At 50.9% G+C, this 53,748-nt stretch overlaps 1 protein-coding gene across 2 annotated transcripts; it reads right to left on the reverse strand.

The window, feature by feature from the left end:
• Positions 1–252: 252 nt before the first annotated feature.
• On the reverse strand, positions 253–41,501 carry LMO1 (LIM domain only 1). Of its 2 annotated transcripts, XM_043580570.1 has the most exons (5): positions 41,372–41,501; positions 36,634–36,893; positions 5,117–5,330; positions 2,106–2,231; positions 253–637 (listed from the first exon to the last, which is right to left on the reverse strand). In XM_043580570.1, the coding sequence occupies exons 2-5, from the start codon at positions 36,656–36,658 to the stop codon at positions 532–534; spliced, it is 471 nt and encodes a 156-aa protein (XP_043436505.1). In that variant the 5' UTR covers positions 36,659–36,893; positions 41,372–41,501; the 3' UTR covers positions 253–531. The 2 variants fall into 2 exon arrangements, with proteins under 2 accessions (XP_043436505.1, XP_043436506.1); XM_043580571.1 differs by lacking the exon at positions 36,634–36,893 and having other exon boundaries at positions 41,372–41,491.
• Between the last annotated feature and the right edge of the window lie 12,247 nt (positions 41,502–53,748).

The raw sequence follows: 53,748 nt of genomic DNA on the forward strand, positions 1-53,748 counted from the left end.
GCTTCATCATGCCTCTCCATATCTTGGGAGCCAGGGTATATGCTCTGCCAGGGGAGAGCCCACCCCTGGCTGTGGGATACTTGGAGTTGTCCCCTTCCCTCCACTTTCTACCCAGCAACAGCGCATGCTGGATCCCCATGCCCTGCTCCACACCCCTCTCTGGAGGGGTCAAAGGGAGGGCCCTGTTCTGCTCCCAGGCAGAGGGGAGGGACCCTAGGTCTGTGTCAGTCATGTGATCAACGCACAGTAACCTCCCCGGAAACATTCATAAGTTTAATCCACGCCAGTAATAAAATCGCATTACATTTCTCATAAAATAAATGTTCCCATTTATATACAGAAGACAGACTGTACAGGCCCAGCCTGGCCCCAGGAGGGGTCACACACAGACGGGCGGCGGAGGAAGGACCGTCCCTCCCATCGAGGACGGAGGAGTTCTAATCGGCAGGAGAGTGGCTGGCCGGCCAGGCGGGTGGACAGACGGGCAGACAGGCAGACGGACAGACGGGCCTGGAGGCCAGGCGCCGGGCATTACTGAACCTGGGATTCAAAGGTGCCATTGAGCTGTCCCTCCTCATAGTCCATCTGACACAAGATCATGTTGTTCTTCAGGAAGAATTTGTCTCCCACACAAAATCTGGAAAATCCAAGCAGGAGAAAGAGGCCATGGAGGGGTCCCAGTGAATGGTGGAGGCTCCAGACAGGCCCCAGCCCAGCCCAGGAGATGGACATGTGAGAACTGAGGTCTTGGAGAGTTTGCTCCTTGAATTTTCCAGAAGGGATCCCCAAAAGTCTCATAGCAAACCTGGTCAATCACCCTGGGTCAGCCCAGTCCTTAGCCAGGCCCTGCAGTCTGGGGTGTAGGACAGACAGACAAGTCTGGGCCACAGTCAGGTCTCCATGGAGGGGTGGGGTCGGTGGGAAGGTATAGAAATAGCCTACCCCAGTCCCAGAGAGGGAGAAAGAGACAGAAGGACAAAGAGACAGAAGAAGACCAAGAAAGGAGAGAGGTAGAAGTAGGGAAGGAGGAAGGGGCAATATGGTTGATTTTTCCATCCCTCTGTTCCCTTCCCCAATTTAAGAGGATGACTCAGTGAAGGGTACTCTTGAACAGAATCTGTAGGTTTCCTGGAGGAGCATCCTTCCAGGAGGAGGTGGCTCTGTCCACCATCTTCCCTCCCACCTAAAGAAGGCCTTGCTTTGCTGCCCCCACCCTCTGGCCCTCCTCAAGTACTGGAGGATTTAGCCCTTCCCCAAAGATGTCCCCCAGGTGGCTAGGCCTTTAGTGGGACCCAGGGTCATAGGCCCAGTCCCAGCAGATTCCAATCCAACCACCAGGTGGCACTGCAACTTCACCGAGGCCTTGGTAACAGAGGGTCTGGCCAAGCCCCCAGCTATCCCCTCAGCGTTCCCTCTGGACCTCATCCTCTGGGAACACTTGTATTAGCTCCTTCCTGACATGGGCTCCAGAGGGTTCTGGCTCCTTAGGTCCCTGGGGCCTCCCACAGGGCTGGGACACTGTGTAGGGCCAAACACCAGAAAGGAGGCAGACTGGAACCAGAATCACAAGAGTGAGTAGCCATTCCCATAATGGATTTCACCTTCCGGGTCTGGGAACACCTTCTCACTGAAATGTACATGCATGCACATACATATGGCACATACACAAGGGCACAGGGCATGCATTCAGAACCCTTGTACGTGCACATTCAATACGTGTGCATGTGCATACTCCATCATGCACACACCTGCTCACAGAGCACACACGCATACCTACCTTGTACAGGGACATTTACAAATACATACACGTCCATGGCACAGCGTGCACACACAGTAAGCTGACGCAAGACCCATTATATTCATACAGATCTGTGCCCTACAAATATGCACACACGGTGCTGGAGGACACACACTTGGCTCCAGGGCTCAGGCACACACAAAACACACGCATGCACGTGCATGCTCAGGACAGCATGGACGTACCACCAGATGCACAGCAGGACCCACATTTGCATGTACATGCCCACAGCACTCCTGGTCTGTGCCAGCAGGCATCGGCTGGGGTCTGGTGAGAATGTGGGGTCTGCTACCCGTTCAGCACTCACCTCTGGTTGCAGAGCTGGCAGGCGAAGCAGTCGAGGTGATATACGTTGTCCCGGGCCCGCATCACCATCTCGAAGGCTGGGATCAGCTTGCTGCAGGCGGCGCAGTTTCCTGTGGTGCCAAAAAGCCTGCCAAGGGAAAGGTGCAGAGGGTGTAGGGGGCTGGGGGACAGGGGAGCTGCCTCTGCCCACGGCCCCGCTGGTCCCTACTCCTGTGGGCTTAGCAGGTGGGCCTAGGCAAGGGGGAAGGAGCACAGACAGCAGCATCTAGATTCTGCTAAGAGATCAGGCTTTGGAGAAATCGGCACAGCGATCCAAGGAGGGGCGCATAGGGGCTCCAGGGGTTGGATGACATCGCCCATCCCTGGGCTGGGCTGGCAAAGCCCCCTCCCCGGCTCCCACCGGGATTCAGCTAGCACCCAGGGCCACTGGAAGAACACTGGGCTGGGCCCTGAGCGAGGACTCCAGATTCACACAAGCAGGAGTTCAGAGGCAGTCTGCCTGCCCTCAGGCAAGTCATGAGTCTCCGAGCCTCACTTATTTCAACTGTAAAACAGGGACACTGAAATACATCCTTTGCAGGCTTGTTGTGAGAACTTCTATAAACTCTCGGTCATGGATCATTCAGTGAACACCTATAACAGTGTGTGTTTACTATGTGCCATGCACTGTTCTGAGGGCTTTACAAGATAAACTCATTTATTTTTTTTTTAAGAGAGAGAGCGCATGTAAGTGGGCGGAGGGGCAGAGGGAGAGAATCTTAAGCAAGCTTCACACCCAGCGTGCAGCCCTAGGCGGGTCTTGAACCCCAAGATCATGAACTGAGCTGAAATCAAGAGGAGGATGGACGCTTAATCAACTGAACCACTGCGGTGCTCCCCAAGATCAACTCACTTAATCGTGGCAACAACCCTGTGGGGTGGTCTTTTTCTGCTACCAACTCACTGGGTGATCTGCCTAAAGCCCTTTTTCCTTTTCCTGGATCTCAGTTTATCCTTCTTCAAAATGGGGATGCTGGGCTAGGTGATCCTGTTCCCAGTCTAAAATAGGAGTGATTCCCAAAGAGAGTTCCCAGGACACCTGGAATGATGCCTCTTTCACGCAAGCGCCCCTCCTCTTAGCTGCTGGTTGCAGAGTGCAAGGGGTGGGGTGCACACTTTCTCCCCAGTGCAGGCCAATCTTTGGCCGGGTGTTCCAATTGCCTGAGCCAGCCAGGCTCTTCCTTGCTCCTTTTCTGTACACTGGCTGAGCAAGCCCTGAGTGAGGCAAGGGGGCTGAGAGGCAGGCAGGAGACCCTCTAATCCCTGATTTGTCCAGCTCAAGCTCAGGCGCCTGCGGATGAGCTTGGCTCCATTATTCATCAGCCTGAGCTGCCTGGTGGCTCAGATTAAGGCAGACAAAGGCTGGGCCACAACATCTGCCTGCCAAGGCGGGGGCTTCACTGCCCCCAGTCCAATGAGCAGTGGCTGCAGAGGTGGCAGGCTCTGGACAGCCATTATCTGGGGCTGAGCAGCCCCAGAAAGTCTGCCCCCATCCCAGCCCACTGACCTACCTGGCCCCAAAGTCATTCCTTGGCCTCTGTCAGAGCCCAGAAAAAAACACTTTCAGGCTCCAGTAGCTGGCAGAGCACAGAATGCTTCTGGGTGCTTTGGCTCTGTTGACAAACCCATCCTTCACTTCAGTCCCCTCTCTCTAGGTCCTCTGTACTCATCAGTTGGTGTGACACCTCTCCTCAACCTGGGAGGTTCAGCCCCCCAAGGATGCCTGAAACCTTCAGACTTGGAGGCCCCTTCCAGGTCATCAAAGGGGAAGTCCCCAGAAAGAACTTTTCTTAACTCCTCCTTCTGGCCTCAGCGCTTTCCTCTAGCCCAGTGAGGAGCACTGGGTCACTGATCTTGGATTACTGCTATACCTTAAAAACTAATGAAGGCAGGGGCCCCTGGGTGGCTCAGTCGGTTGAGCATCCAACTTTGGCTCAGGTCATGATCTTGCAGCTTGTGAGTTGGAGCCCTGCGTCAGGCTCTGTGCTGATAGCTCAGAGCCTGGAGCCTGCTTTGGATTCTGTGTCTCTCTCACTCTCTACCCCTCTCCCGCTCATGCTCTTTTTCTGTCTCAAAACTAAATAAACATTTTAAAAAATTAAAAAAACAAAAAACAAAAAACTTCTGAAGGCAGAAGAAAGAGAAGGTGCAGGCAGGTAAACCTTAGGCTCTTCCCCAAAGTAGGAGAGACTCTGTTGATAACCCTGCCCACCCCCTTCCGGCCCAGACATGAACAGAGGGAGCCCCACAAAGCCCTTGCCCTGACCTATTAATTAATGCAATGGGCCTTCCTTCCTCACAAGGCCCAGCCACTACCCAGCAGCCTGTGAAGGAGCCAAATGTAGATGCTGGGTCTCAGCCAAGGCCCCCACTTTGTGGCCTTGTTCCAACCTTGCTGATGTCATAAATGGCCTAAGGGAGGGTTAATTGGGGGAGACAGCCCCAGGGAATAGGATCCAGGTTGTGGGGGAGGGTGGGTTAGAACTCCAAGGAATGTGAGCTGAAGCTTTAGTCTTCATACTATTCTAGGAGGGGCAAACCAAGGCTTGGAGAAAGTTAAAAGCCAGAAGGTTCATAGTTCAAACCCAGGACCCAGGGGACTTAGAGCTTCCCTACTTGCTCCAGGAAGCCCTCTGAGGTGTCCCTTCCCAGATTCCAGGGACAGGGTGGGTCAGAAGCACCTGGCAAAGACAGGGGCCAAACCAGACTGGTGCCCTAGGGAAACTTATCTCCAGTGCCCAATGGTTGCAAAGGCTTGCCCACGACCTGTGCTGGGCATGGAGGCCAGGGAGTTAATGTGTGGCTCTGTCTTCAGGGCTCCGTGAGCATCCAGCGGAGCAGGGCTGGGCCAGGACTGTCTGGGACGAGCGCACACAGACAGGGCCTAGGTCAGAAGGTAGGGGCAGAGCCCTGCTGGGTCCTGGGGGATGGGAGCTTTCTGAGCAAAGCAGCCAGGGCTGGCAGGAGGCCCACCTCAGATAGTCGCGTCGGCACAGGATGAGGTTGGCCTTGGTGTAGAGGGTGGAGCCCACCTCGCCCAGGCGGCAGTCACAGCAGGCACACTTGAGACAGTCCTCGTGCCAGTACTTGTCCAGTGCCTTCAGCAGGTAGCGGTCCTTGATCTTGCGGTTGCAGCCCGCACAGCCCTTCTGCTTCCCTTTGGGCTGGACGGAGAGCATCGGCACGCCTGTGGATGGACAGATGACAGACAGATGGACACAGGAAGGACCCTGTGGCTCCAGGCCCCGGGAGCCATCCCTCTGGGAATAGGGGCCGACTGCTTTTCCTGGGGGTTCCCAGGCATCCTCACTTTCTCCCCAGCAGCCTCCTCCCCTGGCGCCGGGTCCTGTCCTTCCAGCTGTACAGCACAGTCTGTTCCCTGCCCTGAGAAGATCCCTCCAGAAGCTGCAGCAGCAGCTGGGAGCCCCGCATCTGCTGTGCTGCAGGGCACACACATAGCCCCAAGGCCCAGCCCCCCTGAGCTGTGTCTCCCGTCCATCCTGCCACTGCCTCCTGTGTGGTCTGCTCCATAGGAGGCCTGAAACCCTCCTCACGCAGCCACCATCTGACTGGCTCTTTCAGTGGCCCGAAGAACTGAATCTCATAATGGGCTTGGGTCTGCTAGAACAGATCTCTCACAGATCTTTTTGCGACCTCAAGACTTCCTCACATTGTTTGTGCCTTTGACCATTTTAACCTAAAATGTCAGGCGACAGCCTCTTGGTTTATTCATGTAGACCTGTGGCAGTATCAGGAACAAAGTGGGGTGCCCCATGACACTCCCAGTGGGGTGCAGGAGCTCTGGGTCATCCGGCAGATGCCTGCAGCTGGGCCTGGCCTAGTTGGGGCTCTCCTTATGAAAACTTCTGGCTAGATTCAAAGTTTTCACCTGCCCTGGCTTGAGGGAGGGGAGGTTCAGAGTCTCTCAATCCTTCCTCCTCCCACCAGGATAAGAATCTCTGAGCCAAGGTAGGGAGGGTGACAGGCCAGGGGGAGGCGGGGGGGGGGGATGGTTGGAGGGAAGCTCCCAGGGCCCATGGGTGCTTCTCAACATACAAGAAAAAACACAAGGGCAGGAATTTCAGCACGGAGCTTCCTGGAAGGAGAGGCAGACCTCCCAGTAGGCAAGTGTATGCACTCATGCACATCACACATACACAGGCATAGCATGCAGGCATGTGCACAGAGGCACAGCCTCCTACCCTCTGGCCTTGGGGCCACAAGGAGTGACCACAGGGAGAAAAAGTTGAGGAGGAGGTGGGGACCGATGTTGTCCTGAGTCTGGACATGTGTGTAGAGCCCTGAGGCTTGAATGTGGTGAAGATTATGCTCGGAGGGACGTGCAGGGAGTCTCAGAGCCAGGCCCAGGCTGGGGGCAGGTGGGAATGCCTGTAAGAGTTGCCTGAGATCCCCTCATGAAGGCAGTGGGGGTGGGGGGTGCCTTCCCTGACATGAGCTCAGGTGGAGGAGTCCACTCTAGAGGGGAACAGCCCACCCCTTCCTGCCTCCTTGGCTCCCCACCAAGCCTCTGGAGTCTACCCCTCTCCTGGCCCCATCCTCTCCAAGCGACCCCAGCACTCTCCAGGGCTCTGGGTTCAGCTCCCACCTCCTGGCATCCCTCCTACCCCACCCCCGGCCCACTGCCCCCTTTCTCTTCCCCCTTCCTGGCACGTGACCCTTCCTCCAACTTCAGAGGAGGACCAGCCTCCAAAGGGCCCCAGTCTCAAAACCCACAGATGTCAGGTCAGAAGGGCCCTCAGAATTCTTCCAGGCAAATATTCTGAGAAATGATGGAGAAACCAAGGCACAGAAGGTCTGAAGGTAAAATCTAGTGTAAGCCACTAATCAATCTGGCCCTGGGGGGTCCTCCCTGCCTCCTGTGTCTCTCTTGGGGAGGGGACCCACCAGAAGCAGCAGGACAGGTGAGGGCAGGGGAGAGGCAGCTCAGGCTGCCTTCCTCCTTCCTCCTTCCTGCAGTCCCCGCAGGGCCTGGCTGTTAGCTGGGAAGCTTGCTGACTAATTTCCTTAATGCAGCTCTAAAGGTTAATTGGTCTGAGAGAGTGATGAGGCCCAGGATGACTACGTCCTCAGGCCTGCCTGTATCTCCTCTGGCCGGGTCCAGCCTGGTCACAGAGCTCTGAGGAGGCCGTGGAAGCCAGCTAGGGAGCAGGCATCCCCGAGAGCTAAGGGGGCTCTGAAGTGTTTTTTCCAAGGTCTGGCCTACAGGGAGGAATCAGGTGTGGGCAAATGGGGGAGGGGTCAGGAGAGCTGGACGTGAGGAGGTGTGTGGGTCCCAGGGTGGGGCTATTGTCCCCGGACCCTGTGGAAGAAGCAGCCAGCCAGCACAGCTGTGCCTGTACACACACACCAACTTGGAAATCTCAGGCCAGGCCCCTAGGATAGCTCCACTAAGGCTGGCTTGCCCCTTGCTCACCTGGACTGGCAGCAGGCCCGAGCCCCCCAGGGCTCTACGCTTGTGCTCTCAGTAGCAGGGGGTATGTGAGTAACTGGAAAAGCCACACTCAGGGGATCCACTTGATCCACTAGGTTATACCCCCAAATAAGGAAGGACTCCAGCACTAAAAGTGTCTGTCCTGCTCTATCCTCCCTCTGGCATGGCTTCTGGACAGGTTGGCCTTCCAAGCTCAGGCCCCAGCACGCCTAGCAGGCCCCAGAGCCTGCAGGGCTGTGAGCTGCAGCGCGAGCTGGCAGTTCCATCACCGGTGGGACCCTGAACCTACAGGACCCAGGGAGGCCATGAGGCGTGAAGTCACAAGCTGCCCCCAGGTCCCTTGTCCCCTGCCTGTGGTTGGGCTGGGCCTGGCACTCAGCAGTGCTCTGCGAGGCCTGGGAACCCTGCTCTAGGGTACTGAACTCTGCTTCCTGGGCCCTGGAGAACTCTTAAGAAGTCATACAGATTTGGGGTGCCTGGATGGCTCAGTTGGTTAATCATCTGCCTTCAGCTCAGGTCATGATCTCACGGTTAGCGAGGCTGAGCTCTGTGTTGGGCTCTCTGCTGTCCGCACAGGGCCTGCTTCAGATTCTCTGTCCCCCACTTTCTCTGCCTCTCCTCTTGCCCACATGCGCGTGCGCGCGCGCGCACACACACACACACACACACACTCTCTCTCTCTCTCTCAAAAATAAAAATAAAAACTTTAAAAAAATTAAAACAAAAAAAGAAACCACACGGCTTCTGCCAGTTTCTGACACCCACTGAGACACAGAACTGCAGGGCCAGCCTGCCTAAGGAGGTCCCAGGGCACAGGGGACCTTGAGCCTTCTTCTGCCTAGAAAGGCTGAAGTCCTGGGAGAAGTCTGACTCACCCCTTCCTTCTTTAGGGAGCATCCATACTGTTTGCTCTCACTGAGTTAGTTCAGGAGACTTGAAAACACTCCTGGAAAGGCAAGGAGGTTTAAAGGGGGCATCTCTGGTCTCCTGCTCCCTAAATGAAGTGAAATGCTCCCCAGAGGGTCAGGGCTCTCCCTCCCTGCCCTGCCTCCCCAGCCCCCACCCAGCCTGCCAGTCAGCCCCGCAGACACCTCTTCCCTCCCTCCCCTGCCTGGCTCTGGGAGCTGAGCCTCGGGCCATGCACTTTCCATTAAGGAGATAGCATCCCTTTGCTGAAGTCCATTTGGGATCCATTTTAGTGTTATCTAAAAATCAAATCTACATGGTAATCCTTTTAATGTACTCCTGACTTTAGGAAAAAAACAGCTTTGCGCTCCTTCAGGAAAGGTTTTAAAGCATTACCCAGTAATTACTACTCACCCATGAAAACACTGATATTTTACAATGGATGATGTTGAGCCTGCCCGCACGTGCGGGCACAAGCTCAGACATACGCGGGGACCCAGCCAAAGAAACCAGTTCACATAGCCTATTTGCTCCTCCTCAATCTCAGGGTGTTGGGGGATGACATCTGAGGGGAGATCGGCCAAACCCCTACCCCACCTCTACACCAGGCAGGCTGATAGTAGAAGGAGGCAGCCTCCCAGTCTGACTCATCCGGCAGCCAGACACTTACCCTTAGCTCTTTAATCTGAGGACAAGCCAGACAGTCCCAGTGACCAGGAGGGACTGCCAGAGGTCATTTGGCTCTTTCCACACCCACCCGCCAGCCAGGAGAGAAGCCCTCCTCTTCACAGGGACCCCCCCAAGTGGTCTGCCAGGTCAGACCCAAGTCCTCGGCAATCCCCGCCCACCCACCCCAGGCCAAGCTGCCCCTCACCTTCGGCACGCGGACCTCTCCAAACTGCCAAGCCCGCTGCTCCCAGTCCCACTGATGCCTCCAGCGTGGACAGCAGGCTGAGCTCCTCCAAAGCCAGTCCTCTGCCCTGGAATGCCCACCCCATCCAGCCCTGGGTCACTCTGAGCTATGCCTTGGGCCCCTGCAGCCACCACTGGCAGCTCCACCTGGCATGTGAGGCTCCCTCCCACATCCAGCACATCCTGCTTGGCCCTCTGGATCTGCTCCCTGCGGAATCCTGGAATAGCATCCCTCTCCATCCTGCAAATGGACCTTGTTTGCTTCTGTCCCAGGACCTTCCCTCCATCGCTGCTCCCAGAAGAAAGGCCTGGTCCTGCCCATCCCACCCTTGACCAAAACTCAGAGTCAGCACTGGGGCTGAGGCTCAGGGCACTGAGCTTGAACTCTGAGAGCCTACTTTCCAGCCTGAGAACTGTTCCAAGTAGCTGGAGGTTCTGGAGCAAATCCCTCATCTTTCTGACTTGCTGTTGTGAAATGGGAGCCATAAAGGTCTCTTTCCACACAGATGACGGTGAGGACAGAATAGGTCATACATATGAAGCCACAGGAGAGTCTGGCATCCAGCAGGGGACACACCGGAACTGGATAGTATCATTAATATGCATCTCAGGATGCCCTCCCCCTGTTCTGACACTTGTTTCCTTTCTCCTTTAACTTTTTATCTTGATGTAATTTCAAACCTTCAGAGAAGTTGCAAAATAGAAAGAATTCCTGTATACCTTTTGTGTAGATTCCCTAAACATGGGCATTTTATCATGTTTGTTTTATCCTTCCCTACAGACCTCCCTATAATATCTATAATATTCTTTCCGACTCATTTGAGAGTTGGCTTCGGACATGAAGCCTTATAATCCTCAATACTTTGATGTGTGTTTCCTAAAAGCAAGGACATTCTCATACAATACGATTCACAAAACCAGGAAATGATCATTGATGTATCGCTTCTATTACCAACAGACCTCACTCAGATTTTACCCGTTTCCCCAATAATATATTTTATGGCAAAATAAATTCTGGAGCATGCATTGTATTTACTTGTCCAGTTTAGTCCACTTAAATCTGAAAGACTTCCTAAGCCTTTCTTTGTGTTTCAAGATACTAGCATTTTTGAAGAACACAGGCCAGTTATTTTATAGAGCATCCTTCAATTTGGGTTTGTCTGATGCCTTTGTGTGACTTTAATTCCTCTGTGCCTCAGTTTTCTTTCTTGTAAAATGAACATGAAAATAGTACCTATTCCATAGAGTTTCCAGGAGGAATAAGGGAGTTGGAGCCTGGGTGGCTCAGTCAGTTAAGGAATAAGGGAGAAAATCTATGTGAAGCTGAGGACTAACCAGACCCGGCAGTCAAAAGTTAGCTCTGATCAGTGTCACCCCATTTGGCACACGGGAAGGGGTGACCTTACTCACAGCTCCATCTCAGGTCCCTCAGATAGCGAAGATCACTCACTTTGAGGCAAATAAACGGATTTGAATGTGCCACCATGGTTAAGATCACACAGGTGCTGGCTAGAGTCCAGCGATACCCAAAGGACAGTCCAGTGGTCACTGCAGAGGTGTGCAGAAGGAAGCAGCCCCGTCTGTCCAACAGGCTACTTCGGTGACCCGTCAAGTTGGAGGGGACTGCTGTGGCAGCTCAGGGCGGGCTCCTCTGGGGCCATGGGTGTGGCCTCAGCATTGCTCATAACCTCTGCATGTGTCTCAGTAGTGCTTCTGAATCTGTGTCCACACAGCACACCACAGCGACCCAGTGCAGTTCCGGGGCTTCTCTTCCTCACCATGGGCCCCCCTTCTCCTCCTCTGGGAAGGAAGCTGGGCTTTCCCGGGGCCAAGGGCAACTTGCAGGGAGGTAACGCCTGACGCTGCTGGCAGCGCTCGGCTTCTAAGCGCTTGGCTCACAACCGCCTTATGAGATGGATACCATTATTATTCCCACTTTAACAGCGGGAAAACCGAGGCCCGAGAAAGGTTCCAGCTTGCCCCTGTTAGTATGGGACACACCTGGGATTTGAATCTTGGCAGTCTGTCTTCTGGGCCCAAGTACTGGATTCATCTGCCCTGCTGCCAGGCCATGCGCTGCTAAGCTCTGAGGAGCTGGCAGACCAGGAGGGAGGCGTTACAGAGAGGGTGCACAGATGCAGGACACGGCTACCAACGTGCACAACGGCGCACGAGTACCTGTGCCTGACACATAATCACATACGTGTACACCGGGGCTGCGAGAGGCGGAACTGGGTCTACTGACTCTCTCCACAAGTTTTATTCCAGAAGCCGGCAGTGTTAGCATACAGCAGCTACTCAGGAAGTTTTATGAAAACACACATCACACATCTGAGCACACGCATGATGGGTGTGCACATGTAAATATACACATCCATGCACAAGCAGTCACGTGAGCATTTACTGCCTTTTAAAAAACATTTCCAAAAAATGGGTCATAGCTCAAAATCAAGCTCTGACATGAGCAAAACCCATGAGTAAGGGGCTTGGTGCTCTGTTCTCGACTCCATCTTCCCAAGGAAATGGAAGAGTGAGAGCCCCCTGGGTTTCGCCCACAGGGACCCACGGGAGTGGTGGTGAACATCCAGAAAGTCAGTCCCACACTTCTTACACCCACTCCAGCTGCTGGGGGGAGGGGTCTGCAGTCTCTGGGGATCTGGGTCCCTGCCACCTGCAAGGTGCTTGTGCCCACGTGGGCCCGCACCTGGGCCTGGAACTGCAGAGTTGGGTCCCACACAGGGCCAGCCAGCGGCCCCTCCGTGGCACCAACCCTGTTTAATGAGGAAATTTGAAAGTGTAATCTAATTCTGCAGAATCTCTTTAAATCTCGTTTTCTCAGAAGTAACTTCATTTCGCACGGACACATCCAGTCTTGTGAGAAGGCCTCCATTTCACACCAGTTTTATCTCCACAATTTCTCGTCTCACTGCACTTCTATCCCAGGGCCTTGCCATGCGGCAGGCGAGGCCTGAACTAATAGCATTTCCTACTCATTTGGAATCAAAAGCCAACGAGAACAACTGTTGAAACGCGTGGCTACAGCACCTAGAGAACGTTCATTACCACCCCTCTGTGCACCCCTTCGCAGGTGGCACACTCACCATGCGAGATGAAGGAGAGAAGCCGGGCTCCCGTGGCCTCCACCTCCCCACTGGGCCAGGGGAGGGAGGCTGGCAGTGGTGGCCAGCTCACCGGAGGACCGGCCCCTTTCACTCTGGCACTGCCCCTCAAGGGGGTCTGGGAGAAGAGGGGCTGTGTAGACGCGAAGACTGTGGGCCCTGCAGACAGACGGCCTCAGCTTGAATTCTGGCTCCAACACCTCCCAGCTCTGCCTCGATTTACCTACCTGCTAAATGAGGACTGCCCAGTTTAAAGAATTATTCCGAGGATTAAATGAGATAATGGACATGATTTATAAAAGGATCTGATGCAGTAGCTTAAGAAAATCAGCTATGAAAAATTATCTACGTCTTATGATCCAACAATTCTCTTCCTAGGTATACACCCAACAGAAATGGCAGCTTATGTCCACCAGAGGGGACGTACAAGGATGTCCAGAGCAGTTTTCTTCGTAACAGCCCACAGATGAAAACAACACAAATGGCCATGGACAGTAAAACGGATGATCCACTATTGTGCAGTCACGCAATGGAATAATACGCAGCCATGAAAAAGACTGATACACATAACACTGATACACATAACAACTGATCACTGATCACATCACTGATACACATAACATGGGTGAATCAGACAGCAGAATGTTGAATGAAAGAAGCCAGAGGCAAAGGTACACACTGTATAATTCTATCTGTACGTAACACCCAAACAGGCAGAACTGATCTGTGGTGAGAAATGTCCGAATGATGGTGTGTATTACTGTGAGGCAGAAGGCGTGAGGAAGCATGGTGAGAAGCTGCAAGTGTCCTAGGTTTTGATCTGGGTGGTGTTTAGAGGGGCACACATAGTTGTAAAAACTCATTGCACTGAACATTTGAGACTTCTGCATTTTACTGCATAGATGTTATACCTCCATTAAAAAAAAAAAAGAACTAAAATGGAGACCTCTCAGTCAGGACTTTGGACACCTCTTCATAAACTTCCCCCTCCCATTTCCTCAGCACTCACTCCACCTGTCATCTGAGTGAATCCTCATATTAACTCTGAGGTACTAAATGATTACACCCACTCAACGGATGAGGAAGCAGAGGCTTAGGAAGGTTCAAGTTCTTACCCAAGGTCACATAGCTAGAAGGCTGCAGGGCAGGGACTGAAGTCCCTACCTGCCTGACTCCAGAGTTCAGATTCTCATCCAGCCCGTGCCCCATGGCTTCTCTGCACAGCCTGGTTGAGGAAAGCTCACTGGGGTAGCATCTGGGTTCTCCCCTGCAGCCTAGATGCCAGAATGATGCCAGGAGGCATGCTTACAGCAGGGCCTAGGTTAAGAAGAACAGGACAAATGATGGCCCAGGCAGGGCACAGTCTCCACACTCTTGTGTGTCATAGACCATTTCTGCTCACCTGGTGGCCCTGCAGAAGCTATAGCTGCTGTGGAACCTTGAAAGAGCTTCTAGGCAGGGCCAGAAAGGGGACATGGACCAGAAACTAAGGATGAAAAAGGGAGCAGGAGAACCGTGTAGAGGCAGACCTAAGATGTTTGCATTGTAGTCTTGAGAGAGACATAGAAGCCTTGAGATGGCACATGACCTCAGGGGGTTGAGCCAAGCTGTGAGGGGCAGGCTGGGGGCTCTAGCCCAGAGCCTAATTTCTGGGCTGAGCCTCAATCACAGCCAGGGGCTTGTGTGTGAATGAGGGAAGAGGGGAGGGAGGGAGGGAGTCCTAGAAGAGGGGCCAGACTCAGGATAAGAAATTAAAAGGAGGTCCAGGCACCTGCGTGGCTCAGTCGGTTACGCATCTGACTCTTGGTTTCAGCTCAGGTCATGATCTCACAGTTCATGAGTTTGAGCCCCACATCCAACTCCGTGCTTCCAGCAGAGCCTGCTTGGGATTCTCTCTCTCCTTTCTCTCTGCCCCTCTCCCTGCTCACATGCTCTCTCTCAAAATAAATATACATTTAAAAAAAAGAGTTCATAATAAAAAAAGAGAAGAGAAGGAAAGAAAAGAAAAGAAAAGAAAAGAAAAGAGAATGGAGGTCTAGCATTTCTTGCCTTCTCTAAAGTGTTAAGTCCCTCCAGGTTTCCACAGTCCACCACCGCAGGAAGGCAGAAGGAAAGCACTGCCCAGTGCTGTCCCCATATACCTGCAGCCACTACAGTCACGTTCAACTGCATGATAATAATATCCTTTATTCAATGCCTACTATGTGCCAAGTGCTTTATATGCATTAACTGTCCTCCTCATGATGATCCCTGAGGTCAGAGAAATCACACAACCTGCCTAAGGGTAAGCTTCAGACCCAGGCTGCTGGCCTCATCTCTTCCTGTTCTATGTCCTGGCCAGAGGCAGTATGGAATCATCTTTTTCCTAAGCAATGGGGAGAGCAAACTTCTGCTCGGGCCCAATCTGATGCCTGCCAAAAGAAGAAAGCTCTAAAGATCCCTTGCAGGGGAAGGACGAGCCTCTGGTCCCCAGTGCCCCCCAGAGGAGCCATTTCCTGAGAAGGTGTAGGAAGCAGCAGGCATCTTTGCAGCGTGTTTTTGGTGGATCAAACCTCCTTAGAATGGTGTGTCCTAAAGCCTGAACCCGCAAATGACGTTCGAGTGTTTGGAGATGAAGGGGCTGAGGAGTTTCCACACACATCTCATGGGCCCTCATGGTTGAGAGAAGCCAGACCCAGCACAGCCTGGTGTCTGGCAACGGCTTTAGGGGACCCAGTGTAGACCTTGCAGGGGCCTGGATGATGCACTGAGAGACACTGGAGCAGGTGCAAATGGAATCTGCTCTCCAGAGACACATAATTTTCTGCCGTTCTTCAGTGAAGGGGACTTAGAAACATCAGAAGCTGCATGTGCTCTTTGGAGTCTGTCATGGGCAATGATGCTTCAGTTAATTGCATAGCTATCCGCAGAACGAGTGTAGGCATTCTCTTCCAGTTCTCGGTTTCCATGAAGTTTCACACATATCTCAAAAGCAATAGGTCGAAAACAGGACTCTGGACCTCCTCCCCAAAACCTGGTCCCTGTACCCTTGTCCCAGGCTTCCCCTCACCACACTAACACCATTATCCACTCAGATGCTCAGGGCAGAGACAGGGAGCCGCCCTCAGACCCTCCATCATCCTCACTCTCTCCCACCACTGATTCCCGCTTCCCATCCTGCCTCTTCTTCCCATTTCCAGAGCCACCACCATCTTTCACACACCATCAGCAGAGCTCCTGACCAGCCTCTCATGTCTACTATCTACATTCCACTCTTCACACAACAGCTATAGAAATCTTTCAAAACAAAGTAGGTCAGGTCACTGCTCAGCTTGAAACCCTTCCGTAACTTCCAGTGGGTTGAGAATAACATCCACCCTCTTCAACGAGCCTATGATATCCTCATGTGGTCTGGCTCCTGCCTCCCCCTCCAATACTGTGCACCAGCCACATTCCTTCCAGATCTCCCTTCCTGCCTCAGGGCCTTTGCACATGCTGTGTCTCCTTCCCAGAACATCCTTCTCTGCCTCTTCGTCTGGCTGGCTCCTTCCCATCCTTAGGCTTCAGCTTAAATGTTACCTCGTCGGAGAGGCTTTCCTTGACTACCTTATTTCCTTATTTACATGACTCCCTTGTCATTTCCTTCTGAGTTTTTAATCACAACTTGTAATTGTTTTACTTTTATGTGATTGTACTAAAGACAAATGATTGGCCTCGCTCATAAGAACGAAAGCCCCATGAAGGCCTATTTTTTTAGTCCTGCCTTGTTCACCATTGTGTCTCCAGCACTGAGCCTCATAGCAGTTTTTAACCATCAGTTCAGTTAATGAATAAAAAGACTAAGCAGAATCTATCCAGATATTACTGGTAAGAGTCTTCAGGCCAGAGGGGGCTAAATGCAGACAGGCAGGCTACCCAGAGATGGGAGCCTTCCCATCAGGCTTGTTGCTGCCCCATGCCACACACTGCTAGGCACCTATACTTATGTGGCCTAAGACAGCAGATCTGTGGCAGTGCCTAGGTCCTGCCATCCTCAATCTGGAATTTTGAGAGGCCTACCCAGGGCTCCAACTGCAAAATGACAGCTCTTTTGCAAATATAAACCCTCTACCCTTTAGATTAAGGGGCATCAATCCTCTTCTCCAACCCCTCAGACCTATGAGGAATGAAGTCCCCCTTTGCATGTCCCCTTGCACACAAATGCTCCATCCCAACCCTCAGAGAGTGGAGGTAGAGCCCCAAAGTTCAGTCATCTGTGAAATCTCATCAGCTCAATCTTTCCCTTTGTGCCTGTGGCCTGGGCACCCTTCCCTGCCTGGCACAGACCTAGCCTCCCCTACTCCCCACCTGAGGGTCCTCTTGGCTATGATATGACCACTCCTACCTCCCAGCCAAGTCTGAGCCTCTTGAGGACAGTGGGAGGAAAAAGCCCCCAAAGGTTACTACAGAAGAAACCTAGGCCCAAGCCTTTCTCTAACTGTAGCCTCTGCCCAGCCCCCTCCCATCCAGGGCTGCTGGAGCAAGCCCCCAGGTCCTTTGACAGAATGCTGCTTGGAGCTATACAGCTATGGGAAATCAGCAGGGAAGCGTCTGGAAGCTGTGTTCCCCAGACAGCAACTCAGCTGCTCCCTGGGCACCCGCAAAGCCCACGTCACCCATCTAATGAAACAGGGCTCCCAAGGGGCCTGCAATCTCTGCAGAGGAGGAGGAGAGCACGGACTCTCAGACGAGTCTCAATTTCACAGCATCAGGGACGTGAGCACCAACGCGCTGAACCAGAAAACGAGAGTCTGGCAGGAGCTGCAGACACACCGTGAGCGCCAGGGGATCAGAGATTAGGGCCCTTCAAAATCAATTTTGAATTCAAACTTTTAAATGTGTTCTCCAGACATAAGGAGGGGACCCTCCAGGCAAGCTCAGCCTAGCCAGATGCTGGGTTCTGTTTCCTTCTCGAAGCATCCAGAACCTATCTGCTAGCCACTGGGCTGGATGAGGGAAAGGAGGACAAGGGGACTAGGAGGGAGATTCCAGTGCCCCGCCCCCAGGAGCCACAGGGACAGGAGCCCCTTCGGCTCTTGCTGACACAGCATGACCTCTGGGGTGCCTGTCTAGGGTCCTTCCTGAAGCTCCCTGGTGAGGCCTTGAGGGCTGCTCCACCCTCCTCTATAGACTTGGATGAGAGAAGCTGAAGGCAAGGTCTTGCAAGGCAAGGCCAGATCCCTATTCACTTCCCAACCTGGTTGAGGAGGCTCACGGGGCACCAGTGGATGAAGCCATTTAGAATAAGAGCTTTGGAGTCAGACGGGCAGGGTTTGTATCTTAGACCAGCCACGGTCTCCCAGAGAGATCTTGGTTCAGGAGTGAATTTCCCTCCCAGAAACCTGGTGGGAGAAAGCTTGCTGTGAGGGTGAGTGTCTTGGAGGGCAGGCCCTGTGAAGTCAGAGTGGTCCGAAGTCCCCCCAGTACAAAGGACAAGAAAGTATCCTGTGTGTGAGTCAGCAGGACAGGCTGGCTGCCGGGAGAGCTGGTGTGGCTGCCACAGGCTGCATCATCCAAGGCACGGTGGCTGCAGCCAAAGAGCTGACAATCATGCTGTCTGTCACCTGACAGACCGTGTGTGGAGTATTGAGTACAGTTCTGGGCCTGGCATGGTGAGGTGGACAGGGACACACAGGGAATTGGGACTCCTCAGGAAGCTGAGTGGGACCGCCTGCTCAGCCAAACCCCAGAAAAGGCCCCAGGGCTAGGAGCGGGAAGGCCGTGGGAAGCTCAGGAGGGCAGATGATGCTCCTGGCAGCCTCAGTTATGGTCCCCACCCTCCTGCCTGGGTCCCGGCTCAGCCACATTTGTTCCTCCAAGCATAGGATCAACCCCCTACTGATGCCTTCCCCCCATCTCTGTGGGGAAGCGGGTCCGTGACGAGACTCTGGCCCCAGTGACCTCACAACCCCCGTTCCCCAGTTCTCCAATTCTCAGGCCACTGCTGCTTTAAGCCACACTCCTGAGACACAAACACGAGTGACTGTGAACGACTCTTCAGCTGAGAGGTGGCAGAAAGGGTGGCCGAAGACTTGGGCCTGCGGAGACCTCACAGGGAGCCCCTTTTGGAATGAGGAGCAAAGGGAAAGGGCTGGGGCTACTGGACCACATATGGGAGGGGAGGCAAGCCCCCCCCCCCACCCCCAGCTTGGGAGTGGGCTGTCAGCTCTGCAAGGAAATTACAACATGGGCCTGGGTAATGCTCCTTTTAGTTACAGCATAAACTGCGGCAATAAAGCGTACCTGGGGAATGTTTAGAGAAAGCACTAATGATTTCTTCCCCAGTGGTTAATAAATTCACTTCCAGATCAATTTGTTCGCGATAGAGCCCGGCGAGCGGAACCCACGCGGCGGGCACAGCCGAGTGTGTCTTTTTCAGTATAAATGATTTATTACGATGATTAGCGGCACATAAACAATTTAAAATACAACGCTAATTAGTTTGGGGAAGAAAGGAGGGGAAAAGCCACCCTGCCTCTCTCCCCATTATGTTCTACTTCCCTAAGTGTGTACTTTTTAATTAAATCCAAATGTCACAATAAATTTAAAGTGTTTTATTACCACTCGGGGTAAGTAAGGCAGTCATGCAAGCCCCCTCTCAGGCATCTACAGGCCAGGCTGGGGGGAGGATTGGGGGCACCAGTGGGGTCTGTCCACAAACTCTCCTCGAGATGGGAGATCTTTCAGGAGACCTCGGAAGCCCCTCCTGGTTTCTGGCAGCCCCAGGCTGGGAAGCTCTGGGACCGCCCACCTCCCACCTTCCCAGCCAGCCCAAGTGATGTCTCCTCCTTAACAGTGGTCCCGACTGGCATGGCCACCTCTCAATGGGCCCACAATACTCCATGCCCTCTCCAAGCTCTCCTCACGTGCTAGGTGTATAGGTGATACTTTTTGTTTCCCTGGCTTCATGCTTGCCGCTTCACATCCAACATCTTACCACATTCTCCAGTGCTATGAGTAGCAATTATTGTTTCAGTTTTATGGATGGGAAACTGGGGCTCACGGAGGTGGAGCAACTTATCCAAAGACACACAGCTAAAAAGTGGACTTTTTGCAGAATCCTTATTCCTATAGCACCATTCTACCTCAGAGCCCATACCCAGCCATGTCTGGGCCCTGATTTCCTAGTGCCCAGGGCGGGGCCGACGACATGATGGCGGCTCAGACAGGCCCCTCCAGAGTATAGAGCCCTGCCCTACCCAGAGACACATTTGAGGGAGGAGTTCAGGCAAGGGACCTGGACTCATTAGAGTCCAGTACAAGGTCAGGTTCTGCCATTGACCCACAATGTAAACTCAGTCAGGTCCTTTAAGCTCTCTGAGCTTCAGCTTCCCCGTCGGCAAAACTGGAGTGTGGCACCCATCTCACAGGGCTAAGGAACCAAAGCAGCTAAACCCACAGAGTGCTTTGCAATCCTTGACATACTGTGTGAGCAGTAATTGTTAACAAAAGTTCTCAGGGTGAGCAGGGATCCAGGAGAACCCCATTTCACCGATCAGAAAACTGAAGCCAGCAGGGGAAATGACTTACCTAAGGTTCCTCCAAACCTTAGGAGCCCAGAAAGGACCAGGCAAGGAAGCCCAGACAACAAAGGATTTCTCTCCTAAACTCTCCTGCACTGCTTATTTGAAATTACAAATATCCCTAAACACAGAGTTCCCACATGACCTGGCACTTCCACTTCTAACTACACACCCAAAAAAAGCAAAACCATGTGCCCGCACAAAAACTTGTATGTGAATGTTCATATCAGCATTATTCACAACAGCTATAAAGGAAACACAACCCAAACATCCATCCACTGATGAGAAGAAAAATAAACGTGATACATACATACAGTGGAGTATTAATTGGTCCATAAAGGGAAGTACCGATTCACACTACAGCATGGACGGGCCTTGAAAACATCAGGCTAGGGAAAAAGTCAACCACAAAGACCACATATTGTATGATTCCATTTATATGAAAAGTCCAGAACAGGCAAATCCACAGAGACAGAAAGTAGATTAGTGGTTGCCAAGGAGGGGGGAATGGGGAGTGACTGCTAATGGGTATGGAGTTTCTTTTTAGGGTGATGGAAGTGTTCTTGAATTAGGTAATGGTGAGGGTTGCACAACTGTGAATACACTAAAAACCACTGAATTATACATTTTAAAAAGGTTAATTGTGTGGCATGCAAATTATGTCTCAATAAAGCTGTTATAAAGGAAAACAAAACAAACAACAACAAAAACAAATACCCTTTTGAGAACAGGAGAAACCAGCTGACAAAAGTCAAGTCCTAGGGTTAGGGGACGAGGCGTAGGAGGTCCAGCAGCCAGGCCCCACAGGGAGGTCCGGCCCTGCTCACCCCATCTGCAGTCGGATGCTCCCCAGGGAGGACAGGGCTCCAGAGTGCCCCCTTGCCTCCTCCCAGCCCTCCCCATCCGGAAACCTGACTGTGCCCACTTTTCCAGCCCTGCTTCCCAGGAAATTCAGACACTACCGGATCCACCACTCTTCTCTGACCTGTTTGCTTCCACTATTGCATTCATGTTTTGTCTTTTGTTGGAATTTCTGCATCTTCTGAGGCCTATGCCCGACCCAAAAACTGGGCGTGCCCGTGGGGGGATGGTGCCTCTCTCAGACCTTGAGCCTGTCCTACATTAGGCACCACAAGTTATGGTACGTACATAACGAGTAAGATCACAGTGAGGCCCTCCAGGCCCCCCAGCCCAGATTCAGTTAAGGAGTGCTGCCCTCTCCCGCTGGGACAGGGGTGTGAAGGCTTGGAGCCAGGCCACAGAGGCTGCCTCTGGGTCAAATGAAAACCACTGGAGGGAGAGAGCGCCCTTCTTGGCTAATCTGAGAGGGTGACTCAAAAAGATGGAGCATCCTGGCCAACAGGGGGCACCAGGCTGGCACTGTGACAGGCACACCCAGCCACACCCCCCTCCTGGGTCTGGAGGGATGACCAAGGTTAGGTTGAAGGTTGTTAGGGCACCTCAGGCTTCATCTGAGCGCACAAACCAGCCTCCAAGTCTCCCACATGTGGAAAGAGCCCCCAAGAGGGGACAGGACACCTCTGGTCACTAGAGAAGGGTACCTGTGCCATGGGGCAAGAGGACATAGGCCCATTTCCTAGGCACGAGGCTGGTTCCATGAGTCTCCATGGTTTCATCATGGGCTGCTGTCTCAGGAAGCTGCCCCTTAGGGAAACTATCCCCTAGCTTCTCCAAACTTCTCTTCCAAAGCCCTGTGGGTCAGGACGTCTCAGGGGTAAGGGGTGGCAGGCACCCTTCACTTACGCAGCCACCATGTTCTCACTAACAACTCTGCAGGGGGGCACAGTGCTTTCTAGTGGGCAAAACACACAAAAACATTTTCTCCCATCTGAGTTCTCTGCAAAGGACAAGGAGGATGCTGTGGGTCCTAATTTACGTGTCAGGCAACAGGCTTAGAAAGGATGCATGGTTTTGCACAGGGTCACACAGCAGCAGGTAGAAGAACTAGACATGCCTGAGGTCTCACTGTCAGAGGAAGGCAGAGTAGGGCTGGAATCCAAAGTCCACGCTTATAACCTCCCTCCGAAGTCAAAAGAAAGCCACCTCTGTGGTAAGCTGTCACACCCTCACGCAGCTGCTGTTGCTTTTAGAAAATTTGACAGATTTCACATATGCCTGTGTCTGGGCTGATGCTCTTGGGGTTTTTCTCCTCTTAGGGGAGGGAATCCAAAGCCTTCACCCTTGAAGAGAAGGCAGAGCTCCTAGGAGTGTGGACCCTGGAGAGAAGAGGGTGTGGCTGGAGACAGGATGGAGTGGGTGGGTGGGGGTGGTTTGAGTCACCGCTGGGCAGCCAGGCAGGAGCGGTGCCACCCACAGATGCCCCTGAGAGTCAGCTCACTGCACAGGCAAGACCTTGTTTCATTTGTACCACATGGAGGTGCCCTGAGACACGAATTCTGTTCTTCTCAGGGCCTACCTTAGCTATATATAATTGGGGAGTAGACTATATTAGACGCAGACAAGGTAGAAATACTTAGCTCTGTCCCAGAATCAGCTTTCATGGAAGCCAGTCTGAGAGACAAAACTGGCCCAGAGCTAGGAGGCCAAGAAACTCTTTACAGAAAGATCACATGAGGCAGAGGGGTTAGGAAATGGCCCATGGATGGCTGGGCAGGTCTGGACTGGCTGCTTTTCCCCATCCTGGTATGCTCCTGCTTGCCTCAGGCCCACGGGCTTCAGGTCGTTCCTTTGGAACCTGGAAAGTCAGGATCTTGGTCCAGTCATGAGGAAGCAATAGAAGAGCAAGGGTAGGGTCAAAGGAAGCCTCAGGCCAAAGACAGGCAGACAAGCAAGGGCCTCTGGGACAGAGGTAGGTTAGGACAGGTTTGGAGCCAGGTCCTCTAGTCTGCCTTCCTTCAGGCTCAACTCCAGAAGTTCAGGCCCGGCTACTGGCAACCAAGAGGCTCTAGCCTGGATCTTCATCACTGGGAGACCTCAGATGAGCCATCACATTCCAAGGCCACACTTCTAGTCATGCCCTCTACCCTTTTTTTCCTGGACTTCAACTGCGTCCTCTCTTAACCATCCAGACCCCCATTTGCACCCCATCACCTCACATGTGCAGACTGCAGACTCGGAAGGAAATGGAGGAAATGGGAGGAAATGGAAGGAAACAGAGAGGGAGGGAGGGAGGGAGGGAGGAAGGAAGGAAGGAGCAGGGAGCAGTCTGATGCTGGAGGGGTGGGGAGCAGATACTCTGGGAAGCTCAAAAGGAAAAATGCTTCCCCCTCACATTATGCATTGTCTTTTCTGCCCCTCTGATTTATTTTCCCCAGAGTAGCTGTGGTTTAATAATATATTTGGTCTTTGTCTCCGGTTCTTGGCGCAGAGCTTCTAAAACCCTTGATTTTCCTGAGTGATAGGAATATCTTCTGTTATTCCTGAGGATCCCCTTCTAAGCCCACCTGCGTTTATGCTATTGAGGTGACTTAAGGTGAGGACTTCAGCCAGCCTCAGGATGGGGCTGGTCACCAGAAAGACCCAGCAATTAGAGGGCTGGGACTTTCAGCCCTGTGTACTGACAGACCTCCAGGAAAGACAGGGAGGGGGCTGGAGATTAAGCTTCAAAAAAACTCTTGAACAAAACTTGATGAGCTCTAGGTTGATGAATGCATCCGTGTGCCAGAAGGGTGATGTACCCCAGTTCCCCAGGGACAGAAGCTTCTGTGCTCAAGACCCCTCTCCCCAGACCTCACCTTATGTACCTCTTCATCTGTAGCTTTTATAGTAAACTGGTCAGTATAAGAAAGTGTGTCTCTGAGTTCCGTGAGCCATCCTGGAAAATTCTCTAACTTGAGGAGGGGATCATGGGAACTCTGATTTAGAGCAGGCCTGCCAGAAGTATAGATGACATCCTGGATTTGTGATTGGCCTCTGAAGTGGGGACAGTCTTGTGAGACTGAGCCCTTAATCTGTGGGAGCTGATGCCAGAGAATGTCAGAACTGAGTTAAATTGTAGGACACCTAGTCGGTGTCCATTGAGAACTGGAGAACTGCTGGGTGGTGTTGGAAAACATACCAGAGCAGTACAAACAATCTTAATAAAGTGTAACTCTATCCTCTCTCTAGAACACAGCAATCCTTGTGATCTTCTCTGCTCCTCTCCAACCTCTTTCACCTGTTCGTTCGTTCATTCATTCGTTCATTCATTCACTATTCACTTAATAAGTATTTGCTTAGCATCTGCTACTAGGAACTAGCCCCTAACACATATATTTTGATAATAATTATACTAACATTAATGATTTTTCATCAAGAAAGTAGTTCTTAGTGAGCTCTATTAAGTCAATTTGATTCCTTGATCAATTTTCTATTCACTAGCGTTAAACCAAGATCTGCCCCCCCTTTCCTGTTTTTATTTCACTAGAATTCTTTTTTGTTTTTTATTTTCCTAGCACTTAAAAAAATTATTTTTTCAACAACCTTACTGGAATTATTTTTATTGGGATTGATTATTATTAAGTTTGAAGTGACTATTTGGTTCATGATCAGTTTTTGGCTCATATTAAATCTTATGAACTAGAGCTTTTGACATGGTTGAGATTTCTTTTGTGGTAATTACTTCTACCAAAAAATCTTTCCTGAGCCAACTTTGGCAGATCTAAATTTTGTCAGGAAGATTTGATTCCTCCATCAAATCTTAGTCAATAACATATTTTGCCAGGTGCGATCTTAACTGCTGCCAGTTTTGCTTTGTGTTAATTATTTCAACCAATTTTTATTTTTTTTTCCCGGGATCATATTTTTTAGTTGTTACATTTTCAATAATATTAATAAGATGTTATTCTCACATGTAAGGCATATTTTGGCACTTATCTGATAAAAAATTCTGGGGATCAAAGAGCAGTGTGAAAACATCCAGGGGACAAAAAGACAGGTGACACTCTGTACTTGGGCTGACTACCAGGTCAGAACCCTGTACCTGTGGGAGACCTGTCCACTGCCTTTTGCTCCTCCAGAGCCCTAGCCCCTGCCAAGACACCTCACAGATGGAAAACAGCTTCTGGCTTGAGTAAGAACCGTTGACTGCTGGAGACAGCCTCTAACTGACAAGCAAAGAGATGGAGTATAGCCCCGGCATCCCATCGTGGGCTGGAGGCAGCCTCTGCTGGGCCTCAGACTTTTCTACTCAGAAAGTATCTTAGAGACATTCAGCTGAGAGAGGGAATAGATGCTTCTTGGTGCCTTAGTTTCCCTGCCATAAAAGGAGGTAACTAACCAGGATCCCTTCAGGCCTGAGGCTGTGACTTGTGTTCACTGGCCTCCAGGCTCTGGGCTTGCTTCAGGGGTCCCCTCTGCCTCTTAGTTGTGGATCTGCCCGGGAACAGCTGGAAACCAGACCATCCACCTGGATTCAAATGTGGCAAGACCAAGTATGGAGGGCTGGAGGCCAGAGATGTCCTCGCCTGGAATCTCTACTTCTCTGACCCCAGGACACCAAAGAAAAAGCAACCTTGTCAGGATGGTTTCTTGCTCCTGGCCTTGGCCTCAAAACATTCGTTCCCCACAGTTATGTCTCCATACACAGTGCCACTAGGCATCAAGCTGCCAGCAGCCCCTGCAATGTAAATAGTGAAGCACAGACCCAGAGGGTGGAAGAGGCCAGTCCGTGGACATAGTGTGAGTTGGGGACAGAGCCAGGCTATGGGTGCAGAAGTCCTGGCTCGGCCCTGTGCTCCAGCTCATAGGACAGCCTCCTCTAGTCCTGCTCCCATGTGAAGAACTCTTCAAGTGGTCTCCACCCAGGCTGCCCCAAAGATGCTGCCCCCCCCTGGCCTGGCAACAGCCCGGGGGAGGTTGAGGCCGTCAGTCCAATAGCCTCAGAAAGACTGGCTCAGGAGGAACCACCCTCACCTCCTCCCAGAGTCACCACTGAATGAGAAGAGAGGCCCTTAGGTAATGAACAGCTGCTCTGTAGGCTCCTAGTGGCCTCAGCAAACTTACCATCTGTCAAACAAGGAATCCAGAGGTTTCCATCCCTAGCCCTGGTCCCTGTGTGTGCTTACATTCAGTGCTACTGCCTCTTACCACTCAGGTCAGGGAGGCCTAGGAGTGTCTTTACCACTACCTCCCCAAGCTTATGGCGGGCAGAGGCCTGGTTCTCATCTCAAGTCTGCCACATACCAACTTGCTGGGCTATCCTAGGCAAGTGTCTTTCCCTCTCTGAGCACAACCTCCTCCTCTGCAAAATGGGTCTAGTGTTTGATCTTCCAGACTCCCAAGGGAGCCGTGAAGATTAAGTGAAAGGCTTTGAGACATTTGTGGCTTTCCCGGGTGTGAGGTAGAGGCAATGGGCCTCCTGGGGATGGAGCTGATATTTCATTCTCTCTGGGGGCGGCTAAACTGTTGGACACCTGAGGCCTGAGATGCTGTGCCAGAGGCTCACCTCTCACAGTAGGCTGATTTCTAACATGGTCCCAATGATCCCATTTTCTGATACCCATGCCCTTGTGTAATCCTCCCACCTCCTTGAGTATGAGCTGGACCTAGGGACTTGCTCCCAAGGAAGAAAATGCAGCCAAAGTGATGGAATGTCACATCTGTGATTAGACGTGTCACATCTTATAAAAGACTGTGAGCTACTGCTTGCTAGCAGACACTCTCTCTTGACGGCTTTAAGGAAACAAGCTGCCATGTTGGAGAGGCCCACGTGGCATGGAAATGAGGGCTGTCTCTGATCCACAGTCAGTTAGGAATGGGCCACCCCAGTCCAACAGCCCATGAGGAACCGAATCCTGCCAACAACCAAATAAGTGAATGGGAAAGCTCAATCCCCAGATGAATCGCGACATGAGACCACAGCCCTGGCCAACACCATAATTATCGTCTGTAAAAAAGACCCTGAGCAGAGGACCCCGCTAAGCTGCACCTGGTCCCCTGACCCATGGAAACCATGAGATTAAAAAATGGGTGTTGTTTTAAGACGGTAAATTGTGAAATAATTTGTTACGCAGCAATAGGTAGCTAATACACTACCTCACTGGCGTACCACACAGGGCAGGGACCTCTCCTCAGGCCAGAGAGAGGGGACCCTGAAGATCCATCCCAGCCCTATAATCCACGTTGCTGTGAGTTTCCCTATGGAGTCCAGTCCTTGCTGTGGAGTACTCGGGGGAGCCCAGAGGACAGAGCCCCCTTGCTTTCTGCTGGGCCGACCAGGAAAGCGGGCAGAGCTGACCCACCTCACCACGCTATAGCCCTAGGTCCTTTCCGAACAGCAATTCTCCTGAACCCCACGCATGTCTGGAGCAGAGTCAGTATTTCAAAGCACAACCACTTCCACTTTCTCCCCTGTTCCTCACTAAAACCTAAGGAAGGCTAGGGAACCGTACCAGTCATCTACAAGACCATCAGGAGCCTGGCCAACGGAAGCCTCGGCGGACCTAGCAGACGGTCTTAATCACACCTGTTTGACTAGTCGGAATTGCGATTACCATTTATCATTCAGAATCACTACACGGCAGAGGCAGGATCTGAACCCAGTCTGTGTGACTCAAAGCCCACGTGAGCTCCCCTTGTTTTACAAAAGGGAAAGCTGAGAAACAGGGCGCTCCAGCATCCGGATGGCACCCGCAGGCAGTCCCCTGCATAGTCCTTCCCAGACACCAGGGATCAGGAATTGGGCCTTGTAAAGATTCAGGGAAGGGAGAGACAGGACAAAGCAGGTGCTTGGGCCCGAGCGGCGGCCACTTACGTGGGAAGACTGGGTCTCCGTCCCCTCTCTATCAAGTCATCACACTAACGGGTGAGGCTGAGTTATTAAACCTCCCTTCTGGGGTGCCACACAGGTTTTCTCTACTGAGACTCAGAGCGGAGGGGTGGCTGCTCCCGCCACACAATATTAAAATGTCAGGAGTTTAAGGCCTGCGCTGGTTGAGTCATAAGTTATCAGCACCCAGTGAGGGCCGACAGAATGCCTCCCTTAAATTATTAAGCAGAAAGCGTCAGACTGTAATATTTTGCTAAACCAAAGTACAGACACAGACAAAGATGTCATTTCAATATTTGAAACCAGCAAGTTTAATTTAAAATAAGAGCAAACCAATAAGCTCAGAACATAGTGGCGTGTGAGAGGAAAATTATACTGTGAGAGGAAAAAAAGTGGAAGGACTTAAGAAATTTATAAAAGTAATCTCCAAGTGGAAATTAGAAATCAAGGCCTAGAAACAGAATAACACAAAAGAAATATTACTGTCCACTTTCTAAATCAATATAACACTGCTCCACGCCGGAATTACCATGGTAACTCAAGTAAAAAGAATCAAGCAATTCTTATTATTTCAAAATAAAATCACAGCCTGAAGCCTGGGTTTTATTACAACCACTGATAGATCGCTGGCTTGTATTTATCTGAAATATTGCTTTTCAATCAGCTGGTTTATGAATGTACACAGGCCTCTCACCAGCCCACTTACCGCCCCGTTTTGAGGTGAGGGGCTAACCAATGAATTGATTCCTGCCTGACTGCATCTGCATACACGCCCAGGCTGGAGTCAGCCCTGGTAACCACGGAGCTTCTCACCCCTTCCAACCATCCAGGGGCACTGCAGGGCAGAGTGGAAAAGCCAGAGAAGGCAGCGGGGGCTGACCTCATTGTGGTTCCCCTTCAGGCTTGCCGCCTCCAATGGCAGCCCCGAAAAACCACCCAGACAGCCAGCTTCCCTCACCTTGTCCCCAGGCATCCTGGCTGGCTAGAACACCAGCTGGCTCCACCTCTTCTCCCGTGAACCCTCCCTGGGTGTCCTTCTCCCCCAGCTCCAAGTCTGTCAGTTGGAACAGGGAGGCAGCCGAGCGCAGAGAAGGATGGCACACTCTGTAGTCAGATGGCCTGAACTCAGGCACTTGCAGGTGGGGGACCTGCGACCAGCTAGCTACACAGTCTTTTTGGATGGCGGTTTTCTCATCTGTGAAATGAGGATAATACGAGCAGCTCTTTCTAGGGTGGTTCAGGGTATTATGTGAGATCTTACGTGGGAGATGCTTTGGTGGACTGAGTACAGAAATGACCCCAATTCTCTACTCCTCCTGCTGGTATGTATGCACACCCTTTGTAATGTGAGTCTCTACCTCTTTCCTTTAAGGGCAGAATCTGACCACCCCAACCCAGTCCCTGAACTTGGGCTGGCCTTGTGATTTATTTTGGCCGACAGAATGTGGCAAAAGCGAAACCTGTCGGAACCAAACCTCGGCCTCAAGAAACCTTGTAGACTTCCACTCTACCTCCTGACCTGTCTCTGCCATGAAAACAGGCTGGAAGGGCTTGCTGGATGATGAGGGACTTATATCCCTGGTGTCCAGTGGATCGGCTATCTGCCAGGCATGAGAGAGTTCAGTTGAGACCCGAGAAACTGCTCAGCCAAGCCCAGCCCAAATCACTGACCTACAGATTCAAGAGCCAAATGGATACTTGTTGTTTTGAACCTCTGAGTTGGGGGTGGTTGGTTACGCAGCAATGACTTACTAACACACACACAGTGCACAATGCCTCACTTTCAAGTAAGGGTTCAGTAAAACAATAGCAAGTGTGTTTCTATGACTCCTGAAGACTGAGAAGCTGCAGCCAAAGAGATCAGACTGTAAGCTCTGCACAAAGCAATGTTGCTCCAGAGGCATGAGGCTTCCTGGTTTATCAAGTGTGTACATGGACGTTATCGTTCCCATTCTAGAGACATGAAAACTGAAGCCCAGTAAATTGTCTGAAGTCACATAGCAGTCAGCTGGGACCTAGCACGCAGGTCTCCTGAATCAGGCTGTACTCGAAGACAGCAGGCCACTCAAGACAGCTCAGTCCGGAAGAGGCAGGAGTTAGGAGCCAGTGACCCACTCTGACCCGGCAGGCCTGCACTCTGAGGCATCTGCCCCTGCAACCTAGACCAGCCTACTCACTCCTGTCACATCACCTGCCTTTAATTTGAATCAAGTTGTGTCAGCCACCATGGACTCCTGCCTTAGACAAAACACAAAATAAACACACTCCAACAAGAGACTAGCTTGTTGCTAGGTAGGGTGGATGCGACTCTGAGCATGGCTTGGAATGGTCTGTAAGAGGCTCTGACCACCTGTAGGCTCCTGCAAGGTCATCTACAGGGGAAAGGGCATGCCAGGCAAGGGTAACAACATGAACAAGAACACAGTGGTAAATGCCGGAGTCCGCCTGCAACACAAAAGCAGAGCGAATACCTTAGCCCCGCATTGGACAGCTAGCGTGGCGGAGGGTCTCAGGCATCATGTCAGGATAGCAGAGGCTGGGTTCCTGGTTGTAGCAAGAACCAGGAGAAGGATGCTAGGTGGGATGGGAGAATGGCAGTGGCAGAAAAGAAACAGGTGGGTCCAGAGCCCCAGATGAATGCAATCCAGGGGTGTGCTGATAAATACTTAACAATTGGCTCTCTGAGAAAAAGCCCTTATTTGTATGGTTTGCCGATTTCCACGGTGTTAGTACTCCCACCATGGCTGATTTCAAGCTATCAACCTGATGCCACGGAACTCAGAGTTGGGAAGAGATGTGTAGGCCAGTGCAAGTTGGCTCCACTGGTGTGGTCCTATCCTGAGTGCAGACCTGTCAGGAAAACTCACCCTAGCAATACCATGAAGAGTTAAGCGTGAGGGTGGGAGGATGTCCTGCATGCCTCCGTGTCCTTCAATTATAGACAGGGCAGGTAGGATGGGGTACATGCCATATGCACCTTTGGGGTACTCTGGTCCATGAATGCCCAGGCCAGGTTAGAGCCCATCAGCACATGCCAGGAGGACTTCCATTTGAGGACAGAATCGTGTCCTGTGGGCTGTTGGCAGGCTGGCTGGGGCCACGACTGGGATGCTCAGGCACCCGGTGCCAGTATAGCTGATGTCTCACCTAGTCAGAGTTTTCTACCACCTCATCATGCCTTGGAGAGAGGGTCAGAGGTCATGGAAGCTGGGCACAGAGCTCAGAAAGGTGCTGAAGCTCTGCGCTCCCTACAGAGCCCTGGGCAACTCTCCTGCCCATTTTCCTCAACTGTCCCCCTATAAATGGATGGGCTTGCAAAGAGTGGTCTTGAAGGCTTCTTCCTACAATGCTACCTGCCTTGGAGATCTGGACAGTGGTAAGTAGTGAAGACAGCCTGCCTCCTGGATGGCAGGGATCAATGGCTATGATGGGTAAACTGGAAGAGGGAGAGTGAGTGAACAAGGCACCAAATCGGGGGCCAGATTATTTGATCATACTCCAGCTGTGTGGAGAACACTTCCCACAGGCATGAGGCCTCCTGGTTTATCAAATGTATACACGGATATTATCTTATTTAATCCTCATTAACAACCCAACCATTTAGACATGGTTGTTCTCATTGTGGAGATGAGATGGTATGGAGGCAAAGCAACCTCAACATCAGGTGGGCATGGAACACAAAACCACAGTGGGCACGTTGGACCTGCACAGCTCAGCAGAATGGTGGAGGCAGCAATGAGCCCAGTGGTGCCTGGCACACTGGAGAACCAATGCCCTTTTCCTCTACCTTCCTTCCTAACTCCTTCCAATCTCCTAGCACCCCTGATCAGGAGTTCCTCTGGTCCCTGGAGGTGGATCTGAACAAGAGCCTTGGCCTGCTGGCTACTTATGGGCAGGTCTGCCCTGGGTGGATATAGCTCTGGAGGGGGCCCGCATTTGGTGGGGACCCCAACATGGCTTGGGTCGTGTCCCTGGGAGCCTCTCCAGCTCCGTCTCCTGCTCAGAGAAGGCCTGGTCTGTCCAACCATGGCCACTTCTCAACTCTGGCAGCCAGGTGCCCGCGGCCCACTGCTCTGAGGCCGAACCTCATGTTCCTCTGCCCACGACCACAGAGGGGTAGCCGCCAATGCTTGCTGGCAATCATTCATCTGTTCCAAGGGAGAGAGACCAAAATAGATCTCCTCTTGGTCCTGCTCACAAATGGGGCCTGCTGGGAGGCTCCTTAAATGGAAGTGGGTGGGGCAGCCACCTGGTCTGACTCTGGGACACTGGCTGGGGTGGGGAATCAATTCTCTGAGGGATGAAAGGCAGGCCCAGGTTCTAGGAAAATGCGCACTTCCATGTGCTAAAAGCATCTTTGTGGGACATGTTCAGAAAGGGAGAGAGAGAGACCGTAAGAGAGACAGGCAGCTCCTGCAGCGACAGAGGCCAAGTGAGCGGCCACGTCAGCGCCAAGCCCCGGCACGTAAAGGGTGAAGCTTTTAGGCGAGCAGCGGCCAGTGATCTCAGCTTCCCCCAGTCCTAATGCTCCTGAAAGGCTCTCTCCCACTCCCTGTAATTGGGCATCAGTAGTTAATGCAGTATTGACTGCATTACACGCTCCCGTGCCTCCCCTCACTAATGCCAATTGCATCACCTTGTACAGTCACCGGCTTGCTTAGCCAATAGCCGTTAAAAGCAATCCAAATCATGAATCATATGGGAAACTTTTAGCAAGACACTGCCATCCAAGGAGACAATTTACAGTTGAGTTAATCTGGGTACATTAGCGAGACATGGATTCTGGACGACAGACCAATTTATGTTGTTTCCCTGTCCCCCACCCCCCCCTTAGTGCTCCATGTGGGCAAATGAACGGAAGAGCAGGGAACAGAGAAATGCACCTGCTTCTTTACCCAAGGCTCTGGGAGGGGGTGAGGGAGACCCATCTTTACAGGCTCTCTGCCTGGCTGAATTGGGGCAGGAAGGGTAAGCAGCTGTACATGCTGCTCAAGATTTGTGAAGCCTTGTTTTCAGCAGCAAGGAGGTAGCTGCAGCCGGAGCTGGCATGGGAGCTACAGATGGAGACCCTTCTCTTCTAGGCACCAGGCAAGTGTCAGGCCTGGGCCCCATGCTACTGGCCTCACAAGGCCTTTACCAGTCCTCAGTAGGCACCAGTATCTCCTGGACTCTGACTTCCTGCTGACTCACTGGGGTCTCTGGCATGGAACAGCACCAGGGCCCACTCCCTGCCTCCATCTCTGGGGCCAGGAAGGTCCTGGCCACACTCTGCTAGGAGAGACCCCCAAGGACTCTTCTCAGTCCAGAGCGTGATGGGCTATCCCAGGAGGCCTTGCCAATGGCTGAGCAAAAGCTGGTCAGTACCCAAGAATAGCCAAGAGCCTGCCCTGGTGGATCAACCAGGTCCACTGTGGAGGTCACACTCATAGTGGTCATTAACAATTGAAGACTCGCTGTCTGGCCCTCCTCAGTCCAGCTCCACTGTCCTTAGGCAATTTCACTTATTAAAAATGCTCTAAGGATCATGTCTGGTGTTTAGTTCTCCAATTTGCCTGCTGTGCCCTGTGGTCACTCCAGTCTTCCGGCTGGGCCTTTGCAGAGGCAGCTTACCTGCCCTTCTCTAGCATGTACTTGGTCCAACACCCCCGAGAGGGTGCCCTCTGCATCCTCTCCTGCCCAGTCCCCCACAACCCAAGGCTCTCAATGCTCCTGGGGCTGCTGGACCCTCTGCTGCCTGCCTCTACTCAAGGGTCTCTTCTCCAATGGCCTGAGGGCTAATCTGACTCTCTGTGCTCAGAGCTCCCTTTGCTCTCCTAGATTGCAAGCCTCTCCGGAAGGCCCGCAGCCTAGTGCCAGCTCAGGCACAGGTGCCAGGGAAAGAAGGGCTGTTTCTCCGGGAAAGTTGGAGCAGGGCTTCCTTTGCTGACAGGCAGGCCCGACGGCATTTAGAAAGCCTGGACCCTGAGTTCCAGTAAAGTGGAGATGGCTAGGCCAAGAGCAAGCGTCCAAATGAAAGCAATTAATCTTAAAACCAGAAGTTTAACCATTTGCAAAACAGATCTTTCCTCTCTGTGGTGGCCCTTCACTGCTCGACCTAATGGATTACTTTATTAATAATGCACTGTGCTTAAAAGCAAAAAAAAAAAAAAATTTTTTTTCTGACGATTCAATACTTCAGAAAGTCTCTTAAACCCGTTGCTACGGCAAAGCGATTGATATTTTATTATCTTTCAGAAGTGCAACATGAAAGCCCCGCAGCCCAGCAGAGCAAGAGCTTTGGTCCTTGGTAGCTGGCAGACCTGACTTCAACCAGAGGAGCCCCAGCCCCTTCCAACAAGATGCTGTCAGGTGGAGAAAAGGCATTGGGGGTGGTTAATAAGGGCCCGAGTCCCTGCTGCAGCCAGACAAAGGGTGCAGTGCTGCATCCCTGAGGGACATGCTTCTTGGGGGCCCTGGGGGCCAATGCTGCCACCCAGCTCACAGGGCCACCTGCTGAAAGGGGTAAGTGCCAGGAAGAAATTAGGCAGCAGGCACAGAGGGGCAGGTGAGCGGATCTAGAGTCTTTCTTCCTTCCCCTACTGATGGTGCCACCCGCAGGGGTTCTTGGAATTGGAGGAGGCCAGACTCTAATATGAAGTAGAGGGGAGATTTACAAGCAGGAAGATTGCTTTTGGAGGACACCTCTGGGCTGGGCAGGACAAGAATCAAATGGCTCCTCAGGGCACCAGCTGTCTACTTTCCTTGTGCTGTTATGGGCCCCCAGAGCTCAGTGGTATGAACTGTAGTGGGCACCACACTGCTTAGACTGGACAGAGAAGGGGACCAGGGGGCATCCTGAGCTCCCCTCTGCAGATCTGGTGGAGACTAGGGGAAACACATATGCCCAAGGTGGTTGAGGTGCACTGCAGTCTGGAGGCAGGAGACTGGCTAAAATGACCTCCAGATATCTATTCCCATTCAGGGCTCATCTGAAAATCTTGAGTATCACAGAGCTCAAAGGAAATCTGGGATGCCTGCACAGGGCACTACCTAGGTGGCAGTGGTGGAGGTCACCTTGTCCCACGAGAACAATCTCCCTAAGGCCTCCCAAGGATAGGGCCTGGGTGTTTTCGATTTCTGGCTTGGGCCTGAGGAGCCAAGCATGCCAAATAACCATGGCTGAAGACATACCTTGATTTCCACATGCTTTCCATCATGAGAGTACCTCCAGACACCAAGGAACGACCCTCTGCACTATCTTCTGCAAGCCCCTCATTTTACCAAGAGGGAAAGTGAAGGCTAGATATGGGCACGACAAAAAGCCTCCTCCCTCCTGGCCTGCCCTGACCCGGTCCCTTCTCCGTTTCGTTACATAGACCTGTAGAAGCCCAGTCCTATGACGGCCCACATGGGGATCCTGGAGAGAAGTAGAGCATACTAGAGATGGAGGTTACATCCATCCCAGCCAGACCCTAGCAAATACATTCTTTTGGCCAGAAACACTTAGTTCCCCCTTGCCTCTCTTACTACATACATGCTGAGAAATAGCCTTCGTGGGCTTACTGGCCACAAGGCTCCTCCACACGCGACTCTCAGACCAGACCCTTTAAATGCCCCTCCCTGATGAAGGTCTTAGAGGCGGTGGGGAGGCTAGGAGCATCAGCATGTGGTAGCAGCAAAGGGCACACCCTGTGTGAGTGTGACCTTGAGCAAGTCACTGAACTTGGAATTTTAACTAAGTGACCATGTCAACACCACCACTGACCTGGTGGGCAGAGGGCCCAGGCCAGTAAAGACTCACTAGCAGAAGGTCAGAGAATGGCCACCATGGTCAATCAAAGAGGATTCCTGCTGACACACAGCAAAGCCACCTTCTCAGTTCCTTACCAGAAGTCAGGTGACAGCAGGGGTGCCAACAATTACATACTAATCTCCCTACAACACCAACACACCAGGCAACCCTCACCTATAGGGCAGGGGGGCCTGGGCCAGCCGGGGAACTGCTACTCTTTGGACACTGGGTACTCCGTTTGGGTCACAGGGCACCCGCTTGGTTTTACCCTCAAGCGCAACGGGTTCTCCAACCTCTCCTAAACATACCAGGACACACACTGCAGGGCACTACCAGTCAGGAAGGCTTTGGGGTATGTGGGACCACCTTCTAGAGGCTTCCAGCAACCCTGGCCCCCTCTGTTCTGACCTCTAGGGCGCACTGGGACTCTCGACCACAGCAGGTCATGGCACTGTTGCCGGCCGCTCCTGCAAGAGTACTACTGGCCGGTGGCGGGACACTTGCTTCCTCTGGGCCAAACTCCCGCCTCCGCGCCCGGGGATGGGGAGATAGTGGGCCACTACTTGAGACGTCTGTCTCCCCGAGGGTCCAGCCGGCCTTCCCTTCGCCCGCCGGGCACCCAGGGGCAAGCAGGGTCTTCCCGCGCGCCCGCTGGCCGCAAGCTCTGGCGTCCGATTCTCCCGAAGCCCCTGATTTGCCCGCCGCTTCTCCCCTCTCGGGTTATGCGGCCGGCGCAAGGGAGATGGCTGCGGTGAGAGGAGCGGCCGCAAAGACGAAACGCCGCGCGCGGAGCGCCACTGCGCCGAGATCCGAGGGGACCCGAGCCTGCACGCGGCCCCGCAGAGCAGCACGCGGCCGGCGCACAGCCCTCCCGCCCCGGGCTCACTCACCCCTCCCCCGGCCCCACCTGGCCGCCCCCGCCCCTCTCCCCCCGCGCGCCGCCCGCCCGGGAAGCCCTGCACCGCCCGGCGTGTGTGAGCCAGCGTCCCGGCGTGTGCTCCCGCGCGCCGCGGCGGGGGGCCAAGGGGTGCGGGGCGTCGGTCCCCCGCCCGCCACCTACCGTCCTCCTTGTCCAGCACCATCATCTCGGGCGCTCCGTGTCCAGCCGCAGCTCGGCTCGGCCGGGAGAAGGGCGCCGACTCCGGGCGCGCTTCGGCGGGGCAGCCGGTCCTCGGGCGGCGAGCGGGCTCTAATTACCCGCTTGTCCGGCTCTTAACCTAGATTGCACTCAGCTAGAATTACATTCAGGAGTGAAGCACTTCGCAGATACAAAAGCAGTCTCACCTACTTTTGTGCCTCAGAATTGCAAGGAACTACGAACTGCAATTTAAAGAGGGGGGGGAGAGGGAGAGAGAACAGGGAAGAGAGGATCAGAGCCGTTTCTTTGATTCTCACCTTCTAAATGGCTCAATTTGCCCAGTATAATCTGTCTTAATGTAATTGCATTTGATAGCTCATAACCCTGGCTCTGGCAACGACACAGCTTTCAGCCTCATAAAGTGTTTTCCCCTCGGATTTAATCTGAATCTCAATCTAAAATTATATTCAAAGAGATGGGGGAATCTCGGCGGCCGTCTCCCGCTGCCTTTCTCCCTCAATGTATGAGGTTTGCACTCCTGCTACTGAATAAATGCACACATTTCCCGAGGCCCCCCTCCCTCCTGGGTTAATGGGGAGTGGAGACGCGCGGGTGCCCGGCTCCGCAGCGCCACCTGGAGGTAGCTCGGCCCCAGCTCGGCGCGTGGCTCCGCGCAGCACCCAGGGTCCTCATCCCAGACCCTTGGTCAGGTGTACCACTCTTGTCTGTCACTCACACCCCCTCAGCCTTGGTTTCTGCCCCGGGCAGATCTTTCTCTGACCTCGTGCCCTCGCTTCCTACCTGCTCTGCCAGAGGCTTCTGGTTGCTTCCTGGGTTTTTGGCAAAGTTAACCCTCTGCAGGGTACAAATTCTCCCACTTTGAGTCTTAGGGCACCACCCTGACCCCAGCACCCCCCTCCCCTACCAGCAAGAGCATCCTAATTCCATAGGAAGTGGGATCCTGTCTCAGCTTCTCTCTGAACAAGCGCAGCACGGCCTTGAAGGTTTTTCTCATTGCACAACTATTTATTGAGCATGTATTATTATAAGACACTGGTGATACAGCAGTGAACAAAAGATTCCTGCTATTTAGGAATTGAAAATTCTTCCTCTGTAATAGAGGAGGCAGGAGGGAATACAGTGCCCATCTCCTCTCTCCTGAACCCTTCTTCTCTGCTAGTGTCCAGACTGCCTACTGCCTACTTTAGGAAGGCCACTCTTAAATACCAAGAGGTTTTTTTTTTGTTTTTTTTGTCTCGACAGTACCAAATTCCAGGAGGGGATGGAAATCTTAATGGATTTTTTTCTAACCCAAAGATGGCTTCGGATAGATGTGTCAGAGGCTCATCCCTGGCAGACACTTCTGAGGACTAGACCCAGGCAAGGAGAAGGAAGCCGAAGTCCCTGGAGGATCAAAGGACCGCCAGTTGGGATTTCATCCCATCTCTGCCTATTGCAAATGGTGGATCTTAGAAAATCACTTTATCTGGGCCTCAGTTTCCCTGTTTGTGTAGTGGGAGACATGTTCTGCTATCCCATGTTGCTGTGGGGATGAGTTAATGCATGTGAATGTGCTTTGTAAACTGTGGCGCCCCAACAGTGGGGGGACTCATTGGGTATAAATGAGACCTGGAGGCCAGGCTGTGCCCCTTAAGCCTTGGCAGACTGCAATGCAAGGTGCTTGACCGGGGTGGGGAATGGGGGAGCAGTACAGAGGCCCATCTTCCTCCATCCTAGGCAGGGAAGTCAGGCTTTGAGAAAACAGAAGAGGCTGCTTCTAATGAGATGCCTCATCCACAGCTCCGAGGGTTTCACTTTCCCCTTCATCTTGAATACTTAATCCTAATAGTCCTTGAGTATATTTGATGTTAAATATATCATTTTGCTCAGCCTCACTGTCCCTCAGGACTGCGAGCTTGATCTCTCCCCTGCCACCACAGCCAGAGCTATATCCCGAGGGTCTGAGGGAGGCTTTGGCACTGCTGCCACTGGCCCATTTAGTAACAACCCCTCACCCCAGCCTGAGCTGGGGGCCAGACAGTGTCACAAGCAATGGGCCTGACAGGCCGGCAAGGGCTAGGTTCTTGCTGTAGATGCCTCTGTGCTACCTGGAGGCATTAGCTCCACCAAGGCCGTGGCTTTATTCTCCAGTTCCAGGGCCCGCTTCTCCTCACTCTCAGGGTCTGGCCCTGACGCACAAACCAGGACTTGACTAGCTGGAGGCACTTTCCCACTCTTGTTCATGTGGTGTGCTGGCGACTCTGTCCCAACACAGCTCCCCCAAGACTCCAACGTGCCCAATTAGCAGCCACCCAACCAGCATCCCTCTGGGGAGTCAGGGGCCCTGTGCCCCAACTCAGGGACTGGAGCAGGCCTGGGGTGCTGAGCTAAAGAAGCAGGTAGGATAGATCAGCAGACCGGTGCTGTGTGTGAAGGGCTGCTCATGTCCATACACAGCTCTCTCTGCACGCTCTGTTGTCAGCACTGAGCTTCCACAGTGATCTGGAGAAGGGCCTCTGCAAAGACCTTCCCACTTTATAGAGCTACCCAGCAAGCCTTGGAGTAAGGTTTAGGTGACTTGAGCTTCTAGCCAGGAAGGGGCCTGCTGGGCTGACATAGTCAGACATGAGCCTCACCCTCATCCAGCAGCCAGCCACCCTCTCAGCGCATGGGGAATTGCTGGGTGCGCAGGTAACTCCTGTGCCCAGGCTTCCCCCACCTAAGCCGCCTCCAGGTCCAGAGGCACACCTGCAACACCAGAGTGGAATCCTCAATCCCTTGGGGGAGGTAGTGGGACTCCAACACAGTCCACAGCTGATGAGCATGTACTCTCAAGCCAACATTGCCAAGAGTGTTCCAGAATGTCCTTGAAATGCCTCTGAGGGCAGCAGAGGGAGACCAGTTGATTAACCCCCAGGTTATGGTGAGGAGAAAGGGGTTTCTACTGGCTGCCTTTCAAAGTTTTGGGCAGGTCCTAGCAGTTTGTCACTGCACCTGGAATGAAAGTCCTAAGGAAGGGTTCGTGCACTGGGTCGGTGTGTGTGTCTGTGTGTGTGTGTGTGTGTGTGTGTGTGTGTGTGTGTGTGTGTGTGCGCGAGCAGTGGAGGAGACTCTCTGCCTGAGGGCATGGGCAGACCAGATATTCCAGAACTCAGTGGAGGCTGTCAGATGTGCCTCAGCCCAAGGGCCCTGCTTCCAACACAGTGCAGCTGTCTCCAAGGTGGGGTTACAAGCTGGCTTCACAGGTGGTGCTCAGAAAGGTATTTGGAGTGAGAAGGGCCTCTTCCCTGTGGCCGCCACAGCTGACAGGACAGAGTGACCCTACAGATTTTGCAGCACAATCAGGATGCCTATTGGCCAAGTTCAGATGCCCTGCCCTGCCCCCTAAAAAGCAGTCCAAACACAGGAATTTGCAACCAGCTAGAGTGGAGAAGTACACAGTTGACAAACTTTCCTCTTTTGGTTTCTGGAAACCCCTCTAGGAAGCTGCAGTTATAATTTGTTAGGCCTTGTGGAAGCCTAGGCCAATTTTGCACACCAGAAAGCAGGTCTCTCCCACCCTCTTAATGAAGGCCAATCCACCCCTGCACAACAGCACTGAGAAGGTTGTGGATGTAGGCTGACCAACTGTCTTGGTTTGTCCCAGGACTGAGGGGTTTCCAGGATATAGGGCTTTCAGTGCTAAAACCAGATGGTTCTGGGTAAACCAGGACAGTTGATTACCCCAGGGTAAGATGGTAGGCTGGGACAAGGGACCAGTGAGGCCAGAGAGAAAGGCCAGGCAGCCAGACCCTTCCCTGCAGACCAGCAGCTGCCTCCCAGCCTCAAATTTCCCTGCCTCACGCTTCAGAGCTTCATCTCCCAGGCACTAAGGAACTGCCCTAGCCCCTGGGGAATGATCCCATGGGGGCAGCGTGGCTGTGCGTGCTCCCGCCAGACTGGCAGCTACAATGGGAAAGCTGTGAGTTGGACTCAGGGGTGGATCCAGATTTTTTGAGAGCCAAGCTTACTTATGCAATTTGGGGGCTGGGGTGCTCTTTAAGAAAAGGAATACAAGATTACTAACGCCAAATGACCACTGAAGGACTATGAAGCTTAAACTTCGTTAGCTTCAAGGTAAATCCGCCCCTGATATTCTGGATCTGGAGCCCTACCCTAGCCAGCAGGGCACCTCCCGACACGCTTGGCTGGGGGAACCCTGCCAGGGGTGAAGCAATGTCACCCATCCCGCAGCTATGAAGTTCCAGATCTGAGCGACCCCAGGAGCATGCCGGTTTGACTGTAGGTTCTCAGGGCATCCCCCTGGGGGAGCCGTTCCGCAGTCGGGTGCGGAAGGGGGGACGTGCAGACACCCACCCAGGGAGCCTGGGAGACCTGGGGGCAGTGGGCACTGCGGGGAAGCCCGCGGCGCGGGTCGCAGAGGCGCTCCCTGTGTCTGCGAGGCGGCAAGAGCCAGAGAGAAAGTTCCGGGCCAGAGCTTGCGGGGCTGGCGAGTCCGGGGCGGCCCGGGGGACTTCCCAACCCCGCTGAGGAACCCCGGGGGCTGAGCCCGGCACCCCGGCACACTCGCCCGCGCGCACACCCAGCGCCGCGCTTCCGGGAAGCGGCCAGGCGGCCCGAGCTGGCCGAGGCCGGCGCGGGGGGACGCTGCCTCCGCGAGGCGAGCGGGGTGGCCTCCGCAGGGCCCGCGCCGCCGCGGCCCTCGGCCCCGGGCACCTACCGTCCTCCTGGTCCAACACCATGGTCCCGCGATGGCTCCAGCCCGGCGTGGGCCGAGGACGCGGAGGGGCGCGCGGCTCGGACTCCGCGGCCGTCCGCCTGCGCTGCTCCCGCCGGCCCCGCGCGGGCTCCGCGCCCCGCGAGCGGCGGCCGGGGACGGGGGCGGGCGGACCGGCGCCGGCAGCTTAGCCCCGCGGGCAGGGAGCGCGGGAGGGCGTGCGCGTCCCGGGGGCGGGGGCGGGGGCGCGTCGGTCCGCCGCGGGGTCGCCGGAGCCGCGCGAGCAGCCGCTGCCCGGGCCGGGCCGGAGCCGCCGCCGCAGCCGCCGCGCGCCCGTTCTCCGTCCGCGCGGGCCGCGCTCGCCTCAGCTGAGTGCAGCCTGCGTTTCCCAGGGCCCCTCAGTTCCCCTGTTAATTAAATCAATTCATTATGCTCAGATCTGATTAGCGGCCCTTCCCCCCTTTGAATCAATTATTCAATACACAAACATAATTGCTTGGGCCAGAGGTGCCCGCCATTAGCTTATTTAACTCCAAGGACACTAATTACCCGCAGGGCACGGGAACTTTTCTCATTAATTCTGACAAAACACAAAAGCACAGCCAGAGTGTGTGCGTGTGAGCGACCGTGTGCGTGTGTGTGCGTGTGTGCGTGTGTGTGTGTGTGTGACCGCATGCCAGAGTGAGGGCTGCGCGGGGTGATGAGCAGCTGTGCGAGCCGAAGACGAGCCTGGGGGTGGCGGAATGTGTTGCGATCGCGGGTGGGAGTTTGAGTCTGTGGCCGCGCGGGTGTGAATGGGGGATCCGTGCGTGTGATGGTGAGGGACTGCATGAGTGCATCGGGCTGGGTGTGGCTCTGGGTCTGGGGACTGAGGGTTCGGGGTTGAGATCCAGCACAGGAATGGTGAGATTGTGGGTGTTTCTGTGCGTGACTTTGTGAACGTGACTCGGTGGCTACTGTGGTGAGCGCCCCATCTCCTTTCTGTTTTCATAACTGCCCCAGCATTGCCCGCTGCACACTCAAGCCCATGGGGTGTGAGTGCAGAACACTGAAGAGAAAATGAGAGGATCAGGAAGCGGTGGGTGCTGTTTGTGCACTGGTTGGGCTATGCTCCCCCCTCCCCCGCCAACCCCAACTACCCCCCCTCCCCACTCCGCCCCTGTTTTGAACCCCAGGTTCCCATTGCCCCCATCCTTGGCGCATCTCGGTACTGCCTCCTCCTCACCCCCGCTTTTATCCCACAGCCCTCCCAGCCTCTGCCCCTATTTCCACAGGTGCCTGACACCCAGGCACACCCCCACCGAACTCCACCCACCTTTTGCCTAGTTCTTCCCTCCTGTCTGCAAGGCTGAACCGAGGGTGTGTCTGTGTGGTTGACCAACTTCACATTTTACCTCCCAGGAAATCTCTATTGAGAGAGAGCCGGTATGAGAGCCCACAGAGGCAGGGACACAGAGGGTAATTGATTCCCCCAAATTAGGTTTCTGCTTTCTAAAGACCAGTATTGTTCCTGTTCTCAATGTGCACAGAGGTATTGAAGATTTCCTTTTTGTTTCCTCAGGCAATGAATGAGCTTAATCCATTTGGCTTTATAAATCAGGAAACTAATATTCGCTCCTTCCATAGCAGCTTTTTAAAAAATTTAATTGGTGTGGGGGGGCACAGTTTGTCACCCTTATGCGGTTCCCAAGCCACCACTTATCAAAACACATTCTGACTGAGGGGCGGAGAGAAGGCTGAGTAGGGGTAGGGGGGGAAGGGGAGGCTCATCCTGATTCTCCCTGCCCTCATCCGTCCTTGCATGTGGACCCGCACAGTATCTGGAAAAGTTTGTGAAATGATTGCATTATACTCAATTTGGTGAAGGAAAGGGGTATGTAGAGATGCTCTTCAGAATCATCTTCCAAATCTGCTACTTGCAGTCTCCCACCAGGGCTGAATGTAACCACGCTACGCCCAGGGTTGGCAAATCCTCGTCTTCACTGTCCTGTAGTAGCCATAGAGTCACCTTCCTGTTGCCAGGATCTGACCCTGCCTCACTCCTTCTCAAAAATCTTCCATGGATTTCCAATGTCCCCGTGGCAAAACCCCAACAACTCATCATTTCAGGTCTTTCACAAGATCTGAAGAAGCCTTTGCGACCACCACTACCCCTTGCCTCAACTGATATTTACTGATCTCCAGCTACAGTCTTTACACCCCTGCCCCACCTCTGGACTGCTTTGCCGTGATTGAACACACCCTGAATTGCAGGTTCTGGCTCCTGTGACTCCTCTCATGGGATCCCTGTGCTTAGAAAGCCCTTATCCGTTCCTCCAAATCCTCTAAGGAAACAGCCCCTCTATGTTCTTCTGAGTGGGTGTCACTGTGTGAAGGCTGGATTGCTGAGGGGTATGTGGATTATTTAGTTGAGGCCTGGGGGATAAGATCAGCCCTTGAGGGGGGTGTTTCAGCCCTCCCCTGGAGCAGGAGGAGAGATATGGAATCAAGACACCGGGTCACTAGAGAAAATGGGAGGTGCAGAGGCAGGGGAAGGAACTCTGCTTTCCTGAACTTTAGATACAAGAATGGTGGCTCAGAAAGAGAGACACTTGGGCATCATGTTTCCCCCCCCAGGGTCTCAGATGGCATGGGGCCAGAACCCAGGCACATGCTTCTTTTGGAGGCCCCATATTTAGAGCGCCATACTGTTTAGTTCTCTGTGTAGCAAGGCATGGCCACTGCCTACATCAGTGCCGGCTGTTCCCTACACTAGGGCATCTGGCCAAGGGGGCAAGAGGGGGCTGAAATTCTGCCCTCTCTCTGCTTTATAAGCCATGTGCCTGGTGTAAGCCACACTCACCAGAGAAAGCACTTTTTCTAAGTTGTGCAAAGGCACCATGTGGGCTAGCATGGCCCTGCAGTTGGGAATCTCTGCCTGGCTGGAGTTCACACCCACAGATGCCAGCCTGAGAGGACACCCAGCCACCCCTGCAGCCACCCTCCCTTGAACCAAGGATCTGGTGAGCTCTTAGAAGCCCAGTCCTCTGGTTTTCATAGAGAAAGAGAGTGTTCAGAGAACTTAATCATCACGGAGTGGTCAGGGATACTGAAACACAAGTCCAGCCCCACTTCTGAATGTATATAACCCCTAAGCCCTGGTAAAAGACACTGAAATCAGTCCACAGTGAGATTCGGACATGGACAAACCCACCGTAAGGACCGAGGTCCCTAACAGGGGCCATGTTGGAGGGGACAGGATGAGGTTTCTGAGAGGAGATCGTCATGAGGGACCAGACTGAACTGCAAAGCCTGGAGTTTGGTGGGACCTCGTAGTTCCAGGTACAGTGCTAAGCTGGGCGTGGTGCACTCCCAACCCGCGCCCCAGGAAGAAGAGAACAGTAGTACAAATGAGGAACCGAGTCATTCCAGGCCCACAGCTTTGTGATTTGAGCATGCCTTTTCCATAAACCAACATGTTCTCTGAGTTTTCCACATTCCCCCGTGGACATTCCCTTTCATCATACTTATTGCCAGTTCTCCTCTTTCATCCAAACTTTAACTGTTGGCCTTCCTGAGGCGTGGGTCTAAGGCCTTCTTATGACACCTTCCTGTGGGGTGCCATCCACAGTTGTCCTTGTGTGTCACCTGCACTCAGGATCTCTCCCTTGACTCCTACTCCAGTATTTCCAAAGGCCCTCTTGACATCTCCACTTGGATGTCTCAAAGGTGTCTTAAATTTTAAAATTCAAATTGAACTCTTGATATTTCTTCCAAATCTCTGTTCATCTTGTTTTAGTAAACCAGCCACTCAGTTCTTAATACCAGAATTTTCCTCAAGCCAGCAAAAGTAAAAAAAAAAAAAAAAAAAAGGGGCACCTGGGTGGTTCAGTCGGTTGAGCATCTGACTTCGGCTCAGGTCATGATCTCATGGCTTGTGGGTTCGAGCCCCGCGTCAGGCTCTGTGCTGACAGCTCAGAGCCTGGAGCCTGCTTCCAATTCTGGGTCTCCCTCTCTCTCTCTCTCTCTGCCCTCTCCTGCTCATACTATCTCTCTCTGTCTCTCAAAAATAAACATTAAAAAAAATTTTTTTAAGTTAAAAAAAATAGAAAAGAAAAGAAAAGAACGAAAGAAAAGAAAAAAAGACAAAAAGTAAAGCTAAGTATATTAGTTTATTACACTAATGTGAAGAGGCTGAGTTCTTCTATCAAAAAACAGATTGTCTAAGTTGAAAAATAAAATACAGTCAAATGCTATTTATAAGAAATACTCCCAAACAAGGTGACAAAGAAGAGTAAAAATAAAGCCAATGGGCAAAGATATACCAAGCAAAGATACACCTCTCAAATGCAACCAGGGAGGGAACAGAAACAGCAATATTCATAACAAACAAAGCTAACCTCAAGGGTCAAAACATGAGCTGCTCGGAAATGAAGAAACACTCTCTTGAAATTACTACTAGATCAAAAATAAGATCAAAACTAAAATTGCAAATCGTCCAGTCATGAAAAGGAGAACACAGAGTACCATACAGAACTTGTCGGACACAGCTGTACTTAGAGGAAACAATATAGCCTTACATGCTTTTAATATTAAACGAACAAAAAAAGACTAAAGCAAATGAACTTGATATTTAATCTAAGAAATCCAAAACAGTACAAACTAAGCCCAAAGAATGTAGAAGGATATTAATAAAGTCAAAATCAGGAATTAACAAAATAACAAATGATAATAGAAAAAAATAATTAAAAGAAAAATTAAAACCCAAACCTGGTTCCTTGAAACGACCAACAAAATAGATAAACCCTTCCAGGCAAACCTGGTTGGAAAACAAAAACAAAAACAAAAATATACAATATTACTCAGCCATAAAAAAGAAGGAAATCAGTTCATTTGCAACAATGTGGATGGAGCTAGCATGTATGATGCTAAGTCAAATAAGTAAATCAGAGAAAGACAAATACCATATGGTTTCACTCATATATGGAATTCAAGAAACAAAACAATTGAGCAAAGAGGAAAAAAAAAGAGAGAGGCAAACCTAGAAACAGACTCTTAATTATAGAGAACAAACTGATGGTCACCAGAGGGGTATGGGGGAGATTGGGTAAATTAGGTGATGGGGATTATGGAGTGCACTTGTTGTGAGGAGAACCGGTGATGTATGGAAGTGCTGAATCACTATATTATACACCTGAAACTAATATTACACTGTATGTTAACTAATTGGAATTTAAATTAAAATTTTTTAAAAAGAAAAGAGATATATCACAGGTACAGAAAAGATTAAAGAATTATAACAGTAACGTGTGTAAGCCTATGAAAATAAATGTGAACCAAGAGGAAGTGGGTGATTTCCAGGCAAAGTACAAAATTAATAAAATTGAGTGTAGAAGTTGAAATTCTGAATAGGCCAATAAACAGAAGAGATTTAAAAAGAAATGAAAACTCTGCCATTAAAATATCACAAGACACCATATGATCCAGCAATTCCACTTCTGGGCATATACCCAAGAGAATTGAAAGCAAGGTTTTTAAGAGATATTTGTACAGCCATGTTCAGAGCAGAATTATTCACAATAGCCAAAAGGTAGAAGCAACTCAGGTATCTGTCAATGGGTGAACGAATAATCAAAATGTATATATTTACACAATGAGATATTATTCGGTCTTAAGAAGGAAGGAAATTTTGACACATGCTACAACATGAACCATGAAGACAATAAGCTAAGTGAGAAAAGCCAGTCACAAAAAGACAAATTTGGCATGCTTCTGCTTATATGAGGTACCTAGATTAGTCAAATTCATAGAGACAGAAAATAGAATGGTGATTACCAGGGGCTGGGGGAGGGAGACATGGGGAGTTTTTGCTTAATGGGTGGGGTTTCAGTTTGACGAGATGAAAACAATTCTGGAGATTGGTTACACAGCAATGTGAATATGCTTAACACTGCTGAACTTTACACTTAAAAATGGTTGAGCTGACAAATTTTATGTCACATGTATTTTACAAGAATTAAAAATAAAATAAAAAATGTCACAAGGCACAGATTATATTGAAAGTGAGTTTTATATAATCTTTAAAGGCAGATGATCTTTAATGTTATTTAACTATTCCAGACAAGAGAAAAAGTTAGAAACCTTCCGAGTTTGTTTTATGAGTTAGCATTTTCTTAATTCCCAAAGCTTCTAAAGATTGAATTTAAAAAGAAAGAAAATAAATCACAGAGCAGTTTAAATGCAAAATCTGATGTAAGATGTTAGCTAACTGGATATGGGAAAATATCAAAAGAATAATACCCTATACAAGGGAGGGTTTATTTTAACACTGAAAACATCATTTGGCATCAGAAGATCTATCAATATAAGTCACTGCATCAATAAATAAGGGGAATAAAGTATGGTTACAGGAATAGATGCCAAAAAGTCACTTGAAAAAATCAGCAAATATTGCTAATCAAATAGTAAAACAGAAATAGAAGAAAACTTCTTCAATTTGACAAAGACTGTTTACTAAAACCCAATGGTAAACATATAAACAATGATATTCGAAAGGTATTTCCAGAAATTGGGAACCAGAAGGGAAGCTTATTGTCATCATTATTATTCAACATATTTTGGAACCTAACTAACTCAATAACAAGAAAATGAACTAATCAGAATAAATAGCCTGTTATAAAGAGGACAGAAATATGTTTGTTTACAACTGATGTGATTATCTATTGAGAAAATCCAATAAAATTTAGTTCAAAAGCTAGTAGGTTAATTAGATCATTGGGAAGGTAGCTAAAAACAAGGTAAATAGAAATATGTGTTTTTTTTCCTAAGTGCAATGACATATTAGAAATAGAAATGAAGATAATTTGCAACAGTGACAAAACTATGAAATACTCAGGAGTAATTATAACAACAGCAACCATCCCAAAGTTAAAGATCTGCTTTGAAGAAAATCATGAAACCATATTGAAGGACATGTAAGAAGACCTGAATGTATAAGACAGCCAGGTTTCAAAGACTTATTCTCATAAAAAGTGAATCCTTTCAAAATTAATATATAGATTTAATGCAATTTCTCTTAGAATCCCAAATAAAAAAGGCTTTTTTAGAACTGTAAAAAATTCAATTTGAAGTACATTTGAAAAATAAATATCTGAAGCTAGTTAAGAAAACATGAAAAGAAAGACTAGTTGGAGAGAACATGTGTTATTAGATAATAAACCACACTACAAAGCCACCAGAATCTGAGCAGCATGGTGTAAACCGGGAGAGATCAACAGATCAGAGCAACAGAAGGCGAATAAGTAGGTCCAAATCCAGAAAGGACTTTCGTATATGATAAAAGCTGCATTTCAGTTCATCAGAAAAAAATTAATAAATGGCACTACCATCCAAATAGACATTTTTCTAAGGAAGATATACAAATAAGCCAATAAACACCTGAAAAGACACTCAACATCATTGGAAATACATATTAAATCACAGTAAGATAGCACTTCACACCCACGAGGAAGCTAGAATCAGAAAGTTGGGTAATAAATGTTGGTGAATATGTAGAGAAATCGGAACTCACACACTGCAGGTGGGAATGTGAAATGGTGCAGCCACTTTGGAAAACAGTCTGATAGTTCCTCAAAATTTAAAAACAGAATCACTGTATGACCCATCAATTCCACTCCTAAGTTTATAGCCAAGGGAACTGAAAACACACATCTATACAAAAACTTGTACACTACTGTTTATGGCAGCATTATTCATAATAGTCAAAAGATGAGGGAAAAAGCAAATGTCTAGAAAATGGGTATTATTCAGCCATGCAAAGGAATAAAGTACTGATACATGTCACAAAATTGATGAACCTTGAAAACATTATGCTGAGTGAAAGAAGGCAGTCACAAAAGTCCACATATTATACAATTCCATTCATATGAAATGCCAAGAATAGGCAAGTCTATAGAGACAGAAAGAAGATGAGTGGTTGCCAGGGGCTGGGAGTTCTAGAAGTATGACAGCTAAAGGGTTGGGGGTTCCTTTTTAGAGGTGGTGAAAATGATCTGAAATTGATTGTGGTGAATAACATATCTGTGAGTATACTAACATGTGTTGAATTGTGCACTTTAAATGGGTGAACTTTATGGTATGGGAATTATATCTCAACAAAGTTGTCTTAAAAATGGTGCTGCCTGGGGCGCCTGGGTGGCTCAGTCGATTGGGCATCTGACTTCAGCACAGGTCATGATCTCACAATTTGTGAGTTCTAGCCCCATGTCGGGCTCCGTGCTGACAGCTGAGAGCCTGGAGCCTGCTTCGGATTCTGTGTCTCCTCTCTCTGCCCCTCCCCCACTTGTGCTCTGTCTCTATCAAAAATAAATAAGATATTTTTAAAAAATTTATAAAAAATGGTGCTGCCATAATTGGTTATCTATCTGGAAGAAACAAAAGGGGTCCCTACCCCCCAAATATAAAGATTATGTTTAATAGGTGTTAGAGATTTTAAAATAAAAACGGAACAGTGAAAATATTAGAGATATTAGGAGAAAAATTAAATAGATTTGGATAATGTGAATAAATTTGATGGATACCTGCGAGAGTAACAAAAGAAAACAACCACTTGATTTGAGGGGCACCTGGGAGGCTCAGTCCGTTGAGTGTCTAACTCTTGATTTCAGTTCAGGTCATGATGCAAGGGTCGCGGGATTGACCCCTGCCTCAGGCTCTGCACTGAGCATGGAGACTGCTTAAGAATCTCTCTCTTTCTCCTTCTGCCCCTCTCCCCTACCCTCAAAATAATTAAATTAAATTAAATTAAATTAAAAAAAGAAATACTTAATTTGAGTTTTAAAACTTCAATGGCAAGAGATACCATAAACCAAGAAAAAAGACCAATGATTTACTGGAAAAATATCTGCAAAATATCTCACAGGAAAAGGGAAAATATGCTGTATATACAAAGAGTTTCTCTAAATTGAAAGAAAGAGACAAATGCCCAAGAGAAAAACAGAAAAACGGTATGAAGAGGCCATTCTGGGAGGAGGAAATCTAACTGGCCAACAAAGTGCTTTCCCTCATTATTATGAGGGAAAACACAAATTAAAGCAAAATCAGAGACTCTTAAAAACTGAGAACAAACTGAGGGTTGATGGGGGGTGGGAGGGAGGGGAGAGTCGGTGATGGGCATTGAAGAGGGCATCTTTTGGGATGAGCACTGGGTGTTGTATGGAAACTAATTTGACAACAATTTTCATATAATAAAAAAATAAAATAAAATAAATAAAGCAAAATCAGTTTTCATTACCTTAATTCATCAGGTTGCCAAAATTTGTTTAGAGTAAAATGTTCGGGTCTGCTAAAAATTTGAGAAAACGGGTAATCTCATTTGTTGCTGAGCAAGGAATCTTGCACTATCTATTAAAATTAAAAACGCATGTGCCTTTTGACCCAGAAATCCTTTCCATCTGGGAATGTATCTTATTGGGGGGGGGGGGAAGAAATCATCTGTATATAAGGATAACCCCGTAATTTCTCATTGTTTGCAATGGCAGAAAACGAAACTATCTGAATATCAATATCAATCAATGGTCGACTAAATAGTCTTACAGCTTCATATAGAATATCATGCAACTGTTAAAACATGAGTTGGAGCTAAAGCTACTGACTTGCAAAGGGTGTCTGTGATCACTGTTAAGTGAGAAAAGTAGGTTGCGGAGTAGCAAGTAATATCACCCATTTCAAAGAAAACCTCTTTCTGATGAGAACATAAGGAAAAGATGTTCAAGGCTGCCCTTGTTCAGGCTGTCAGTATGGTGACCTTAGCAGGTGAGTATGGAAGGTGGGAATTAAGGGCAAAGTATTACTTTTCTTTATTATACATTTTTAGAGTCTTTTCATTAATCTGTGATTTAAAAAAATTTGGAACTAAGTCAGAGTCACTTTTAGACACTCCCTCCAATCACATAGTCACCGCTACTGCCGTATCCAAGTGATCATTATCTTTCGCACACTGCTTCAAGAGCTTTTTGGCCTCCGTGCATCTACCCTGAGCCCCACTAATTCAGCCTTCATACTCCAGATGCAGCCAGGAGATATTTTAAAAATGCAAATCCGATTTTGTCAACCCAACCTCAAACATGTAATGGCTTCCCCTTGCTCTCTGCAGAAAAGCCCCCATTTTCTGCCTGTCCCTTGGCTCTGCATGCACAGGCTTTCCTGAAGCTTCTCCCATTACTGACACCCACCACTTGCTCCCACACTGCAGCAGATTGCCCTTGACATTGCCTGAACCAACACCTGCCTCAGGGCCTGCAGACGCACTGTTTCTTCTTCATGGAATGTTCTTCTTCTCCTCTTCATTTGGACCTCCTCTTGCTCACCTCTTGGGTCCGGGACTTAATGTCACTTCTTTCTCAGGGTGGCCTCTCCCCTCACGACTAGGTTAGACCTCCCTGTTACAGCCTGGCATGGCCCTCTGTGCTTTTCCTCCATAGCTCTTATCACAATGATCTAGTTAATTACATAGTCATTTGTATAATTATTTGCATGACAGGGATAAAAGGAAAACTATTAAGCTATAAGTGTTTGCATCTTCTCCTCCAACCCCCTGCTTTGGGAGAGAAACGGGTCAGACAAGAAGGCTCTCAGGGTCTAACTCAACTCTGAGATTCTGAACTTGCTCTTGCCCTCCTCAACCCATCACCTACCTCCAACTGGGAGAATTTGGCTCAAATATCTCCCTATACTCTCTTATTTATCTAGTCAGCTAGCTTGTCTCAAGAATTGGCTGTGACAAAGCCCTTGGAGGTGCTGGTGAGCTTTCAGGCTTCCCCAGCCAGCTAGAGTGAGGCACAGCTAGAGTATGGGACTCTCCAAATCTCCAAATGGCTTTACTTCTGCACATCCTACCCTTCAGAGACCCTCACAAAATGAACTCCCGGAGCCCACAGGTTCCTCTGAGGGTACAAACACTCCAGCAACCACAGTCTGACCGGTGGCTTCAGAATCTCAATCTGCGTCCTCATTCTGCACAATTAGGGGTCATCTGTACCCTTTCCCTTCCTACTGATCACCTGCCCACTGAGGAATGGACACCTGGAACGATCCTGGGCTGGGTCTCAGAGGCCAGGTGTTTCCACCCGCTTCTGAGGCTGGTGCTGGTTCATGAGCTTCATGGAGTCTGACCGATGGGCCTGTGGGGCTGAGCACCGTGACTCACTCCCAGATAGCAGACTGTTTCCCAACAAACTTACCAGAGTGAACACACCCACATGCAGGTGGTCCCCTTGGAGCTACAACCACATGTCCCAACAGCACACACATCTCAGAAGCAGTCCTGGATGCTACAAGCTGAGGCTGAGGTATGTGGTGCTGACGGGGGAGCCCTCCTGGTCTGCTTCCCCCCAGTCTCTAGTAGGGCCCTCCTGTCCTACCTCTGCCTCTAGATCCAAGAGGCCTGAGGAGTTCCTCCTCACTCCATGCCCAACCTGTCTGAGAGGGCCTGCCAACTCCCAAATGATATGAAGTTGGAGAAAAAAGTCCCCCTGAAACACATAATCCTCCATGGCTACTGTTACCTGAGGCCTGACTGGGCTTCTCCAAGCCAGGCTTTGAGCCCCAGCACTCAGGCCACTCTTTGTAGTGAGCCATAAAAATATTTGAGTCGTGTCAGGGCTGGAGGTCACAGCAAGCCATCACCCAGGGCCTTTACTAGGTGTGCTCAAACCCGGCAAAATGAGTCACGCAAAGCCTGGGGGTGTATTGGCTAGGGACAGGCTGCCAGTTCAAACCCTCAGAGCCTACAGTGAAGCCCTGGGGCCTCTCAGACTTGGTGGTGACTGCTCAGGTCTGGATCTTGATTTTAGTTCTGACTTCATTTCTCGCAGATCTCAAGCAACTTTTCCTTCTGGAGCGTGGCAGACCACTGGTGTGTCCCCGTTTTCTGCTCTCCCCTCTGTATGGGTCACATGGCTGCCTTAGTGGAAACTATCTTTCCCAGCTTCCCTTGCAAGCGGGTGTAGACAAGCTACTATTCTCATCTGTAGGCAGGAGAGATAGAAGCTACTTTTGCCTCTCTTGCTTAAAAGGAAATTTTCTGTTTTCCGGTCTTCCTACAAGCTAGAGTGTGGACATTCTGACACTCGGATTTGACTATGCCAAAAAGAACAAAACGCTAAGGAATGCAGGAAAAAGAGATGGAAAGAAGCTGGTTCCCTGAGTGACATTGTGGGACATCCCTGACAATCTGGACTCTTTATTACCTGTTAAAGAGAGAGAAAAATAAAGTTCTATTTTGTTTAAGCCATTGTAGTTTGGGGTGTCTTTATTATAGCAGCTTAGTGTTTCCCCCTAATGAATACACTGAGCCTGATTCCCCATCAATACAATAGTCTCTACGGTTTTTTCAAGTTACA

This window comes from Prionailurus bengalensis, chromosome D1 (assembly GCF_016509475.1).
Source record: "Prionailurus bengalensis isolate Pbe53 chromosome D1, Fcat_Pben_1.1_paternal_pri, whole genome shotgun sequence".
Taxonomy (NCBI): domain Eukaryota; kingdom Metazoa; phylum Chordata; class Mammalia; order Carnivora; family Felidae; genus Prionailurus; species Prionailurus bengalensis.

Bases quoted from the DNA above. Each gene is read 5' to 3' on its own strand.
- LMO1 (XM_043580570.1), bottom strand. From the start codon at position 36,658: ATGATGGTGCTGGACAAGGAGGACG. The intron at 5,331-36,633 runs GTAGGTGGCGGG...GTCCATCCACAG, and splicing joins GGTGCTGGACAAGGAGGACG to GCGTGCCGATGCTCTCCGTC. The intron at 638-2,105 runs GTGAGTGCTGAA...TGGATTTTCCAG, and splicing joins TGCCAGCTCTGCAACCAGAG to ATTTTGTGTGGGAGACAAAT.